General features: G+C 35.8%; 5 protein-coding genes across 7 annotated transcripts; 1 reads left to right on the forward strand and 4 right to left on the reverse strand.

The window, feature by feature from the left end:
• Positions 1-7,048: 7,048 nt before the first annotated feature.
• LOC132313595 (leucine-rich repeat receptor-like tyrosine-protein kinase PXC3) lies at positions 7,049-10,876 on the forward strand. Its single transcript, XM_059812431.1, has 2 exons — positions 7,049-10,186; positions 10,295-10,876. Exons 1-2 carry the CDS (start codon positions 7,840-7,842, stop codon positions 10,618-10,620), a joined length of 2,673 nt encoding a protein of 890 aa, XP_059668414.1. The 5' UTR covers positions 7,049-7,839; the 3' UTR covers positions 10,621-10,876.
• A 1,565-nt stretch (positions 10,877-12,441) lies between these two features.
• On the reverse strand, positions 12,442-21,335 carry LOC132313596 (uncharacterized). The gene is made up of 3 exons (XM_059812432.1): positions 21,213-21,335; positions 12,907-13,004; positions 12,442-12,830 (listed from the first exon to the last, which is right to left on the reverse strand). Exons 1-3 carry the CDS (start codon positions 21,218-21,220, stop codon positions 12,682-12,684), a joined length of 255 nt encoding a protein of 84 aa, XP_059668415.1. The 5' UTR covers positions 21,221-21,335; the 3' UTR covers positions 12,442-12,681.
• A 2,714-nt stretch (positions 21,336-24,049) lies between these two features.
• Positions 24,050-48,542, reverse strand: LOC132313598 (protein SEMI-ROLLED LEAF 2). 3 transcript variants are annotated; one of them, XM_059812434.1, is made up of 20 exons: positions 48,335-48,542; positions 47,784-48,102; positions 45,740-45,814; positions 41,531-41,646; positions 41,278-41,392; positions 40,996-41,124; positions 40,133-40,180; positions 38,472-38,665; positions 38,195-38,382; positions 37,824-38,116; positions 37,462-37,611; positions 36,953-37,381; positions 36,211-36,360; positions 30,105-30,180; positions 27,307-27,434; positions 26,868-27,068; positions 26,564-26,704; positions 26,365-26,490; positions 25,467-25,664; positions 24,050-24,722 (listed from the first exon to the last, which is right to left on the reverse strand). In XM_059812434.1, the coding sequence occupies exons 2-20, from the start codon at positions 47,928-47,930 to the stop codon at positions 24,561-24,563; spliced, it is 3,066 nt and encodes a 1,021-aa protein (XP_059668417.1). In that variant the 5' UTR covers positions 47,931-48,102; positions 48,335-48,542; the 3' UTR covers positions 24,050-24,560. The 3 variants fall into 3 exon arrangements, with proteins under 3 accessions (XP_059668417.1, XP_059668416.1, XP_059668418.1); XM_059812433.1 differs by having other exon boundaries at positions 25,428-25,664; XM_059812435.1 differs by lacking the exons at positions 45,740-45,814; positions 47,784-48,102; positions 48,335-48,542 and having other exon boundaries at positions 25,428-25,664; positions 41,278-41,410.
• A 3,771-nt stretch (positions 48,543-52,313) lies between these two features.
• On the reverse strand, positions 52,314-58,090 carry LOC132313599 (zinc finger AN1 and C2H2 domain-containing stress-associated protein 16). The gene is made up of 2 exons (XM_059812436.1): positions 57,731-58,090; positions 52,314-53,227 (listed from the first exon to the last, which is right to left on the reverse strand). The coding sequence occupies exons 1-2, from the start codon at positions 57,827-57,829 to the stop codon at positions 52,460-52,462; spliced, it is 867 nt and encodes a 288-aa protein (XP_059668419.1). The 5' UTR covers positions 57,830-58,090; the 3' UTR covers positions 52,314-52,459.
• A 3,088-nt stretch (positions 58,091-61,178) lies between these two features.
• LOC132313600 (small ribosomal subunit protein uS5w-like) lies at positions 61,179-64,520 on the reverse strand. Its single transcript, XM_059812438.1, has 2 exons — positions 63,754-64,520; positions 61,179-61,585 (listed from the first exon to the last, which is right to left on the reverse strand). The coding sequence occupies exons 1-2, from the start codon at positions 64,417-64,419 to the stop codon at positions 61,406-61,408; spliced, it is 846 nt and encodes a 281-aa protein (XP_059668421.1). The 5' UTR covers positions 64,420-64,520; the 3' UTR covers positions 61,179-61,405.
• Positions 64,521-72,089: the final 7,569 nt, after the last annotated feature.

The raw sequence follows: 72,089 nt of genomic DNA on the forward strand, positions 1-72,089 counted from the left end.
ATTCTAATGAACTGTAGGGACTTAACAGAGGATCTAAGTAGTTAATTCTAAGTGTTATTAAACTTATTGTTGCATAGTTTAAGTCTCTAAGACAAAGGATGTAGCAGTGTAAAAATATACAACGGTGTATCCTACTAACAGAAGAAAGGAACTAAATGGCTTGATTAAATTTTAGAAATTTAATGAGACTTCACGGAGGGATTAAATAGTTAATTTTTGGGTGTTATTAAGACCTTAAATTGATTTAAGGTTAATTCTAAATTAACGGATCAAACTGTATAACACTTATGTACATTGTATACAGTTAGTGGATAAATGAAGTTTTAAATACTTAAGCTTATTTTAGGCATTCCAGTGGGATTTAATATATTTATAAAATGGTTTTAAATATATTATAGGGTCATTGATGTGTTAGATGTGATCTATGCAGGCTCTGGATGTTAGTGGTTGAATTATGAAATCATTCCTTACAACTATATGGTTTAAATGCTTGGATTTAATTGCAAATACTTGGATATTGGTTTTGGATTATAAATCGCTAAACGATTATATATATATGTGGAATTTTAATTGCTGAATTAATAGATTCTGTCAATTACATGGTTGTGGAGGATGGTATGAACCGGTATGGGACGGTGTCATACTAGGGATGGTTTAGCTCAAAACGCATAAACCGAACCTATTGGATTTAAGGGAAGGATTGTAAAATATTGAATCCTAAACCTTGTTTAGTCAGATCGACTGATGAAGTTGAAAGACTATCTGGATTAATTGTGTTTGTGTGTAGTCGGATCGACTGATTAAGTTGAATGACTACCTGGATTAAATGTTGGTTGTGTTTAAGTCAGATCGACTGATTAAGTTGAATGACTAAACTGGATTAAAATTCTTATGTCAATTCAATAAACAATAAAATGGCATACCTTGGGTTAGACGGACTTTATATATATGTTATGGCACCACGATATGGGCATGAGTCTCAGAGTCGTTGGTTAGGGAGCGTATATGCATTGGGATGCATAGCTGGATATGATGGTTGAGGTGTACCCTGTTAGGTCTAGGTATTCATGCCCACCTTTGGGTGCGTTTTTGCATGTTGCCTTCTACTCAGGTTGAGACCCCATTATAGTCCAGTGAAGGTCCTCTAGTGTGGATATATTTATGTATGGACTAGATAGATATTGTGAGGTATTTAGGTGTATCTGCGTATCGGGTCACTGTATGGATTGCAGTTAGATTAGAACTTGTTCGTGGGCCTGACCCACTCTTATTTTTCAGGTATCGGACGGTTCCAGTCTTAGGCTTGATCGTGCTGTGCAGGGATTATCATTCATTCCACCGACGACGTAGGATGTCCTTCCATATTTTAGTATTTGGTTTACGTTTCAGTTGAGATTTTTATTTAGGGGTCCACTAAATGGATTCCCGAATTGTAATTCATGGAATTAAGTTTTATCAGGCTATTGAGGATTTTATATTAGTATTCTGTTCAGCTTTTAATAGTTATTCTTATTTCATTTTTTTTCATCTGTATTCGTTTTAAAATACTTTAATTGTTTGATTTCCCTCGGGTTTGGGCCTGGGCCTGATCAACCCATGTCTCGGAACCGAGGGGTATCACAATAACCGTTATAGTATTTTGTTACATTCTTTTATAATATTTTAAAAAGAAATGACGGTGGTAACGATAGTGGTGGAAGTGGAAAGAGGTAATAGTGTGGGTGGTAGTGTTGTTAAAAGGCGGCAGTAGAAGGTAGTGGCAGTGGTAGTGGTAGAAGGCGGCAGTGTTATGTGACAGTGGCGGTGGTGGAAGTAGTGGTGATAGTGGTGGAAAGCATCAATGGTGAATGTTATATGGCGATAGGAATAATGGAGGTGGTAGTGGTAGAAGGTAATGGCAGTGGCGATGGTGGTGGCAGTAGTGGAGGTTGTGGCGGTGTGGTGGTGGTGGAAGGCGGCGGCAGTGACGGTGGTGGAAGGTGGTAGTGGTATAAGTGGTGGTGATGAAAAGTAATGGTGGTGGTGACGGTGGCGGTAGTGGCGGCTGTAATGGTGATGGTGGTGGCAGTGGTGGAAGGCGGCGACAGTAACGGTGGTGGCAGTGGTGGAAGGTGGTAGTGGTATAAGTGATGGTGATGAAAAGTAGCGGTGGTAGTGACGACAACGGTAGTGGCAGTGGTGGAAGGTGGAAGTGGTAAAAGTGGTGGTGGTGATAGCGGTAAAAGTGGTAGTGGTGATAGGGGCGGTAATGGTGACGGTGGTGAAAGGTGGTAACGGTGTAAGGGGTGGTGGTGAAAGGTAACTAATGGTGGTGGTGATGGCAGCAGTAATGGTAGTGGTGGAATGCAGTGACAGTGGTGAAAATCGGTGGCGGTGGTAGCGATGGTGGAAGATAGTGGAGGCAGCGGCGGTATGGTGGTTGAAGGTGGCAAAAATGGTGGTGATGGTGGAAGGTAATAAAGGTGGCTGTGGCGAAATGCGAATGTGGTTATGGTGGAAGGTGGTGGTGGTGGTAATGAAAACTAGTGATGGTTTTTGGAGTTAAAACATAAGGGGTTTTGGGAATTTAAATTATTATTATTATTATTATTATTATTTTTAAATGCACTTAGAAATTGAATGGTCATTCTATAGGTTTAGTTGTGGAATGAATTTTTATTCCGGTGAATAGATTTTGATTCCAATGAAATGGTCATTCCCACTTTAAATTGCATACCAAAAAAATGAATAATTATCCACTTCGGATGGCCCAGCGGTTTACTCGCCAGGCTTTGGAGCTTAGTTAACCCAAGGTCTGGAGTTCGAGTCCCGCTAGATGTTTTGTTGAGGGGTCTTAAGGGTTCGTGTTATCCCGAACATCCTGAGTTAACAAAAAAAAAAAATAATAAATGAATAATTGAAATGGACATTCTATTCCTGCACATTTGACACATAACTTCTAACACATTAGTAGTGAAATTGCAAAAAAATCTATTAATTATAATTATAAAATTTTATTATTTGTCATTTTGTTTCAGGGAAATTTAATCTCATAAGTGTTCATGAATTCCCCACTAAATTTTCAGCTCCGCCGTGATCATGTAAAAATACCATAACAAACATATAATCAATGAGCATAACATAATATAAAAACTGAATGATTAAAGTTCTTAATCTCAAAACTTTTTTTATTGTCTTTTCTTTGATTAAATTTAATCTAAGAGGCACGATGAAATGATTTGATCAAGTACTTAATCATGGTAGAACAGCACTACCATGGCATCTTCCACTATGGTTATACTCTATTGTCATACTCAATCCTCGATTCCTGCTAAATTTTCGCCTTAATCTACGTTAATACTTAATTAATTCTTTATAAAACTCATGATTATGTGAAAAGTTAACCTGAAAGTAATATATGACCAAAAAAAAAAACTAAGAGCAATGATCACAATTATTATTTATACTAGTTTTAAATTTTAAGATTGGTTTTGATTTCACATTTGAACAATAATTAATTACAGTTGTCTGAATTTACCAAAGTCTAAAAGTGGCATCTATGTGCTCTTTTTAAACAAAAGTTAATGTTTGAGTGAAGATTTTTGAAGCGGGAATGTGAATGTTGTGACCTCTTTTTAATCTTTGTGGTTTTGTACAATATATATATATATATATATATAGTGGTTGGTCATCCTACTGCCATACAGGCATGTCCTCCTCTTGTCCCTACATGTCTGGAGGTGCCAAAACCTCTTCTCACCCATCACTGCAGGGCCCCACAATCCCCCCTTCTCCATGTCTGTGGCTCCCACACACCATATGGAATCATTCATCTCAGGCTCTCCGCTGCTTTCTCACTAGTTTTAGTTGTTTTTTGAGTTCTTTCAATAATTCACAAAGTAACAAAAGCACAGTTGGGAAATAATTGTACTCTACTTCTTGGTCTGATTTTGCCAAAAAGCAATGTTATTACTTTGAAAATCAAATTCAAGGAAGGGAAATAATGTGTGTGTGTGTATATATATTTAAAGTGCCTGCATTATCAATCATTAGTGCAGTGTTGGCAATGTAAAATGTTATCACCTTGTCATAAAGACATTTTCATCCTCTAAGCTAGAAGAGTGCCCTCGACATTCTGCTGTATCCTAATTTGTATTTGGTTAAAACTAGTTTGACATCTTGAAGAATTGTTATTTTTTTTCTTTTTTCTTTTTTTTTTTTTTTTGGGGAAAAAACCTCCCACACCCCACTCACACACTCATTTTAGGTAATAAAGAGTTCGATTATTAAGAATTTTTTTTTTCCCTAGATGTATGTCCTCTCTTTTTTAAAAAGGAGGTAAAAAGTCCGATTATTAAGAAAAATAATTCTCTGCAACTCTAATACTTCATTATTTGTATCATCAATCAATTATATCATGTTATATAAGTAAAAGTGTTATATTTTAGTGATTACCGGTACGTGTCAATATCTAATCATATTATGTCACTAACACAACCGATGTAATTAATTTTTTTTTAATTTACTGTTAGGTGTAATACTGCCAATGTGCGCATGGCATGTTTAAACTTTCTTAATAAATAAACTACTTATTCAAGTAAGAAACCACTTCCTAATAAGTTTTGTACCTTTGTCTTTAAAAGTGAACCCTAGTCTTATCTCATTATGTTCAAGTTCTATCATCTTTCATAATGAATAAAATAAAATAAAAAGTTAAGGCTTCAGTACTCTTGACCTCCCTCTAATGCAGAGTAAGTAGAAAATTGATCACAATTTATTATCATCTCAATGTTAGTAATTGTATTACAACTACTAAAGATGTCCCCTTAAAACTATATATTTAATGAAAAGAATAAGAAACAGGGAACAATTAAAGGACAAAGAGTGCTTCCCAAAGTGAACTTTCAAAAAAATAATGGAGAATCTATAGGCTGACACCATAACTGTAGTTAGAAATTTGGATGGCCCAACCACTACTAGGCCAAGACCATGAACACTGTCATCTGTTGTAGTATATCTAATGCCTGTTATGGGACAGACCTGTCATATTGACATTGTACTTAACAAAATATATTACCAAATATATATTTTTACATATGATATTTGTTCTCTCAATTCAAGAGATTTCCTTTTCCAATAGGTGCTCATGACCCAATAACCTATGAAATATATGCATATTCTTGCATGGAGCATAAGCATATGGTTGTGGAAGGAAGCTCTTAAAACTAGACCATCCAACTCCCTGTCAAAAACAGTCAAATAAGAGACCTATCACCTATTAGTATCACATATGTGGAAGCACAACCATATGCTTATGCTCCATGCAAGAATATGCATATATTTCATAGGTTATTCGGTCATGAGCACCGATTGGAAAAGGAAATCTCTTGAATATGCAATGGTTGCTTGCTTAACTATCAGTCTCTGGGCCTGTCTATTTCACATTTTAATAAAAGAATTGGTAGTAGGTGTGTGCTTTAATGAATGTCATTCTTTGGACTCTGTCTAGTCAATTAAATTTTTTTTTAAAAATGATGACATGGAAAGAGGTCAGTAGCAATAAAAAATCACTAATATTTGCAGGTCTATCCCTGTCCTTTGGTTTGATTATGTTTGTGTAGTGCTTTTCAATTTAATATTTCTTGTTATTTCACAAGATACCTCAAAATTTTAACTATTATAAGTAAGCCCTCATTTTAGTTTCATGCATGATGGAAGTCTCCGATAAAGGACATCCTATTGTGATGAGTCATGACCGTAAAATTAGTTCATGCCTGGTGTGGGGGAATTTCATTTCATTTTGATTACAACTCCAAACACTTTTGAGGTCAGATTAAGAGGTTGTTTTTGATTGAAGACTATTACTATAATAATATAAATCAATAATATAGCATAACATAGGGGCATCAGTGCAAAGCTAAAAAGATGAGATCTACCTGGATGTAGGTAACCATTCAATTGATGCAAAGACCAGTTGAACGAACCTAAAAGGGAAAAATCCACCAGACTCTGCTTTTCAACAACCTTGATTTGGTCATTTTAGCTGACACAAAGATCACAAGCAGTCCGAGAAATTTTTTTTTTTTTTTCAGATTTCTAATACACTAATTAGTCAGGGAAGTTGAGGATTTGTTATCAGTATTAATTGTCCTTGTAAGATTGAAAGGTCTATTGAGAATGACGCAGCTCATGTACAACAGATAGTAGTAGTCCACAGGGAGGGAATCCTAGGTTTTTGCATAGATAGATTTATTTCCTTCTGCCATCTTTTATTAATAACATTACTGCAGGGTCCAAACATGGTTTTATATTTGAAATTTGATCTTTTCAAAGACATGTTTGGACATAAGGAAACTATTTATAGATTTTCACCCTAAAAATAAGGGAAATAAAAATATTCATTGGTAATTAAGAATGCACACACAATTAATTATCCCTAAGAACTTGAATTTTAACTTTGGCACAATAAGCAAGGTTGTTTCATTGGACACTAAAGGTTACACCATAAAGAAGTCTTTCTCCAAACTCCGTAATGACGTGAGTTTCGTGTACTAAGTTAGCTCTTTCTCAAGAGTGAATTTATAGTCATTTTACAAAATTAATGTAAATATGAATTTTTTTGGCTATTCTTAAAATTATTTGGTCATTTTTTACAATTGAGATAATGGTTTAGAGTTGAAATTTACATCATTCTGACTGATTTATATGAGTAAAGATTAACACCATCCCCATATTATTAATATTCATAACATCATCAGCCCATACATATATATATATATATATATATATATATATATATATATAGAATTAGTCAAATTTGACTGTCAGACTCCGTGTAAGGTCAAAATCCCAAAAACGAAAAAGTTCAATTTTTATTTATTTTTAAATAATACCTCAACTATAATCCTAAATTTTTTACATATGAATTTTCTCCAAACAAATCAAGTTTTATCAGAATTACTGGGAATATTCAATAATTTTCAAAACACAGCGCTAAAATACAATTTTTAGCAATTGTATTGGAAAGATAAAACTGTGAATTCATGAATTATATCCCAGAAGGTATGGCACTTGCAGTCTGAAACACTAGACATACATTTTCATTGACTCCTGACTGCTCGTTGCTCGTGACACTACTTAGAAGGATTTTCTTCCCAATTCTTTTCAGAACCGCAACACCCTCTGTGCCTAACCAAAACTCTTCCTTTCTCTCTCTAAAACACTCATTTTTTTTTCTCTCTCTCTCTCTCTCTCTCTCTCTCTCTCTCTAAGACAGAGAAAAACACCTGGTCCGTGAAAACAGTACCTAAACACTGTACTATCCTTTGTTCATCAACTCCATAACGTTTGCAGAAGTTACTGTTCTTTTTCTTCTGCAACCCACGTTCTAGCTTGGCTTTTCTCTCGTGGTCTGTGATACAAAGAGGATTGGTGTTCTGATTACAACCCATGTTCTGTGATATAGTCCCCTTTTTTCAGTTTTTTTGTTTGCTCGGGTTTGTTTGGTTCTGCAAACTGTTCTTTCAATTTGGATCTTTGGGTTTTTAACCCTTGAAGGGTACAGGGTTTGTGTCCTATGAATTGCTTCGATTTCAAGAAATCTGAAGAGGGTCATCTTCAGATATTGAAAAACTATCTGGGTTTTTGAAGTTCAAGGCATTTCTTGGTGTGAATAAACCAGAAAGAATCTCCGAATCCCCATAAATGTTTAGAGCACAAGCACAGACACTGTTTGTTTTGAGGCGAATGTGAAGAAAATTTGATCTTGCATTGTCTGGGTTTAATGGGTTCTTGTTTGCTCTTTTTGGGGGTTTGAGATATAAACAGCGTTCTTTCTTTCACTGAAGACAAACCCTAATAATGGCATGCTCATACTTGTTCACCATTTTGCTAGTTGGGTTTCTATCAAGGTCTCAGCTTGTGATTGCTCAGCCCCTCCATGATCAGACCACATTGTTAGCAATTAGCAAAGAGCTTGGCCTATCTATGTGGGGTCTCAACAACACAAGTTACTGCTCTTGGCCTGGCGTTAAATGTGGCTCCAACAATTCTCTAGTCGAAAGGCTTGATCTTTCTCGTCATGCGCTTCAAGGTAATGTCACTCTAGTTTCTGAGCTCAAAGCATTAAAATGGCTTGACCTTTCATTTAATAACTTCCATGGATCAATTCCTCCAGCTTTTGGGAATTTATCTGAGCTTGAGTTTCTTGATTTGTCTTCAAATAAGTTTGGAAGCTCGATTCCAATCGAGTTGGGTAGGCTCAAAAACCTCAAATCATTGAACCTTTCCAATAACTTGCTCACAGGACCAGTACCTGATGAGCTCGAGGGCCTAAAGAATTTACAAAATTTCCAAATATTTACAAATAGATTGAATGGTTCTATCCCAATTTGGGTTGGAAACTTGACCAAACTGAGACTTTTTACAGCCTATGAGAATGAATTAGGTGGTGAAATTCCAGATAATCTAGGTTCGTTTTCAGAGCTTGAAGTGTTGAACCTTCACTCGAATCAGCTCGAGGGGTCTTTACCTGAAAGCATTTTTGCTTCGGGGAAGTTAATTTTTTTGGTTTTGACCCAGAACGAATTGAGTGGCAATCTTACCGAATTGGTTGGAAATTGCAAAGGCCTTTCTAGTATTAGAATTGGGAACAATAAGTTCACAGGAAGCATTCCCAAGGCAATTGGAAATGTTAGTAGCCTTACATACTTTGAAGCAGACAACAACTATCTCTCTGGCGAGATTGTCCCCGAGTTTGCTCAATGCTCTAATCTTACTCTCTTAAATTTAGCCTCAAATGGGTTTACTGGGACTATCCCTCCAGAGCTTGGACGGCTCACGAATCTGCAGGAATTGATTGTTTCTGGTAATAGTCTGTTTGGAGAGATTCCAACATCGATTCTTAGGTCCAAGAATCTTAACAAGCTTGATTTAAGCAACAACAGATTCAATGGCACAATACCAGAAGATTTGTGCAATACATCAAGATTGCAGTACTTGTTATTGGGTCAAAATTCAATTAGAGGGGTGATACCTCATGACATTGGGAACTGCATAAAATTGCTTGAATTGCAAATGGGCAGTAACTATCTGACTGGAAGTATCCCTCCAGAGATTGGTCACATCAAGAATTTGCAGATAGCACTGAATTTAAGCTTCAATCATCTTCATGGACCGTTGCCCCCCGAACTGGGGAGACTCGACAAGCTTGTTTCTTTGGATGTCTCCAATAATCAGCTCTCTGGAACAATCCCATCTGCACTTAAGGGTATGCTAAGTTTGATAGAGGTTAATTTCTCAAATAATCTACTCACTGGTCCAATACCCACCTTTGTGCCGTTCCAAAAGAGTCCAAATTCAAGCTTTTTTGGGAATAGAAAGCTCTGTGGAGAACCATTGAATGCATCTTGTGGAAATTCCAATGGCACTGATCATGACAATTACCATCACAGGGTTTCTTACAGGATCATATTAGCTGTAATTGGTTCTGGTTTAGCAGTTTTTGTATCTGTAACAGTTGTTGTTCTGCTGTTTATGATGAGGGAGAGACAAGAAAAAGCTGCCGCATCTGCAGGAGTTCCTGAGAGTGGGACTAATAACAACCGGCCGTTGATAGTAGAGGGGAATGTCTTTGTTGAAAATCTTAGACAAGCAATAGATTTTGATGCTGTTGTCAAAGCAACTCTGAAGGATTCCAATAAACTTAGCACTGGGACTTTCAGCACTGTCTACAAGGCAGTTATGCCATCTGGGTTGATTTTATCAGTGAAGAGACTGAAGTCCATGGACAGAACAATAAGTCATCACCAGAATAAAATGATTAGAGAGCTCGAAAAGCTGAGTAAGCTCTGTCATGATAATTTGATGAGTCCTATTGGCTTTGTAATCTATGAAGATGTTGCTCTTTTGCTTCATCAGTACTTACCCAACGGGACATTGGGTCAGTTCCTTCATGAGTCTACCAAGCTACCAGAATACAAGCCTGACTGGCCAACGAGGCTTGCCATTGCAGTTGGAGTGGCAGAAGGGTTGGCTTTCCTTCATCATGTGGCCATTATCCACCTCGATATCTCTTCTGGCAATGTACTTCTAGATGCCAATTTCAAGCCTTTGGTTGGGGAAGTCGAGATATCAAAGCTGTTGGACCCATCGAGAGGTACTGCAAGTATCAGTGCTGTTGCTGGCTCATTTGGTTACATACCTCCAGGTGATCTATCTTCATCAGGCTGTTTTTTTATTGATTTTTTATAATTTTCCTTACAATCTATGTTAATAACTACATTTACTTTCTTATCGTGGATTGTTTTCTTAACAGAATATGCATATACAATGCAAGTTACAGCACCAGGAAATGTTTATAGCTATGGGGTGGTTTTGCTCGAGATCCTTACAACCCGATTGCCAGTTGAAGAGGAATTTGGTGAAGGGATTGATTTGGTGAAATGGGTTCATAGTGCACCGGCAAGAGGGGAAACCCCGGAGCAGATTCTGGATGCAAGGCTTAGCACAGTCTCCTTTGCTTGGAGGAAAGAAATGCTTTCCGCTTTAAAGGTGGCATTACTCTGCACCGACACCACACCAGCAAAACGACCCAAAATGAAAAAGGTGGTGGAAATGCTTCAAGAAATTACACAAAACTAGTGGGGGAGATCAACTTCATTCAAGTGCTTCAAATTTCTCAATCCAGATGGTTATGAATCCAGTATTCAGGATGTACGAGGGGGTCATTTTATAGAGTATTCAACTGATTGTCAGTAAAAAATGTGAGTCACAAAAGAAGGTACGTGACAAGAGTACGTTGTTCATGTTGGATTGGTTGGTTTATGGGTCAGATTATCCACTCCATGCTTTGTATCACAGGGTTCAAGAGAAATGACATCTTGTAATATTTTTTTGAGTTGGTAACAGAATTGGGGGGGGGGGGGGGGGGGGGGGGGGGGGTGGGGGTGGGGGGTGGTTCTCCAATAAGGATTACCACCGACTATCTGTTGTTACATATAAGGTCTACAACTGTATGATTGAATTTTTCTGGCTTCTAGATATGATGTATATGGCGAGAGATGCGTGTGTCTCAGCTAGTCGTCATATATATACTTCTATGAAGCGCCAGGCTTATGAATATAGCAGTGGCATGTAGTTACCAGTTTTCTAGATTATCTGGTGAAGTCTATTTAAGTTTCCTTTGCATTTCGTGTTATAAACTTGCATGACACACTTTATTTATTCTTATTCCGACAAGTTCAGTTTACATTGAAAATGAAGGAACAACGAACTTGGAATCTTATAATTTTTGGGGTTGGATTGGTGGCGGTAGCATTTTCCACTTGGTTGCTATGAGAATTTGTGTGTTGTGTGCGTGTGTAATTCTTCAGTTGTGAGATTGTTTGAACCGGTATTATGGAATTCTTCATCATTCAATCCTTGAACTTTCGGTTTTGAGAATTCTTATACTATGAAATGCGATTACAGCCAGTGAAGCATATGATTGAATACGACGAGGTTGTCGCGCCAAAATTTTGCAACTTAAAATTTAGAGATAAAAGATTGTAAATGCCTTGAGATCACGCAAGGATGTCATGCAAGAGTTCAAATTAGGCCTCATATGGGAACGGACTCGAACCATTTTGCACCCGGGCCGGATGGAATGCAGCATTTACGTCTTATAATATGGAAAATTTTAAGCAGCAAGTCTTCAAAATTATAGGCATGATCCAAACATAACATGTATATGATTGATGAGTAATGGAATGATAGATTCAACTTGTTCCAGGCAGGAAGAATAATAATGACGAAAGATGGCAAGCATGATCGTGTTCCTACCACATAGATGTAAAGAGCAAACGTGTATGGCCGGCCAGTCTTCAACCAAATTCAAATTTAAAGAAATATTTTGCACCTAGAGCGAAAACCTGGTTGTAGTAGTTGCAGATTTAAGTTAAAAGAAGAAGAAAATTGAAGGATTAAGTTGAACAGAAGATGTATATTTATGTGACCCCAATTTTAAAGATTAACTGGACAACTCTTGGTGATCAATATACATCCAGTTGAAGTTAACACACAGCTGTGAATTAAAGCTTGTATCCCAAAATTTTCAGGAGTGCAAAAATTAATCCAAGGGATTTCTTTTCTGCATGATGGAGGAGACACTATTATATACGCTTTTACCCCAAATGTGAGGAAAGACTTTTATATCCACTGTGAGTGCAAAGCACAGGAGATCAATCCATCAGATCACAAAAAGAAATGAGGGTGGGTTGCTTATAATCTTCAGGACTATGCCTCACCTGTTCTAAAAGATTTTGTAGAGTTGACAGGTGTGAATATGAAATTGAGAACTTGCCTCCTATATAATCTTGGGACTCTTCGTTGTCAATAACTCGTCCATTTTGGTGCAAATGAGTAGATTAATTTGATTTGTAAACATATGGATATAGAATTAATATTCAAAATAAATCATGTATATGAGAGGAACCTTGAGCATTAACATTTCACGATTGCTCCATCAACATTTATTATTTAACAAGTATGCAGCAAATCAAGCAGCAATTCATGTCCAAAAACGAGAATGCAAATAAACGGTACAAAACCATCTCAATCCCTTTGACAAGTGTATCTATGCCAATCATTGTTTGGAACTAAAGAAGCTATATTTAAGGAGAGTAAGCAAAACAAGTTGACAGACCACCGGCTAGCAACAGACATTCAAGCTTCAGTGCTGGACTTGACGATGAAATTCTGGCGACTGATGGGGTTCATGACCACCGGGGGACCTGCAGTGCGAGGCCATGCCTGGAACTTCTTGTCAGTTTCTTCCCACCATTCCTTGCTTGAAACAGTTCTTGGGGTATTACCTGATCTCAAAGCAAGTGACGGTGTTAAAAATGCTAAAAAGCCACTGAATGATCAGTAATAAAACAAAGTACTTGCCTCCAAATATTTTTTTGTCAGCAATAAAATGATCGCATGCATAGGCAAGTGCAAATGATCCCACTACAGCTGATATTATCTTGGCTGCCATGTTCAAACTGCAAAGACCAAGAACGTAATTTGACGTCATAAAAGAGGGGGGAGGGGAGAAATATCGCAAAGGAAATGTTGATCTACAGAAGAACCCTGACCCTCAAAGGGTGGAAATGCACTATAATCTAATAGACCATATAACTCAGCTACTCAAAAAAGTCAAAATATCAACATAAGGTGTGCAGCATATATATTAGTACCAAAATAGACATCTAGATTACAGCCTGTAGAACCATATACACAAGATAAACAAAGCAATTACAAGAGGAAAGTCAGATCTGATTGGAAGTATCTACAGATGTCCGGAATAAAATATGGTAAAGCAAACTTCCTAGGCACTACTGTGTCACATGGACTCTCTTATTCCCTTACCTATGTCCACACAATATGACATAGGCAAGGGTATGGATATGTGTCCGAATAATACAATGCAAGCACAAGTTCCTAGATTTATTAAGATATAGAACAACATATAAGTCATCTGGTTAGCATATCCTCCATTCTTTGAGTTTCCAACAAGTATTCCAATAATTACAAATCCAATTTGACCTATGGACGATGGGCGTACCCAAATCAGAAGCCTGCATCCTTTGTTCTTGAAGATGGAAGAAGAAGAAAAGCTCAAATGTAACAAAGGATTACCAACTTCCGAGAAAAATGAAATTTCTCTTTTTTCACCATATCCTTTTAATTTCTATTATTATCAAGGTACATATATATTACATTTTTAGTGTGCAAGACACGTCCATGTGCACATCCAAGTTTTGTACGCATTTTAAGCAGAGTCCACAAATCCTAAGATTTGAAATTTAGGCAGGTCTGGCATTTAAACACATACTAGTACCCGAAATATGTAACCGAGGCCAGGTAACACAAATAAAGTCACTACTCACATAATTACAAAAATTATAAACAAACATGTGACTGCAGCAGCGCTTGATACCAGGGGAGCTTCTGTCATCTTATCATGTGTAAATTTTTTTTTTTGGTGAAACATATTATCGGGTGTATTCTTGTACCAAAAACATGTAACATAAAACAGAAAGGGGAGCTAAATACCAAATTACATTCCCTGATAGGGCGATAGTCCCTTGTCATCACTTATCACTATCATTTCACATAGGATTCAAATTCATACTTCATGCAAACTTTCACATTTTCAAGCAACACTTAGAACACATCAATTTTTTAATTTTAGGATAAGAGAAAGCAATTACAAGTTCTCAATGCTTTCTTTTAAGTCAATTAGGCTTGTTTGTTTCAGTTTTAACAATTTCATACTTTCTGAAAACAGAAAATTAGAAAACTGTAAAAGAAATCTATTTGATTGTTTTCGTTAAAACTCAACTAAAAAAAAATGCCTATTTTCAGGAAACAGCCTTTTATAGTTCTTTGTAGACAGTTTTAGCTTTGTGAGTTCTTGAGGACTGTTTTAGAAAATTGTACCAAGCAGACCCTTAGTTTTTTTTCAGGTTTTTCTTCTCCTTGTAATATTTATGTTAATTCTACATATTCTTCTACATCCAAAATAACCAACAAAATACTGTATTTTGCAATATTACATTAATCTAACCCAAATCTGCAAGTAAGTGACTAACAAATATGAAATAAACAAATATCCTTGCACCTTTTTTTAGGCAATTTAGAATTAATTAAAAAGAACAAAATAATACAAAAAACAGCAGGGAGTCCCAGAACAGGAACAGTCAAATGCCAAACAAGGCATAACAGAGCAAAAATACAAGGAAGAAGTATCCTTGCACTTACTTTTTCATAATAAACAATCACTAAATTTAATATCTCATTTTCTCCATATCAATTACTAGTACATAATTTTTCTAGTTTTTCTTCAACTAATCCAATATTTGCATGTGTCTTGTCTAGTATGAATGAAATAGGATCAAATTAGAGTAAAACCACCTCGCGTGATCCAATAAAAATCAGTTTTAGGAATTTGGATTTGTAATTTTAGGAATATTTATTACTCAGTACATGGTATTAAAGCACCACCACCTCGTGTCTACTATTACATAATTTTTCTAGAAACAAAATATTTATTACTCAGTACATGGTAGGAAATACAGTTTTAGGAATTTGGATTCGTAAGATCCAATAAAATTGTTGAGAAGGATGTGCAGCAAGACAAGAAAGAATTGAATTAGATGGTTGAAGTAGCACCAATTTGAGATGAAATGAGAAAAAATCAATTCAGATAGTTTGGACATGTGGAAAGAAGACCTTAAGTGCGTCATACAGTCCACATTAGGGGTAATGCTAGCGAAAGGAGAAGACCAAAGTTAACGTGGATAGAATTAGTGCTATAACCTTAGAGTGGAATGGAAGAATAGTATTTGTAACCAACCCCAGATAGTTGGGAAAACACTTACTTTGTTCTTGCTGAACGACCCAATAAAATGTTAAAGATTTTTGGTGCAACAAAAGAGAACACTAATATAGCCCCATACCACTCGAAATCATGGAAAAACAACCATTACAAATACATCAGAATCCAGATATATTAGTAGGGAGACACAAAAATTACATGGCTTCTATTTATTCTATTTAGACAAGTAGGATTTGGAGCCTACAGTGACGAAATCTATAAGAGGGTCAAGGAAAATCAGACTTAGAGAGCTAAATATCTGAACTGGTTCAATTTCAAGGAGGAATCCAGTTAATACTTACTGCAACTAAGGTTTAGTTAGTCTTGGATTTTATTTGTGTTTACTTTACGCTAATTTGCCACTGGTTCAATTTTATATACATTTCTTATGTTGTTACTTTTTTATCTTTTGGGAGTTAAGGTGTTCTCATTATTTTAAAACTTTGTAGAGATCAGTCTTAGTAGAGAGACATATGTGTGTTATTTTGAGTCAAGTCTTGTTGGGTTTTTATATGCATGCTTTAGCAGGTATAGATGTTTTTTATAAGTCAAAATCCAAATTTCTACCTTTGGAGTCATGGTCATAGTCAGAGTTGGAGATGTTCAACTCCCTTGGGATTGTGCAGTGCAGTTCTAGTATACAATTCTTCTTCTTAGTTTTCTTCACTTCTTCTTTTCTCATCTCTTATGTTATTCTTCACTTGTATAAGCTCGAAACCAGGCCTTAATAATTACTCTTTCCAGGCCTTTAAACCTTACTTTCATAAAGCTAATCCTCACATAACTGCAGTTCTACTATACAATTCTTCTTCTTAGTTTTCTTCACTTCTTCTTTCCTCAACTCTTATGTTATTCTTCACTTGTATAAGCTAGCAACCAGGCCTTAATAATTACTCTTTCCCAGCCTTAAAACCTCACTTTCATAAATCTAATCCACATCTAACAAAGGTTAACTACAAACCTTAATCTACAAAAAAACCTATGTTACTATTCATGTTTACTGTTAACAGCCCCATAATTGCCATTGGTTTCATCAAATTCTTCAATCTGAAAGCCTACTCTTTGCAACCATAAAACACTAGGTACCCTATAAGCCTTCTCCCCATTACTCAATACCACTGTAGAAAAGTTGCTACCTAAAACTACCAGCAACAAATTCCCCTGACTTTCCAGTGGCCAAGCACCTTAAAAAATTAGTAGATTCAATCACTTCAGATTTATGAAGCCAACAGCGACCTAAAATCAACAAGACTACCATAACCTACTCCTATCGACCATTGTACCCTAGGTAGCACTAATTCTTTGTTTCTAACTCTTTCCTTACATCATTATGGTTTGTGGAAGAGTGGCGCCCAGTACTTATTCTACATCACAAAACCAGATCAGAGAATCTTGTAACAGATAGTCTCCACAAGAGTTGTAATTTTTTGTAGTACATCAAGCCTACAAAGTCACAGATCAGTAGCCATTTTCTTAATTAATACATCATCTAAGACCTTTGCAATGTTCCCAGTCTTTCGTGTGTCTCTGTGTTGGGTAACATTGTAGGAATGCGACTAAGACTCACACTTGCCTTGCCATCTTTCCCAGCGGGAGATAATTCACCTCCTCAATCAGTGAGAGTGCTTCCACAAACCAACAACAATCCCGATTGTAGGAATGCGACTAAGACTCACACTTGACTTACCATCTTTCCCAGCGGGAGATAATTCACCTCCTCAATCAGTGAGAGTGCTTCCACAAGCCATCAACAATCCCCTATCCCTCCCCAAACACACCCCACGCACCAACTTTCCTTGGGGGTTGAGGGAGGGAAGAAACCGAAAGAAAGTAAAACAAAATAATTCCATTCAAATATCCTAAAAAAGCACTCTTTTATGAATATCACTCTCTACAGAATGACTGAGTTCTACTTAACACAAGCCATTCAACTATAACCGTATGGCAAAGGAAAAGATTTTGTAAATTGTAAGCAGTGAATTGTTGAATAGGATTTTGTAAGCGGTAATTTGTAAATTGTAAGCGGTGAATTGTTGAATAGGATTTTGTGAAGAATCTTGGGCGTTTTTTTTCTTCTTTTTTTCCTCCCTCATTCATTTATGTTCAGAAAGACTAATAAACTTAGGTCCTTAATTGATAGGAGTCTTTTGTTGTCGAGTTGGTTGTTTGGTTCAGCTGTAAATCGAGCGCCACTCGCACGAGTTCAAGCCCCAGAGCAGCCACAATATCATAGCAATTAGACAACATCATAGCTAGTGTGCTCTGGATAGGTTGTATTAATATGGGAACTTTCGGACATACACACAATCGGAAAGTCAAGAATTTTCTTGAAAAGTATACGTTTTCAAGTCACAAAGTACAGATCTATTGATTGACCACTAGAGATAAGACTGATAAAGAAATAGTCTGATCTCTTAATTCAATTCTTCATTCTTGAAATTAATAAAAATCAGGGGGTAGCCTACACCTAAAAGGTGTACATCTATACATATCTATGCACACATATTTATACATCATATACCCAAAAATGAGAAGCTTAAGTACCAGTAACAGAAAAAAGACACTTAAATTGGAGATCTATTGATTAATGAAGAAAATTCAACTGCCAAGAAACTAAATCCAGAGAACAGAAAAACAAAAGGCAGATCCAAGTAATCACACACAATAACAAACAGATGAGTAGACAACAACGAATCTTGTACAAGTCCATAAGTTGAAAAGAAAAGAATCAATCAAATTCCATTCGAACAGTAACGGATTGGTGATCGTGCTGTCGATATAGATCTACAAATATATATACATGTACAGATACAGAAAGAGAGTAAAATACTGAATACGTACCAACGGCAGATCTCCAAACTGAGCAGAAATGTTGGTTGATTTTGGTTTGTCATTTAATCGGTCAATTAGGGTTAACGGTGGTGAGGATGATGGTGAGTGTATGGAGAGAGGACTGGTTTCCAGTTAGCATTAAAATATAGTAATAATATACACTCTTATTGTGTATAAAATTACAGAGCCTTCAGAGCCCAGCGGTCAACCCAATTACCTATTTTTACTACCCAGTCTTGGGCCCAATCCATTTGATTTACCTCCTTAGTTTGATGTAGAGTCTTAATTTTTTGTTTTAGTTCGCTGGCCCACTAATATTCCATTTTTTTTTTCCATATATAGTTATATTACATCTCTAATTAGTGATATTGTAAGTAGTGTTATAATTATATAAATTCTATAAAAACTATATACTTTCCGTAAAAGAAAAAAAAAAGAAAAACTGTAATAGTATAAGTAATATAGAAGTATTGTACTAATGTTCAATTACTTGGTAATATTGGGCTTTTGAAGTACATAATTAACATAGTTGAAGGATATATTTATAACAATATAATTAGGGATAATTCTATAAAAATGGAGTTTTGAGGGTCAAAGAACAAAAGAATGAAGTCAAAATCAAATTTTCCAAATTAATGGAATTTTATGAAAGTCTGACGTGGACATGGAAAATTACTATACATTATCTTTTTATTCCCAAAATACCCTTCTATAGTTGTTATGAAATTATGCTACTACCCCTCTCATATCTAAAGAGAGAAACCCATCTATGTCAATCCTCTCAAACTTTCCTTCTCGGGCAACTCCTCCTTTCTTAAACTTCCGAAACACACTGTCAAAATCACCGACGTCGCCAAGTCCAACCAAACCCTAGAAATTGAGAGATATTTGTTATTATTATTATTTTTTTTAAAAAGTTAGATATTTGCTACTTTGATACTGTAAACCTTCCAGGAAAATGGAGAAAGGAGGAGTTCTCATTTGTGAATATTCCAATTTTTATGGTATGACTTGGATTTCATAGACCCACTTGAAGATTTCTTGTGGATCCACAAGCATTTGCATCAACCTTTTGTATTGCCGAGCCGTGGATCGACCATTACAGAGGATTGTGTTGGTTTTTTAATGATGTTTCGTGTTGAGTTTTTAAATCTCAACTTGGATCTTGATTTTTCTTTTGTATGATATGGATTTTGGGTTTAAATCGGGTTCGGAGGAAAAGATGTTTTGGAGGGACCGTGAGAGGAAGAACAAAGATTTGCAGTTTTTTTTTTTTTTTTTTTTTTTTAAATGGGTTTGTTGGAAAGGTGGATAAAAGAGAGAGATGGCATATAGAATTGTTGGTTGTTCGCTTGGGAAGAAGGGTTGCTATAGATGAGTTTCTCTCTCTAGATATGAGAGAAGGTGTTTTGGGAATAAAAAGATGATGTATAATAAATTTTCATGTCCACGTCAGACTTTTATAAAATTTCATTAATTTGGAAAACTTAATTTTGACTCCAATTTTTTTGTCCTTTGACCCCCAAAACTCCATTTTTATGGAATTATCCTATATAATTATATGGGTATAATTGGGCTTTGAAGCTAATGAGAGCCGAAAGAATGGTAAAAAATAAAAATCCAGTCTAGCCAACCTCCTCAAGGTCCGCGAAAAGATTGGTCATGAAAGGACTGAAGTATAACAAAAAATTGGCTGGGAAGCAGGGCTGGCCCTGAGATTCCAAATATTTTGAGAGGCCCTAGGCAAACTTTCAAATGTGAGGCTCTTGAGTTTCACACGCGCAAAAAAGAATTATAAGAGTGAGAAATTTTAACACGATGTTTTCAAATTCTATAGCTAATATAATTGTGCCCCTGTGCATTGTGCATAAGACAACTAACTAATAAGTATAAATCTATCACCACCAATAAATAATTGTGCGTCTGTGTAGTGTGCTTAAGACAACTAACTAATAACTATAAATTTTTATCAACACCAATAAATAATTGTGCGCATGTGCAATGTGCATAAGACAGCTAACTAATAACAATAAATTTATCAATTAAAGAGTGTGAAATTTTCACAGGCACAAAGTAAAAAATTAAGAGAACAGAAAACTGCAGCTTCTTTTACATTCATTGTTTACATAGCTACTAAAATTTGATTATTACAGATGACAAAAATATGTGGAGATGAGGTGACTATACATATATATAGGAGGCTGAACTTGTAGGACTGAAGAAGTAGTGGGACTTTTAGGTTATATGTGGCATCCACTATCATATATAGTTTTGTCTTTCACTCTTTATATTAACTACACTACACTTTGTGTGTGTTTTTTTTGGGAGCCAATTACCTGCAGTGATTGATTGATCATTGCTACAGAAGACCTGTGCAAATTAATAGAAAAAACCATTAACTTTTGTTTTGTTAAAGCCTGCTCTTGATTTCCATGTGTTTGTACATTCTGATGGCAAGTGCTTTGACGTATTATTAACTGAAATTCTAGCTGAGCCAACTTCAAATAACATCAATAATGGTGGTATGTATCTTCATATAAAAATAAAAAATAAAAAAAACCCCCTTAATTTGGCACTTTTAAGTATGAGCATAATTTAGAGATCGAAAAAGTTAATTATTACCTCAACCCACTAGAAGGGATCCTTAATTTTCGTGGGATTGAATGTGAAAATGGAAAAACAAAAAAGTACCTGCCATAGATTATGGACTCGATCGCCATGAAAGACACATGTAGAAAGGCACACATTTATTAAAATACTAAGAGAACCATAATATATTCATTCAGCTTTTGATAGCCATCACACACACAGTGACACACACACACACACACAAAACCCTAGCTACTTTTCACTATTGGAACAAAGGTAAAGGCCCGAATCAAACGAACCAAAGTTAGAACAAATCAAATGATGAGATGAACGAAAGAAAGAAACATATATAAAAGATCGATTCATGCAAAAGGAGAGAGAAGAGAAGAGAGAGAGAGGATGAACATACCTAGTCATCTGAGGAGGCTGCGCCCTGCGGAGTGTCGAAGCAGATTGTGTCGTCTGAAACTTGTTCCAACTTATTTTTATTTTATTTATTTTTCCATCCCCTATGGGCCTCAAATTTTGAAGTCCTCTAAAATCTGAGGCCCAAGACGACAGCCTTGGTCGGCTTGGGCCAGGGCCGGCCCTGCTGGGAAGTAGAGTTACACTTATTTTTTCCGTGTCTAGGGCTAATATGAGATAATAAAAGATACAGAGTTTTTTTTTTTTCTTCGGTTCAAGAAAGGGCGGTGAGTTGCTACTAAAAAAGAAAAAACAATAAGAAGAAGAAAGAAATATAAGGATAAAATTGTTATTTAATAATAAAAAAGAGAAAATTGTTAGGGTTTATGTTTGGGCCGGCTGATATTAATTTGAAATAGTTTATAACATATTAAAAATTTTAATCAAAAATCATATCACCAAATTAATAATAATATGTATTTTAATATTGTAACAAATTAATAATAATGTGTATTTTAATATTCTGACAAATGAATTAAAATAAATTTTTGAATTTCTCAAAACAAATTTTTGTTACTAAATATGATTCCATTTTTTTCCCCAAAAAGTATTACAATTTACAGCTTCTTACAACAGCCCCATTGATTGTTCAATCTAAAGCCTACCTTTGAAACCCTAAATCTTCTATATGGTCTCTTTATGTACATACAGACAAAAACACATACATTCATGCGTACGAGCACACAATAAGCAATGATAAAACCTAGCACCAATGCCCTAAATTTTGATTACACCGTGTTGCAATGGAACTTCTGATGAACGTTAGTTTGGAAAATTTCCTGAGAAGGAAGATGATAAGTCAATAGAAATGAACCTCACAACCTGCATGAAATAGTAAGAAAAGAAAAATCAATTTTCTGACGCTAAATAGTGAAGATCTAAAGTGAGATGGCGGAGACTCAGAGAGCTCACCTCGATGAACTTTATCTGTGACTTCCGCAGACGTTCCTAGGCTTTTCAAGGAATCATCTCAGAGATGAAACGGCACCGTTTGAATTGCAAAAAATACGACAGCGTTGACGCTGCATTGGGTTTGCAAAATTGATGATGGCCCAACAGAAGCCCAACCAAAATGGACTCTCTCAAGATGGCCCAACAGACATATAAATATATAATTTAGAGTAAAAATTAGGGGTGGAGCTAACCAATTGCCGCCCGAAAATTTTGTCAGAATGAATAAGGTACTTGAGACCATGAGATGGGACGGCATTTAAATTTTAGAGCCTGAATTTTTTTTGACGAGATTTGAACAAATGTTTTAGTAATCCGAAGATCGCGAAAGATTCAAAAAAAACCCAGAATATAATATTAGTTTATAAATTTATATTTAAAATTAGAATATTTTTAATATCATCAATCAAAATTCCCCCGTGTCTTCTTGGGTAACATGTTATGTTTCAACCCTGATGCAAGGGTGCAGGCTTGGTACATTAGAAAAATCAGGATTCATTATATGACATCCTATTATTGCTATAAAGCTTATATTATGCATACATTGCTTGATTTTTGTCAAAGGTAGTGAACGTAACATATATATATATATATATATATATATATATATATATTAATGTTTATTTGTTAGTAGGTTATTAAAATTTGAAATTACTTGAGAAATATGAAAAAATCATAAAACTCACGTAGGATGAGACGTCATGGATTTCTCGGGATTTGGCACAGGCTAACCCTTGACCCATCCAACCTGCCCAAGTCCCACCCTGCTAAAAATAGAGGAATCAAGGTAATGCCCTCGTCTACTTCTATTAATTATTTTATTATTCCTTGGTAAGTAGAAAAATAAAAAAATCATTTTGTGTAAGTACTCAATTTTTAATTTTAACCTTATAAGGAATGCAAGTGCTCTGATAATTCCAAATATAAGCCATAAGCATTCCAAGTCAAACTCAAACATTAGTTGCAAAATTCAAGTTTGGCTCATTTATTCAATTTCAAGTTCATCATGGAACTCGATCTCAAACTCAAATTCTATATTAAGATTTATTAAGTAAAAAATTAATTATAAATGCTAACAATTGTCTTTACAAAGACCTCTTCATGAACATGTCTGCAAATTTCTAAAAATTAAAAATTAAAAAAATCCAAATCTACAAAAATAACAAGGCTGATGAAATTGTTCAGATTTAACTTGTTATTAAACAAGAACGCATCTCTCTCTCATTCATGAGAAAAATATCATTGCACCCATTGTACCGTGCAACGGGCACATACAACCGTTCATACACAGGTTGTGTAATAACATGTATATTACAGGAATGGTTCGACGGTGCAACAGGCGCAACGAAGTATTTCTCCTCATCCACACAATAGAAAATTGGTGCATCCCTGATTCAAGTACAACATGCTATCACTGTCACCTTTGTAACATGCGACTTGTGAAACACAAATGCAGAAAATAATAGCATCAGCCCACACGAAAGCAAATCTCCTCATGTAAACCGTATATCACATACTGTTAGGTACATCCCGAACTTAACATAACAGGTCACGGGAGAGGATTCGGATCTCACACACTACATTCTAAAACTGGTATTTCAATGTCAGTCATGCAATACTTTGCTACTCGGAGAGGTTACACCCACATAACTCTTTCTTTGCTGGACCAAAGCCCTACACAGCTTCAATAATAGTAATAAGGTAATTTTTTTTTTTCAATACTAATTTGAAGAATTACTAATTAAATCATTGAAATTTTACCACTTAGCATACAGTTACAACCAAGCTGCTCATACAAGACCTAATGCAAAGAAGAACCAACAATGCAGATTTTATCATATGGGTCTATTATCCCAGAATATTATATATGACTTACTGAACTTAATTTCGCAAATATACGAATGCAGTTCAAGTATACTCCCATCATAACGATGGAACGAAAATCACTAATTAAAATTTGTTTTCTATACATCAAATCAATTAAACCAGGATTGGAAAACCCTAACACATTGCCGAAACTTCGTACCCGTCGTTGGGGAAGAAATCTGGAAGATGCCTCACCCATGTGGCCTGACACAAATCAAATGTTGCAAAAAGAGGGGGAAAAGATGAAAAGAATGAAAGAATGTAGCCTGAGCAAGTGACCGACTCAATCAATCCTGATCACAAATCTTGACTGTCATTCACCCAACTGCCAAGTAGCAAAACCATGTAATCCCGAGAGCACATGATGCTGCACAATCAAAACCTGCGGGCATGGGAGTCAGCTCAACACTTGCAGCATCAATGCCTTTAAAGTATTATGGCTCAAGACGTTGTGTGATCCCATACTTCTATTGGATCAACATCCAGCAGCTTTTAAGAAGTTATCATATGGACTTGATGCAGGTAGCCTGAAGGCATGAGGATTATGCTGGTATTCAGTTGCACACGGCATGGTAACAGTGCCCAGAGATGTTATGTCTGGATTTGGAGTTTTCTGATCCAGAAAAGGATTTCCCACCTGCAATTTTTTATTAGGTTCACAATATTAGACTGATTCAGTAAGAGGCAATGACACTCGCATTTTAAAGGTGAAAGCACAAGGTAAGGCATTAGGACCTCATCAATTCCTCAACTCTGAGGGAATAAAAGATCTTGAAATATAAACATGTACGTTTGCGCAGTGGTAAAATAATAAGAGCAGCCACTTTGAGCAAAATTGCCAAAGGTTAGGTCTATATCCAGTTTACCCCTTCCAGCACTATCAATTAACAAGGACATCACTTGGTAATCACTAACATGGAATGAAGTTATTATAAATGATTTTAATATGCTAAATATATAAGAGTGGTTTGTAATAGAAAAGAATGTAAAAGAAGATCATATGGTCGACCCCATTCACACGGGATTAAAGCAAGGATGATGATGAAGACGATGATAATGATGATGAACACTTCGTAATGTGTGCAGTGAAGTGTGGCAGTAGAATCTCAAGGCAAACCTCATGCACTTCTAGATTTGTGATTAGTGATACGCAACTAGGTTGGAAAAGTAAGTGGACATAATTTATGTATATATATGCCCAACCCTCGTACGCCTTTAAGGCAATGATTCGTATAGCGCATGCAACTGAAATAGTAACAAGAGGGGAATAGCAAAAGTATGTACTAATGAATAATAACATCAATATAGGTGCCAGTTGAAGTTCACTAAAGCAAGAAAGTACCCCTTGGAAACCCCCGTTAACAATGGCATGAGAACCTGCCTTTCTCTCCTCTTTGTCATAGTTTTCTGATGCCCAGCTCAATACACTTTCTTGTCTTTGTTGGCTGCTCATCAAGTAGGACATCTTCTCCTGCTTTCCCGCCAAAAGTGCCTCGCAATGACCAGCCATTTCCTTGTAAGACACATCTAGTGCAGTGCTGACAGAGAGTCTCCCAACTTGATGTCCAACCTCCAAGACCTGTGTTATTAAGGTACCCTAAAGTTATTGTGTAATAAAACCATTTAGGACCTTAGGTTTAATCAAGTAATAAATTATATGGTAGGACTGTTTTATAACTGACCGAGTTTTGTTCTTTATGATTGTAAATATGATTCATGCATAAGTGATGCAACTTGAGCCAATTTTGGGCTTGAGAAGCTATGTTTTAATATAGGATAGCAAAGCAAGTTTCGGTTTTGCCTCCACTAAAGGAAGTCAAGTAGAATATATGTATGTTGATTTAGCTAATTTATTGAATTGATAGATTCTAGGGGGGATACCCCTTGTGCTCCTGTATTAGTTTGTTTCCTTCAATAAAAACTTGCTTATAAAAAATAAAAAATAATAATAATAATAACAATTGAATTGATATGTTAAAAATATTCCTTGTGTCGCACATGCGCCTTACTTCGATCAGGCTCGCACCTTATGTTGCACCTTGTGCTTAGGCTCCAAAAGATCTACAGTGCCTTAGTGCGCCTTGAGCCTTCAACAACTATGTCCAAACTATCTTAATCAATTTTCTTTCATTTCATCTCCAATTGGTTCATTAACGAATTTTCAATCTAATATTTTCCTTCCAAATTAACTAGCAAATTTTCTTCCTGGTAGATCATTTTCTCCTTCCTAATTAACAAAGCAATAGAAATTAAATAACCAAACATGTGAGCTAACTTACTGATTCTAGAAGTTGATTGACACTCAAGAGATTGGAGGTTTCGATGGCCAACCGTGCATTATGTTCGGCTTGATTTTCAAATGAATCTGCGAGTGTGGCATCCTCTATTGAGAAAATTGGACCAGCCTGCACCATAATAATAAAATAAAATAAAATCTCAAGTTCTATGGAAATTTTTGGGAGCATGCAAAGGAACTACCTCCTCCGGAGATTTATGGTTGTTTGAATCAAACTGATATATTGTTCGGGGAGCGTCAGTGAACGAATGGGCTCCCAGAGGACACACATCATCAGGTAAAAAGACATTGAGCAACTGCTCCCTTATAGTGGACAATTCAGACTGCACAAAGAAGCTAAAAGTCATTGTTGTTGTAGTTGTTGGTGGTGTTATTACATTTTGATAGGCAAATAAGCTTCAAGTCTAACAATTTAAAGTATGAAACTTTATGCTTTAATATTAGAAAACTTATTGTGAGGATTAAAATATCAATAAGAATGTTTACCTTTGATAAATTTTCCAAATTCTTCACAATCACAGAAGCCAAGGATTCTGTAGTCTGGTCCTCAGTAGTTCCTATTTCTGAAAGAAATTTCAAAGCCGACTTATCATCTTCTTTAGATCCATAAGCATTTATGGGATGGTGAGTTCCAGTATTAACAGCCTGTAACTTGCGATCTTCAACCAAATGCAGAAATGGATCAACCTGGCACAAGTATTAACAATATTAAAACAAATGAGTTAACTTTGTTATTCAAGATGTTAAATGATAATGAGGAAAATGAAAGAAAACCAGAAAAACTGGCTTGCATCGATATTGATTGCTTTAAACAGTCAGTCTCACATGTACAAGCATTAAAGGAAAAAATAGGAATTCTTAAGTGAAGCCCTCCTCAGTAAATAAACCACTATGAGCACAAGCTTGTTACAAATGAGGCACCAACCGTTTTATCTGTAAGTGCAGCCTTGACACACGCAACAAGAGGAAGGATATTGTATGCTTTCGATGAAAATATAATCATAGAAGTTGCCAAGGTAAAGAGGGATCTGCGACGTGAAGGTGGCAGTGGCCCTGTAAAAACAGTGGGATTACATCCTGAGTTGAACAGTTGACGTGTCCATTAGTGTAAGCAACCCTACTAATGTACTATGTCATTATGATGACATAATTATACAAGAAAACGGAAAATATAAAGAATAAAGCAGATGCAAGTAAAATCCAATTAATTCTGACAAACCTGTATTTTTCTGCATAAATATCATGTCACATGGAAGTGTCATTACAGCATGTCGGAGGAGTGTCAGGCTCCTCCAGGCGCACCTTTTATGTTGAGTTCAGATCAACGTGTGTTAAAGTTTATATATATATATATATATATTTATGACCTTTAAGTGCACCGGTTAGGAAAAGTGACAAAGTCCCATTGAGGGAAATACTAGGGGTCCAGGGGAAGAGGAAGACCAAAGTTAATGTGGGTACAGTTAGTAAGAAAGATATGATAACATATATATATATATATATTCATGACCTTTAAGTGCACCAGTTAGGAAAAGTGACAGAGTCCCATTGAGGGTAATACTAGGGTCCAGGGGAAGAGAAAGACCAAAGTTAATGTGGGTACAGTTAGTAAGAAAGATATGATAGCATGTGAATTGACCGAGACTATGGCCTTAAATAGAGCGGAATGGAAACATGGGATTCATGTGGCCCACCCCATGTAATTGGCAAAAGGCTTGGTTGTTGTTGTCGTTGTTGTTGTTGTTGTTGTGTGTGTATATATATTCTCATGTTCTTGGGTTATATATATACTCATGGTCTTGGGTTTATGTGCAGTTTTGTATTGCCTTCTCCCACAAACTGCGAGGTTATTATAAAAGGGGAGTGGTCTGGTTTCAGTGCAGATTTTTTATGGTTCTTAGGTAGAGAAGTAGGAAAGATGGAAGAAGAAAATTCAGCTAAGGGCTGTCACACCACCCCAGCTAGAGTTTACAGCATTGGAAGCATTTGCTTTTGGGCAGTGCCGGTTGTTGGTGAGTTGATTGGCGTTCTTTGTCTTAGCTAAGGCTACATAATTTGTTACGACAAACGCAGCGAATCCAAGCAACAATCACGAAACACAACAGAAAAGTAAACACATCACATAAACAACACAAAGATTTATTATTGGTTCGGCAAAGCCTACGTCTACAGTGGAGATCAGGCGAAAATCTTTACTATGTATAAAATCGGAGATTACAAGTTTCAGCCCCACACTCTCTATTCTGTACGATTTTTAGTGTCTCTCAATCTGCCCACTCCAAACCCTAAACGCCCTTATATCTTGGGCTACAAGAGAGTACTAATTAGGGTCCACGACCCATAAGCAAAAATGGGTCAAAAAAATTTCCTTGGGTCCAAGGCCCCGATCCCCTAGAGCAATGGGTTAGCGGGTTGTAACGCGACCGGCACCAAATTCGGGCCACAACATCACATAATTAGACTTAGAGCTATCACAAGCTGCCATACTTGATGTAGGACAAGGGAGAAGCCTTAAATAGTTAAGAACTAAAGAATTCAGAGGCTGAAAGTCCAAAGAACTAGGGCTGAAATTTGGAGGTTCGATAGTAGAAATCTAGAAAAACAAAGAAGAAGTGGCTGGAAATTCAGATAAACAGAGCTATTGTTCAAGAGTTGTTAGTAGAGAAGAAGGATTGAAAATAACAAAAAAAAAAAAAAAAAAGAAAAAAAAAAAAAAAAAAAAAAAAAAAAAGAAAAAAAAGAAGAAGAAGAAGAAGAAGAAAGAAAGAAAGAAAGAAAGAAAGAAAAAATAAAGGACCTATTTGAATCACTCCAACAAGGCCTAGGTATCACACCTAGAGAAGGCCTCACACCCTCAGAATTTGTGAATCACTCACAAAGAAATCTCAAAGGATATTTTTATTCATTCATTCATTGAGTAATCAGAATTACATATTATCCTTTTTATAATAACTGACGACCCTTGGATTACCCTACAGGGCCTAGGTATCACACCTAGAGAAGGCCTCACACCCTCAGAATTTGTGAATCACACACACACAGAAATTTCACAGACTTTTTTTATTCATTCATGGACTGACTAAACAGAATTACATAGTATCCTTTTTATAATAACTGATGACCCTTGGATTACCATACAATGGAGGTAATCAAAGTTGACTCTAGCTTAATAAAGCAACAAATAACTTAATTGATGCAATTTACCAAAACAATGCAACTTCACCATAATTGATGCAATTACCAAAATAATGCAATTTGACCAAACCCCCTAATTATGTAAGACTTCAAGTAGCCCCCCATCGTCTAGCATGTGCCAAATTAAAACCCTCCTTGCCACGCCTTTTATATACTTTAAAAGGTCGCTGCCACTGTTCTCTACCACTACTAGAAATTCATTGACGGAGATTATAGGTTCTCCACAGTTTGGTTTTTACATGAGATTCATGAAGATTTCATCAGCATAATGTCTCCAATTACAAAATGTCTCAAGAATGGAAAAGTGTAGCTATATTTTGAATGTGCAGAGTTTCCAAGAGAAAAAGAGGATGACACAAGCACTAATACTAGCTCTACCATATCCCTATAAGATATTTGAGGTAGATTCTGATGCATAAATAAACCAAAACATATAGGTACTTTTGGGAAAGTATGCAATGCGATATGCAAAGATCAGTCAATACGCGCCTTACATTCTACAAAAATAATGTGAGATTGAATGCATACCTCCTTCTACTAGAGAAATGCTTCTTAAGGAAAACGCTAACTGAAAACTTCGAACTAGAGCCTCATGACTGGAATTCTGCAAGACATGATGAGTTATGATTAGATAAAACAGCCCATAAAGAAGTGGGAAAGAAAGAATTGAATGACAATGCTTATTTACGTATAGCCAATTAATAGTTAAGACAATGAAAACAAGTCGAACAAACTACCAGAAGACCACAAGTCCCAGAAAATTTGTATTTTACAGTAATTAATACCATGAAATGATCAAGAAAATAATCAAGATCCATTAGGATGATTATACCTCATAAGCAAATAAAAAAATATAGGGGTTGACCACCTATCAACATAGGCAAAGCCTCAAATGCAAGGATACATTTTCCTGGTTTGCAGATACCTATATACACCTAAACCAGCTTCAATATTGCACCACTATATTTCCCAAACTCCAAGTACGCTTTGTCCCTACACTTAGCTAGCACAAGTGCACAGCAACAAAGAGCCTCAACAATTTATCCGGCATTATTTACATATAAAAAGAAACTGAATCAGTACCAAAATAAATAACAACATAGTAGAAACATCATATATGTGGAAAATGACCCTTAAGAATAAGAATTCCATTACCCAAATGTTAGTCCTTATTATCAAGGGTTATGGAGGAGAGGGACTGAGGATACAAACCTAACATTCAACATTATTTGGATAAAGGAACCATTACTTAGTCAAGCATGAAAACTCAAAAAAGAGAAATCCTTAAGGAGACACGATATTAAGGATAGATCATTCAATATGACCCGTAATAATAAGAATGTCATTTACCCAAATGTTAGTCCTTATTATCAAGGGTGCTGGAAGTGAGGATACAAACCTAACACATTCCTCAGTCAAGCATGAAAACTCAAAAAGAGAAATCCTTAATATTAAGGGGAGATCATTCAATAAGGCCTAATCCTTGTCCAACCAAACAGAACTATGTCATTTTTTTTCTTATTGCCGCCTACCTCAAAAGCAACATATGATTGCCGACACCTCTTTCTTCTTCTTTTTTTCCCTTAGTTATCAGTTATCACATTAATTATCAGCTATCACACTTTCTTCGCAGCCATTAATTTTTTCATGTGTCCTGTGTTATCATAAACAATTGATATCTCTCACTGGCAGGAGATATCAGTAATTAGCCTAGTACAAACTCTTCAATAAAAGAGCAATGTCCAAAACAGGAAGCCAAATAAATCTAAAGACTGTCCCTTGTAATCTAGCCTTTTTAATAAGCAAAAATGAATCAAATGAAGTGAAAGATAGAATGAATTAGTTGAAATCAAGTAAAAAGGAAATCCAGTGTTTTATTCCTACTTTTTCTCTCTTTGAAGTTAATTATACAAGACTAACCATCTAGTTCTAATAATATGGCACTAGAGCAACAACACAAATAGGTTATGAGCAAACTTAATAATTTCTCTGAAGGATAGTAGGAGCTCAAGTTGCCAAGCATGACAAAATGAGTTTAAAGTGTAGGAGTAGCAATTTTGGACAAATCATACCAAAGGTTATCTCTATATCCAATACACTAGGTGAATCTCTTCCAGTCTTCATTGTATCTCAATCCTGAGGAAGGTATTCTCCAATGCAGACAATACACAGATCAATTTAGTTTTGGGACTTCGTAATGTCAATGCTAGAAGCTCTCTTAGATAATGAGGAACAGTTGTGATACTTTTTCCATTCAACAAGGGGTGTTGTCAAACATAAAGACTTCCTCAACAAGGTTCTTATTACTAATGAGGCAGTAGAAAATCTAAAAAAGAAGTTTTGTTTTCAGAGTTTATTCAAAGAGGCTTATGATCATGTAGATAGATACTTTCAGGATCTTTGTACAAGGAAAGAATGCTATTAAAGGAAATGAAGAAGTTAATAAGAGGATGCTTGGACACCAATATGTAGTCTTAACAAAGGGTTGGTTGGACCTTCAGGGGATTGAGAACTCCATCTCTCTTTTTCCTTTTCTCCTCTCCTTGTGGTTGATGCCCTCAGCATTAGAACAAAGGCTTTGGAAACTATTAGATGTTTTGGTGTGGATAAGGGAAGGTTTGTTGTAAATTAATAAGTATCTCTTCGAAGATGAAATCCTCAACTTAGCAACAACTCATCCCAACTCAACAAACTTTTTCCCAACTATTTGGGGTCAGATACATGAATCATGCTTTTCCATTCACTCTCTCTAAGACCATACGTCAGTTAATAACAGGCTAACATATCTTTCCTATCTATCTCAATTTTTAACTTACCTTTAAACCTTTAAATCATTTGATTACAGTGTTGACCCTAGAATGTAATTGAACAATGTTTTTTTCCCCCCTTTTTTGAAGCATCATTGTAGCAAAATAAATCAAATAAGACGGTCGCCTTGGTTAGTAACATGGTTTACACAATAGGAACATGATTTGTGGTTATCAGTTGTTTATCTGGGTTTTCCATTTAGGCTCCATTTGTTTTGACATAAAATGCTTAACACTGGAAAATATTTTTCATGTAAAATGTCTTACATCGCAAATTGATTTTTTTTTTTTTTTTTTCTCACTTTCTGTGTTTGGTTGAAATCTGGAAAACAATTTAAGAAAAAATATTTTCAGCTGTTTGGCATAAAACATATTCCAACATAAAATGTTCACATAACTAATATTAGGAATTTTGACATACCAAATTCCAAAAATTGAAATTAAAACTACCAAGTTTCATTTAGATAACATCTAAAAGTGCAAAATAAATGAAGTTCAAATTGACCACACCTCGAATGCCAAAAAGATCATTGTTCCAGGAGGGGCAAATAACTATTAGCTTCCTTACAGAGCTTCAGCTCGAGTACAAGAACGAATGCAAATTATTCACTATTTCAAGAAATCCTCCATATCATATATCTCCAATCTTCAATTCAAACTCAAGAGAGCTCCACCCAGGGCTCGAATATTTGCAACATTTACTAGAAAAGGCCAGTTCACAAAGGTTATTAGGTGAGATATTTTTGAAGAAGGCCTTCTTACATATTCAAATCAGAAGCAAATAGGATGTAGAGACTGACAACAATGATGAAGATAGTCACAACTAAATTAAGCTTCCCACAACTAAATTAAGCTTCCCTTGGAATAAACAAAACAAGTTAAATAAAACCAAAAATTTGAGTTTAGTTTAAGGGACGGACCACCACTAACCCATATATTTCAAAGACGAAGCTCACTATTAGAATCAAAATCAGAGAAATACCATCGGTGGCCTTCGGCATAAATAGTCGCTAGCGTCAAATCGTGGTCACTGGCTTCATGTTAATGAGGGCATTTTGTTATTGCACTGATGTCATTTTGGTGTAAATTATATCTTTCTGGGGAAAGAAAAAGAAAAAACCTAATACCGTGATTTCTTTTCTTCCCTATTCTTTCCTTCCTCTTCCTCCTCTATCTTTTCCTTTCAATGATCTGAAGTTCTGAACATTAAATATTTAAAAAACAGCTACTTTCGCCAAAAATTTAAAGTAGCTTGTAATGTCCATCATCCTTGCGATGATGATACCACTATCTTTAAGTTAAGGTGTTCCCAAATGTCAAGAACCTACAATGACAAGAATTTACAAGGCTGCAGCCTTGGACTTCTTTTAAGATATTCTCAATTATTTAGTTGTTGTGGAAATTAAATACTTGTTCAAGACATTGAATTTCAAATATTTTAAATATCTACAAATGTCAAGAAATATTGACCCAAGTAGTGCCCTGTCTTAGTGAATATGAAAATCCAATTTACAATCCTATTTCTCTCAATGCAAACCAAATTAGTATAAAGAGTGAAACCAATGGGATAACTAAAACTTGATGGCTGAGGGGAAACTAAACATGCTCACATGGAGAGACAGATCAAGAAGGATGTTCTTTGTTAAATTGGCTTTAATTCAATGAAAATAAATTAACTTCTGGTGAGCCATTGGATCCATGCATTCCATTCAAGTTAAAGGGGATGTATTGAGACAACAGCGAGAAATTATTCATTGCAACCGTTGCAAGGATGACGTGGTGCAACAGATAGTTACAAACACTCCACCAAAGCAAAGTGGACCTACAATAGAACCAAAAAGCTGATATATGTGCTTTGGTGGAGTGTTTGCAAGTTTGTAACCATCCATTGCACCAAGTCATCCTTGCAACGGTTGCAATGAAGAATTTCTCAACAACAACAACAATTGGCATTCTTTTATGGCTCATAATTTGGGTAATTATATAATCAACATATTTATAGAATGAGAGTGGCGGGGATAAGGATATCAATATGGAAACCAGAAAATATTAGGGTTAGAAATGCAATGGAGCTTTTGTAGGAAGCACATCCAAGCATAAAAATGAAAAGTTGGGACACCTATTGAAAAATAGGCACTTAAAAATAACTTTGCATCTAAATATTCTCTCAAATCTTAATGCATATGACAAATTAAAATAGTAGTAGAAAGAAGATAATAATTTTCATCAATAGATGACTTATAAATGACTAACTACCAAAATCCAAGAAATCTATGAGGAAGAAACTAAAGAATATACTGCTGATGGAATGAGATTAGGATGGATGAAAGTGGAAATGTACACGCATTGGTACTGATGCTAAATCCATGCATGCCAATCAGTAGCATTTTATGCTACAACGTAGAGCATTTGAAACTCTTAATGTACATAAAGTGACCACTGCCTTGTTCAGTATATTAAGATGCCTGAGTAGGAATACTAGAAAAAAGAGAGTTCAAGGTAACGAAAAGTGACAACAAAAGGAAAGATACTGTATGCTTTTGTCATCTACAAGTACCAGGTAACAATGTATTTAGACAACCATATGAGCTAGATGGCGCAACTATTAGGCTCTTGAGTAGGAGCACTAAAAAAAAGAGTTCAAGGTAATGAAAAAGTGACAACAAGAGGAAAGATAACAAACAACGCTTTGGTCACCTACAAGGTGACAATGTATTTGGACAACCATATGTGCTAGATGGTGCAACTATTTGGCTCTAATTGAAGGCTTTATATATAATCAACATATTTATAGAATGAGAGTGGCGGGGATAAGGATGTCAATATGGAAAACAGAAAATATTAGGGTTAGAAATGCAATGGAGCTTTTGTAGGAAGCACATCCAAGCATAAAAATGAAAAGTTGGGACACGTAGTGAAAAATAGGCACTTAAAAATAACTTTGCATCTAAATATTCTCTCAAATCTTAATGCATATGACAAATTAAAATAGTAGTAGAAAAGAAGATAATAATTTTCATCAATAGATGACTTATAAATGACTAACTACCAAAATCCAAGAAATCTATGAGGAAGAAACTAAAGAATATACTGCTGATGGAATGAGATTAGGATGGATGAAGGTGGAAATGTACACGCATTGGTACTGATGCTAAATCCATGCATGCCAATCAGTAGCATTTTATGCTACAATGTAGAGCATTTGAAACTCTTAATGTACATAAAGTGACCACTGCCTTGTTCAGTATATTAAGATGCCTGAGTAGGAATACTAGAAAAAAGAGAGTTCAAGGTAACGAAAAGTGGCAACAAAAGGAACGATACTGTATGCTTTTGTCATCTACAAGTACCAGGTAACAATGTATTTAGACAACCATATGAGCTAGATGGCGCAACTATTAGGCTCTTGAGTAGGAGAACTAAAAAAAAGAGTTCAAGGTAATAAAAAAGTGACAACAAGAGGAAAGATAACAAACAACGCTTTGGTCACCTACAAGGTGACAATGTATTTGGACAACCATATGTGCTAGATGGTGCAACTATTTGGCTCTAATTGAAGGCTTTACAAGGACAAAGGGATGCCAAAAAATTCAGAAAACTTAGAAACTTATGCAACTGAGTGAGGGCTTTCAGACAAATGGAAGAAACACAGAGAATATAATTAAACAATGAAATTGTGATGTAGATGCAGTATAGACATAGATTAAAGTATTATGAGGCAAACACTATTCTACAACAACAACAACAACAAAATGTCACACAAAAGGGCATCCTTAAATCAGTATTGAAAAAGTTTGTAAAAACAATGACATAAATCCAGTAAATACCTTTGCTCGAGAGAACAGCAATACCAGGCTGTATGTATGGGCAATTGCTTCATAGTTTTCAGGCGTATTTGCAGGGGAGATGGATTGTGCCCAAATTGATGAAAGCAGGAGGGTAATCTGGTGGGTACTCAGTCTAAGGGAAACCGTCTCCTGTTGTTAGAAAGAAAAAAAAAAAAAAAAAAAAAAACAGAACAGTCATACAAGTGATGAACCAAAATGTAAGGGACTTAATGTAGATAAGATATAAGAGGTGCCGATTCCCAGGCTCAAGCTAGGCCCAAAATTCCGAAACATAGATGCACCATACCACACCTGGCCTGGCCTAAATTTGCAGTCTCAACTGGAGCTTGGTCCAATGACTAATAAATTCTATAGACCAGAGTTAGTTCTGGCCCTCATGACATATAGTGATTCCATAATTTTCTGTGCAACTCTCAAGTAACACTGAACGTCTATCCCACCAAAATCAGGGTACTGGTAGTGCAAATAAGAATGAAATTTCTAAGTGATATTACTTAAGTTCATAAGAAGCATGGAATAGAAAAAACAGGAATAAATATCCAGGCCTGGCTCTAGTCTGGAAAATAAACAGCGGTACAAAATCAAGACCGAGCTTGTTCTGACTGTATTTTAAGATGAGACCAAGCCAGTATAAACTGGGTAGGCATAACCAAGCTAGGTCTGGAAAAAGCATTCCCAAAGTCAAGAGTTTCTAAGATGTGGAGACAATGCCAGAACTTACCAATTCCTTGTTTGAATTGCTCGTAGAATCTCCATCTGCTTTTTGAAGTCCAGGTGAATTTTTGAAAGTGTATGTTCGACTATAAGTTGACTTGATTCTGTTCAGCATGCCATTAGTGTTGTTTCTTTGTTCCCCCTCAGTGACAACTATTTCTTTGTTGTCCTGACTAACAATTTTCCTTGAAGAAGACCTCTCATTTCTCAATTTCTCAAAAATGGCAGCTGAAGAAGAAAAGACAGAAACAGTTCTTGAGAGCGTTCTTGAAAGTTCAGCAGCATGCTTTGACCCAGGTACAACTGAGTGGGGACGAGGGCAAACTGAAGATGGCACAAGAACAACAGAAAAGATCTGGTGAGCTCCAACTCTTGTTTCATGGTCTGGATGAGCCATAGCTGGGAGTAACTGGTGAAATAAAGCCTCAGGAAATGCCTGAAATATAAAAGAATTTCAGCTGCAAGGTTAAGTATAGAATTAAAATAACTGGAGAAAGAAAGAAACTGTGTCCGTGCCTTGTTTTGATATGTCAAATTTGGTATAGAGGCTACAATTTGAGCGGTACGATAAACAGCAGAAACAGTAGTTCTTGCCATAACAGTAATATTTGATATGTTCTCCAACATCACAGCCATAACGTCAAGAATTGGGCTCGCATCTCCAACCTGTACATAGTGGCAACTCAGTATTGCTTCTTTGCAAAAAATTCCAACAATATGATGAAATTCAGTTAAATGATTAGGATATTTAGACCCATTGAATTATCATCGGATAACTTATCAACTAAAATCTAACATCACAAGAATTTCCTGCTCAATCACCTAATATAAAATTGACAATCTAATGTTAACTCAGAAACGCTAGAAGTAAATGCCACCTTATAGGTTAACTCCGCAAGGCACTCATCCACTGCTTCTCGAAATTCTTTGTTCCATTTAATTATTTCAGCTCCTAGATTTGCATCATCAAGTGAATAGTGAATGCTTTTCCGCAGATGCCTCATAATATCACTTATTGCACCCGTTATAGCTGAAGAATGCTGGACCTTTATGTGTCGAGCAAGGGAGGTGGCAACGTCAACAATGTCAAGCTGCATATCAGGTTGTTTGAGGACATTTTTGTGATCAAGATGCTTGATTAATATCGACAGCAAAACCTGAGTATTTTCTCCTGCAAAATCAAACGAAAGAAAAGACCCATGATTTGTCTATCATCATTTAAAAAGACAGAAAAAATCAAAATTAATACCAGAATCATCCATTAGAATCTGCATATCCTTCAGGACAGGAAAGGCAAGCCCATGCCATAGATTTCCATTATCAAAATAGCGGAACAACGATTCTAGAACACGCCGCATGGTTGTAGCCTCCCTGCCCAGCTTGGCCATGTTATTCAGGCATACCCTGGACCAAAAACAAGGGTTCTTTGCATCTTCCCTGTGGAAAGAAAATAAAGATACACTTCTGAGGGCATACTTAAACACTAGATATAGGAGCACTCGGAGGATTTTGAGCCAAGAAATTACCCTGTCACATTTGCTTCGCCTTTATCGTTCACAATTGTCTTCCAAGGAGGAACCCTCATCACAACTTCAGGTGAAGGAGAGACATGACCCTCAACTTTAAGCACTTCTTGTACCCACCGCTTCTGGTTTGGGTTCTCTGAGTCTCTAGACTCTTTAGTAGAGCCTCCATAATTTTCCAAGACTACAGTAACAATCTGTTTAAATGAAATGGAAATAAATAAATAAATAAATAAAATTATCTAAAATAAAATACATTGTCAAAAGACTTTAGGGAAAGTTGGTCTTTACACAGGTATAACATGGATTGCTTCATTTATTAACAGTGCAAACATGTCAATACAGATTATAAGGAAATATAGAAGATGTAATTCACGAAAGAAAACTGAAATGATGTCATTCCAACATAAACAGTATTCCTATACATTATGTTCAAGACCAATAGAGAGAGAGAGAGACAGAGAGAGAGAGAAATTCACTTAAAAGCAATGTAACTTGATGCACTACTACCCACACAATTGTCCAGGTTAAAAATTGTAGAATTTCAATCCAGTTTGGAAAAGAGAAAATACTAGTGTTCTAAGGTTAGTCAAGACACCTGAACTGCAGAACCTTTCAGAACATTCATGGTGAACTTAAAGACAATAAAGGCCTATAGGAGTGCCAGTCGGTTAGCCAGAACCATTTCTTAAAAAGTAAAATGATTTCAAGTACATAATGGCCCAGGTGAGAATTGTGTAACCTGTGTAGCAAACCTATTTACAGGTTTTACAACTCAAGCAATAGTAAATAGCCCAAGTTTTTACATGTTTACATTGCAAGGAAGTAATGATGTGCTTCCAATTCATTTCAACCCTGTTGTCCCACTGAAGTAACAAACTGGACCAGGCTTGTCTAGGCCTGTATCCATTTGTAAGGCATACTGCCGACGGGAAATAGTGCTTTTCAAATATTTGAAAGAAAGCATCTAAAGAAGCAATTTTTTTAATTGAAATACATTGAAGTTTTACTATGGACACAATATACGGGTCATCATTTGAGAGGGAGTGTTGGAACAGATAAGGTCCATGAGTATAATTTAATGAATTAAATGTTATCTGGGAAAAAGAAAAAAAAGATCATTGTTGCCAGTGTTTGTAATATCACTTTGTCATTAACTTGAGCACTATTTTTCACTATCTGCATTAAGTAGCTGCCCCCATGATCAAACCTGTTTTTCATGCTTGGCAGTCCAAGATTTTACCATTGCAGGAGCAGTGGCCCTTTAGTCAGGAGAATATGTAAATAAATAAATGTGCAGGACTCATGGAACTGATGCTAATAGCTCAGATGGTAAAGCAGCTAAAAATTATCACCAACCCAAGAAATTTGCCAAGATGGAAAGAGAAATGGAGATAAACAACAGCGGTAGTTTGATTGTCAGTTCAAAGCTAGAGTAACAAGAATCAAGAATTTAATAAAGAAAAGCTTCAACAACCAATTCAAAAATAAGCAACATTTTGATTTCCAAACATTTCATAAAAAAATAAAAAAAAGTAAAATCAACAGGCATGGGCACAAATTCTACATTGATGAGATAAATTAGCAAAATGTAATGACAATATTATACCATGTCAAGAAACAACCTCATTTTGAGGAAACTAAATAAGTTGGTATCTGCTTACATTATCGATCTCAACCGAAATGTGGGAGTATTCACCCATGAACCAAACCTATCCACCAAAGGAAACATAAATTAACATGAAAATGATGTTCCAACAGGCATTAAGATATTACATAAAAATGTTAAAAGAAATAATAAATTGTATAAAAGTGGGAAAAAAAAAAAAAAAAAAAGAAAAAAAAAGAAGAAGAAGAGAAATAGAACCCTATTAACCATGGGGTGTTCAACGTTGTGTTTCATAAAGAAAGCCGGACCCAATTTTCCATGGTGCTATCTTCCATATTAACTAGTGGTAAAATTTACAGACATTCAAACCGAGGGCATCCAGTACAGGGAATCTTCACTATGAAGACATAATAAGTCATGGGGTATAAGAACAAAATAAGTTAACTTTTCAAGGTGAACTGGTCCTTTGGCATTATCGTGTAGCTACCTCAGATAGTTGTCTAATAACTTGGGCTGTCAGAAATAAAACACAGAAGATATTCTAGATGAATCTGGTCTGCCATGAGAGCACAGATAATGGATGCTCCCCAATGTGTTAGCAATGCTTGTTTTTTATATGTAGATTTTTTTGAGGTTGAATGCAAAAGACAGTCTTTCTTTTTCTTGAGACAAAGAACAAAAAATACTTGTACATTGCCTTTTACTTTTCGAGCCCACTCCATTACACAAAACACGAAACACTTACCTTTTCATTTGATGTCCCACAGAAGACAGAAATTGTAGGATGTAGGTGGAGGGAGTGACATGTTCATGATAATAAGATGGTTTAGAACCGTTCATCATATATCGATGTAAAATTACATAACTCCAATAAGTGAAATTTTAGGTTCAAAGATAAAACATTTCTCTGATAGATACCATTGAAGAAAGGGATTGTAGCCCAGCCGAACGAAGATGATTTGCCCTATCATCTTCCCCCATTTCTTGAGCTAGTTGACAGAGTTTTGGAACAAATCCTTCAAAGTTAAACATATAAGTCCCATCTCTCTGCAAAATACAGTTCAGATGAACAAGTACACAATTTTAGGTAGGCAGAAAGAACTAGAAGCTTGAGAATAATTCTCACTATAAACTAAACTTCCTTCTATAGATGATTATTTCATGACACCCCAAAATAAAGAATCACTCAGCACCACCAACCTGATTATTCACAAAATCAAACAGAGTTTGGCATCCTATAATTCGCATATCATCCTCACGTGTTTGATCCAGCAGAGTGTGCACGATATTTAGTAAACTACTTGCAAATAGAGGCCTGTCATAATGTCACAAACTGAAACGCAGATAAGTAAATAAATCCAACAAATAAATAAATAAATAGCAGCAGAAATGCACAAAAAAAATGTTATAATTTATAAATAAATGACAACCCATACAAGGAAAGTGAACTCACATTTGCTCCTTACAAGAAATTAACAACTTCCTGTAAATACTCATGACAATTTTCGCAGATCGAAAATTCTCACTTCTCAATTCCTTGTAACACCGTTGCTCAAGTGAATTTGTGATCTGGTCATCAAATTTGCAACTTCTGTTAATCGAGCAACATTTTTTTCTTTTGGCATAAAAGTTCTCCTTAAATTGGCAAAATATATATATATATACTTCTTTTTTTTTTAGGTTTCAAATTGGTAAAATATTGACTTATGCAATCTAGTCCACTGAGAAAAAACATTAAACAACCAATTTTCTTGCATCACTTCTAGTAGATTTCAAGATATGTTCTCTATGAAAGGGAAAAAGACAAAAGGAAAAAGGGAACACTTGCACACTATAAAGCATTTGAGTGAGGAAAAAAGTTTGAAACCACTTATTACAACACAGAAGAGCTATAAGATAATGATATTAGAGACTCCAGCAATAAATTTATCTAACCAATCACGACTATCATGAAACCAATAAAAATTTATTTTTGCAGGGTCATAGAGCTCTATGGCACACAAAATTTCATATTGCAGACCAAGTAGCAGTTACAAAACTTCATTAAATTTTTGTTCGGATGGAACACACTACATGGCTACACCTCACAATTACACATGTACATACTCTTGGGCTAGTTTAGAGTGATCTTACTGTGTATATGGTCATTATTTGTTATGTACACCTGGACTTTCTTCCTAATTAAAAATTAAAATAAGTATACCTTTGCCCCAATTTAGTGGCCAACATAGTCCCAGAATCGTTAGAGGCTGTTATCCTAACTCTGAGCATTGCAATCTAGCTAAAGTAACAAAATTCTGATTAGAACAGAACTTAATCAGGTGCCCCACAGGGAACAAATTATTATTTATTTCAACGAGTCCATAAGGGAGAACCTCATACACTTTTGCTCAGCTGACTCTGTAAAGTTGATGCTATTATTTATTTCAACGAGTCCATAAGGGAGAACCTCATACACTTTTGCTCAGCTGACTCTGTAAAGTTGATGCTATTTATTGGGCGACTCCAATTGAAAAGGCCTCTCATAACAAGATGTCAAGGCTGACTCCATAGGAATAGCGTTATACATGACGGAATGTCCACATAAGAAATATTTTGTACATTATGTTATAAGGGTAACTCTATGCCTATGGGGAATGGAACATTTTTATTTAGGTAACTTAATTAGGAATGGATAGCTACTCAAGTGACTCATGGACTCATGGGATAGACCACTTTGAGACTCTGCTTGTGCATTTAGTGCCAGGGGTGACTGCATGAGGAACAGACTAAAATTATTTGGGTAACCATTCAAAGAAAATATGTTTTATTATGCCAGGGGTGACTCGTGCATATGATATACACAGTTTTGATGGCCAAAATGACTAATGGTTATTCACCAATGTGGATCCACAGACACAGTCCAAAAGGAGTTGAGAGAGAGAGAGAGAGAGAGGGTTATTTAGCTTATATGAAAGGTGACGTCTTATGTCAAATCAGTTAATCGTCTACTCACGTGACATAATACACATTGGGCTTTGCTTTTAATGCATCATCTTATTATGCAATATCAGTGTTAGCATGTTCTAATAGGAACCAATGGATTGTAGACATAATCTTGAAGTTCATTAGACTTGATATGTTATGGTTGCCTAAAATAGAACCTCTCAGCCTAATTGTTCATAGAAAATATGTTTTATTATGCCAGGGGTGACTCGTGCATATGATATACACAGTTTTGATGGCCAAAATGACTAATGGTTATTCACCAATGTGGATCCACAGACACAGTCCAAAAGGAGTTGAGAGAGAGAGAGAGAGAGAGGGTTATTTAGCTTATATGAAAGGTGACGTCTTATGTCAAATCAGTTAATCGTCTACTCACGTGACATAATACACATTGGGCTTTGCTTTAAATGCATCATCTTATTATGCAATATCAGTGTTAGCATGTTCTATTAGGAACCAATGGATTGTAGACATAATCTTGAAGCTCATTAGACTTGATATGTTATGGTTACCTAAAATAGAACCTCTCAGCCTAATTGTTCATAATGTAATAAAAATCAATTATCACTAAAGATACTTGTTATTGTTTTCTCCCCGTTTATACAGGAACAAGGCAAGGATGATGATGATGAAACTTGTTATTGTTTTCTACTAAAAAAAAAAAAACTAGGCCCTTTCCATCTATTGTTTCTATCTTTTTTAAATTAAAAAAAGAAAAAACACACACACATATATATATAGACGCAAGTAGCTGAAGTAGACTGTTCTTTTATGAGGATTTTTCCAGGACACAAGGGGAGGATTTCAAATGAGCCTTTTTGTGTATATAAGTTTTTAGCAATCTTACACCTTTGTACTTTTAGAGCAAACCAATTTTGTAGTAGCCAAAAACTACACAGATAAATGTTATGAAGGTAAATTTTTGGACATGAACATAAATTGATTTAACGAACTCGTGCATAAATTAATGTACTATGAATGACACTTGCAAGATGACATAATCATAACCACGCTTTAGGCGATCTCCCATTAAGGGGATTGGGGCAAGAGATTACTTCATGTGAAAGTGCCCATGAGGTTATTCAAGACTAAATTCATGAGAAATTATCCTTGAGGTTACTTCAAGACAAAAGTAACCTACTTTCCAAGGAGGTCATCACTTCATGACAAATTGCATTTAGATTGAGACGGTTGGAAGTAAAGGAAAGGAAAAAGAGGTAGATTATCTCATGTTTGGTTTAAAATAAGGAGGATAAGAAAAGTTGATGAGAGGAGGGGTTTGTCAATCCCTTAAATAGTGTTTTCTTCTATCCTTCCACGAGTGAGAAGAATTGGGGGGGATATGACAAGGGAGTTTGGTGTAACCAGATTTTGTTTCTATTTTCACATAACATGTGACTTCCTGTTTTACCCTTTACCTTCCCTCTACTCCTCCTCATCATCATCCTTACCTTTACCCACATGGATGGGGCCGATCACATGAACTCTCTTTTTCTATTCTTTCCTATTATACACCATGTCTCCTTTTATACTTGATTTTTCAAAATCATTTTTTTCATCCCATGTAAGTTTTCTTCAGCCTCTTTGTCACTAACCTTCTAGGAAAATAACTCTTCCTCTTCTATCCGGTGCATCTTCGGTTCCACGTTGTATATGACCATACTACCTAAGTCCACTTTCTTTAATTTTGGAGTTATTCCTAGTTTTACCCTCACAAGTTCATTATTAATCTTATTTCTTCTAGTCAATCTTATCATCCGTTATAGCATCCTCATTTTCGCTACTTGAATGAGTTGTTTTTGTTCCTTTTTCAACACCCAACACTCTGCTCTATATAATATAGTTAGCCTACTTACCATCTTGTTCTTGTTTCTTTGTCTTTACTATCTGTCCTAAACATGATGAAAAAGTTATCATTGTCCTTCCCTAACATTTCTTTTCTCTTATAACTAATGTTATCAATTTCGTCTACCTCCTACTTGTCCAAACATTTGTGACTAAACCTTATTGAAAGAGAAAATCAAAACTAATTTTATCCATGACTTATATCCCTCAATTTAAAGTGTGTGGGATTTTCCTAGGTTTTTTTTTTTCTTTCCTAATTGGTACTCACACACACATGTTTCTTCTGAGACTTCCCTGACCTCCCTTTGGGAAGTAAGAGGCTGATACCGCTAGGCTACTTGCCCGTTGGTTCTAGATGGTTTGGACCCAAGCTTGCCTAGGTACTCCCCCTCTTAAAAACTTGGGTGCCCTTGGGCCCTAGGATTTTCCTAGGTTAGGATTGCCACATGGTTAATATTTTCCTACTACGTGAGTCTAGATGCATGAGTCATAAAATTGAGACTCAAGGGTTAAAAGAGAAAAAAAGAAAAAGTTTAAGAACTGATGGACCAAGATTGACCATTACAAACACAAATTGCATAAATGCAGAATAAAAGGTTCAAATTTGGTCTAAAATCATTATGTTCCAAGCAACATTACTGTTAAAACAACAATCTCAACTGTTCTTTAACTAATCAATATATTATGTTGTATCAAACAATGTGTATTCACAGCTTCAAAAAAACCAATAGTCGCGTATACTTGTACGATATGGTATTCCCATAAAAACTCTGATAGATTAAATAAGACATACCCCTTGTATTGAGGGTACGAAAGAAAAAAATAATACCTTCGGGATACGCATAGGATTTTTTGCAGCATAGTCACACAATTTTCCAATCTTCCGGTCATTGGGTTCTTCTTCCTATAAAATATAAGGAACTGTTATGACAAACGCAACGAATGAAGAAACAAATCAAGAAACACAACACAAAAATAAACACACCACAAACAAAGAACAAAAAGATTTAGCGTGGTTCGGCAAAGGTTTCACTATGAGCAAATCAGAAGATTACAAGTTTCAGCCCCCCCGCCCCCCCCAAAAAAAAAAAAAAAAACCTATCTCACTCTTACTCTCTTTTTTGCAATTTTCAATGTCTCTCGATAATACCACTCCAAACCCTAAACACTCTTATATATCGGGCTACAAGAGATAACTAAACAGGGTCCACGTCCCGCAAGCAAAACGGGTCAAAAAAATCGCTGCGTTCACTACCCCTGCACCCTCAATGGGTCATCAAGTCGAAAACGGGTTGCAACACAACCCGGAACCAAATTTGGGCCACACAACATCACAGGAACAAATCACAATGTAGAAGGGAAAAAAAAAAAAAAAAAAGGTATCCATCTGTTGCACATGATGTATGAAATGTAGAGAAAAAATTAATCATGATAAAACTGAACCTTGCTTACTCAACAATGATTTTTCATTTCAGACATCGTGCTTGTTTAATAAATCACAATATAACAATATTAAGTTGCTGAATTTGCAGATACAAAATATATTAACATCAAAATGCAATAAAAATGTTGAACAATTATAATTAAGATAGAAATTGACCTTGCTTATTTAATGAACAACTTCTTGTTAGATGGATCATGATTGCTGATGAAAAATAAAAAGAAAAATCCAGAGTACAAATTTGCTGAGTGACTCACTTCAAATGCAAGATAAGAGAGCTTGATTTCACAAAGAGAATAAAGTTAATAAGTAGTATTTTTAATGTTTGCCAAAATCTTATGCCTGGGAAACTAATGTTTCAAACACGAAGTGGATGGGATAGTGCAATAGCTGTATATACACCTAAGAACTATATGACTAAGCTAAAGTCAATGTTCAAGGATGGTGAGAGAGTGAAATTCTATAAGCCCACGTTGATTCCTAAAAGAAGGTTTTTCCTTTCTTGTTATAGATGGATCATGATTGCTGATGAAAAAATAAAAAGGGACAAAAAGAAAAATCCAGAGTACAAATTTACTGAGTGACTCACTTCAAATGCAAGATAAGAGAGCTTGATTTCACAAAGAGAAGAAATTTAATTAGTAGTATTTTTAATGTTTGCCAAAATCTTATGCCTGGGAAACTAATATTTCAAACACAAAGTGGATGGCATAGTGCAATAGCTGTATATACACCTAAGAACTATATGACTAAGCTAAAGTCAAAGTTCAAGGATGGTGAGAAAGTGAAATTCTATAAGCCCACATTGATTCCTTAAAAGAAGGTTTTTCCTTTTTTTAGAAGAGAGAGGGGGGGGGGGGTGAGAAATTTGTATGGAGAACTTTTGACCACTCCTAGCTATTAATTTTGCATTATATTCCATACCCATCTTTGAAAGAATTTAAATATCTAAGCATTTAAAATTCTTAAAAGAAGTCTACTAAGATTTTATTTTAGTAGTGAGCAATCATATTCTTAGAAATAATGAACAGGAAATGTAAGAGGATAAAGCTTCTGTCCAGTAGTTATGGATAGATGAAATTAAGCATTACAATATCTTCCTAGCACTGATAACCAAAAAGGCAGTTCAAATTTACAAAGTTGCAACTGCAGGTACTATCACATAAACAGTTCAAGAAAGAGAAAATAGTTATCAGAAAATTAGCTTGGGTTCCACACACAGGATTCAAAAAAAAAAAAAACGTTATGAAAAGAAAGTCTCTTCTCTATTTCAGATACAAAGCACAATTTGGCTTAAAATAGTAACAATTGGTGGATCTTAAAGTTTGAACACATCAATGGACTTCCACGTATCGAGGATTGAGTACACAATGTATATTATCTTCCAACAATAAAAGAAACACATAAAGTAACATATGACCATAAAACTAACCTGGGATCGAGGAAAAATATCTGCAATTAGCTTCTTATACCTCTTCACCGGCTGCCTAGACCTCGCCCGCATTGCCGGGCAGAAAAAACAAAGGCTACCGCATGCTGGCAAAACTTGCCTTGAAATTATGCCGGAAACAACGCTCATTTTGAATCCCAAATATGTACAATCACCCAAAATTTATATATTTCCTTCAAAGTTATACACTTCCTTTCCCTTCTTTACCAATCTAAAACCCAAAATTTCTCAAGGACACAAAATGGGACGGTAAAGGAAGCCCTCGAGAACAATCGGGTACTTTCCGAATTACGGAACCAGCCTACAATCAACAATTACAGGTCACCAAAACCTTCGAAATCAACAACCCATTTCACAACCATCTCAATTGATACAAATTGAATATATATATATATGTTAATCGGCATACGTAAATATGGTATATACAATGTGTTTGTTTTGTGTGTGTATATATGAATTGCCAAAAGAAAATGTGTATATGTTTGTATTATGATGAATTGTGGTGTGGATTATGAGTTTTGTAACGTTGATACCTTCGGGTCGATGCCTGTAACAGCAGACCGGAGGCTGGTAATCCGTCAATTGATTTCAAAAATGTACCAAATCTCCAGCATTCCTCCACCGTGAACGTAATGACTCTTTCTCTCTCTATATCTCTCTCTCTCCCATATATATCTGTCTATATATATTTATATAATACGGAGTATAAAATAGCCTCGGCCGGACGTCTCTGCTATGAGTGATTGAACATGTCCACAACCCACAACGGTTTTGTTATCTGGCCGACAGGGAAATGACTAATAAGGACTGAATTATAATTTTGAGTTACGATCATGCCCTTGTGTATTGATGGTTACACTTGACTTTGCGGTAGATAATCCCAGCCGCTTATTAAGCAAATTAAATTAGGAAATTTTTATAAGGGTGCTTGCAATATGCAAATAAGCTGTGTTCTTGATCCAACGGTTAAAATTGTTTTAAGACTACCATCATTTATCAGCGTTTGATCTCGTGTGATTCTATTTTTACCGTTGGAATGGTTGTGCCAAATCTAAATTTAGAAGCATTAGTTTAAATATATTAAAGAGTAAAGTGCAAAAAAAACCCTGAATTATGTGCTTTTTGTAACTAACTCCTTTGAACTAAATATTGTCCCCCTAAACTATTAATTTGTTGCAATTAAGGACAAACGCATCACAAAAGATTATTTTACCCTTTGTTATTAAATTTGTCATTTCTTATTAAATTATTTTTTTTATTATATTTTCTCTTATTTAAATATTAATAATATCATTTACCTTAATTTTATAATTAGTATCAATTAATTATAAAAATGGAAAATAAATAAATAAATTTGTAACCATCATTTTCTAAAATGATTAACGTATTATAATAAAACATATTATACTCACTTTAAATAAATAAATTAGTATAAAAAAATATCTTCTTTTTAATGCAATATATTCATGAAAATTAAGAAATTACTTAAATTGTTTCAAAATTTTCTATTTAAGATTTTTATTTAAATAATTAATTTAAAAATTAAAGGCAAACTTATGTAAATTTAATGAAGAATATTTCATCAAATTAGTTTGAATTTTTTTCATAATTTATTTTAACAAGAAAAATATATCAAGTGTAATTCAATAAGAAAGGGGTATTATGCTCATTTAATGAAAAATAGGTAAGAAAATGGGACATTTTGCAACTAAATGTGATAGTTTAGTGAGTTTTATGCAAAAAAAACATAGTTCAGGGATATTATTTACAAATTTTAACATAATTGAGAGGAGTATTTTGCACTTTACCCTATATTAAATTAAGGAATAATGTTGGAATAATATTAAAAACTTGAGCCGATGATTAATGACATGAGAAGTTATTTCATACTCCCCCTCCCAAAAAAAAAAAAATGTCCACCTTTCAATCCCACAATAATTGTTTCAATTTAAATTTTAATATATTATTTTTTAAATATTCTTAATTTACTCTCTTTACTTTGAATTATAAAAGCAATTAACTTGTGAAGTTGTGAACCATCATAAAACGCTATATTTAAATTTTCATTCCGGCCACCATAATAAAAAATAATTTTTTTAGTAATGCGAATTTGATTCCAAAAGGTTGGATAGACTATTAAGTGGTAATGACAATTATTCTTTTTAACGAATGATGACCCTCTACTACGTGATATGAAAAAGTTAAGAGAACTAGTGAGGAGAGGTCGGATCACTCAAAAGGTACTGCACAAATCTTTAAGAGAGTTCTTTCACCTTATTTCCAATTTTTTGATTTAGTACTAAATTAATTGCCGGAGGCTCTTAGGCCGATACGACACCGGTGCTCTCCCGATCACTTTTTTTCTTTCTTTTTCAGGAACAATGTCATTATGGGAACGCAAAATCTTGCATCAACAACTATGATGAGAGCCTTCTCATGACAAGATGTATGAACTATTCTTATTTAGTCACTGGATTTAAACAATTTATTGAGATTTGTAAAATGTCAAATGAGTTTTTTAATGAATCTTTTAATTCATTGGTCAAGTGAGGAGAGCCTGTCATGAACATCAATGATAATATAAGTCACTCTCCACCCATATAAATGAGTCGGAGTTGTCCAACTTTTAAACGCTTAATAATTTTTCCATAAATAATGGTGTTTATGGTCTTTTATCATTTTCCAATTCTAGAATATCCATTTGGAACTTTTATCGTTTTTCAATTCTAAAATCTGCATTATATTTGGAGTTGGACTTCGACTTGAATTTTATGGCTTGGGTGAGTAATTTTAGTGGCACGAATTAAAATTGAAAATGGGGACATTTCACTTGGTGATTTTGTTAAAATTTGTTGAATTTATTAAAAAATAATAAATAAATAAATAAAATTATAGATTTGTACAAAGTTCCAATTAAATTCAAATACTAAAGTTGAATTGGAGGTTCTCAAATGAGTCATCCATTGAACCATTATATGTGGTGGTCAACTTGGAGGTTCTCAAATTAAATTTTTATTATTCAATGCCAATGTTACATGATTTCAACGCATTTTTTCTTTAGGTTCATTGAGTTCTGTTTTTAAAATTCAAAAGCTTTAGTCTTCAAATGTATTGGTTAATTATTTCCCATAAACAATCCAATCAATTCCGTTTAACCAAATCCAAAACCTAATGTACATGGTTTCATTCTTTGTGTGAACGTGTGTAGTAGTGTAGGCACTTACTATTATTATCATTATCTTTTTGTTTACTTCTTCTTGGTTTTTTTATTTGTTTTTTTTCACTCATATGATTCTTATTGAATGAAATGGAAATAATTGGTTAATGAGAAAATCTTTTGAGAAGGTTGGAGGAAGATTCTCAATCCAGCAATTTGATCTTCTCTTAGCTATATGGAATTGATGCCGAGCAATTGAGGCAGAAAGTCCTAACTGCTCTTATTTTAGGATTAATGGTGTTCACCAGAAATTTAGACTTTCCATTTTTTTTTTTTTTTTGGGGTTCGCGATGGTGTCCGGTTTTTCAGAGCAACCTGTAATCCATGATCTGGCAGCACATACAAACATATTCATCATTATTGTTCATAAAAACTTATGAAAAGCTATTGATTTATTCTAACTTGTTCAAAATTTGAAACCAAAAATTATCTGCTTGGTCCATCTCAGCTTGGCCTGATTTCAGCTCTATTAATTATTGAATCCTTTAAAATTAATTTGAATCATCACCCTTCTATTACAAAATGGATTTATTAATTAGGAGTTGCATTCGTATTCTTAACCCCATAATAATAATAGATGGGCCATAGGGACACAATGTGGCTGTCATAACCCCCTTTTGGAATGTAAGAAATCAAGTGCCTCCAGGTTGTTTCAATAAAGACATTACAACACACAGGTCATCATTATCAAATTGGTTGATGAACAACTCATATTTGAGACATCTGAGTTTAGTGTTTTTTATTGTACCTTTTAAAAACATTAAGAATTCAAGTTTCAATTGAAATAAAATGTGTCCAAATATATATATATATATATATATATAAGTAAAATAAATAAAAATAAACAGAGAGGAAGAAGCTCACAGTTATGAACCAGAGGTGTTTGCGAACAGATCATCCAATGTTTTGATGACCATTTATATAGTTTTCAATGAAAGTGGTTATTATTATTATTATTATTGGATCCCGACTCCTTTAGCAGACCAGTTAGTGGTTTGCATGCATCCATCTTATGTTATCCAATAATATAGTCTCACAACAACCATAAGATATATAAAATTTTATAACTTTCATGAACCAAAAATAATAATAAAAAATAAATATGTCATCTTTTACTCATTCCAGCTCCAAAGTGATATAACAATTTGACCTCTCTTCTTCCAAGTCCTCACACAAAAGACAGAAAAAATTCATAAAAAGAAAAGGATGGAGCTCAATTTGGCTGTCAACAAGCAAATTTCACATTCATGCATTGAAACTTCAATTTGTTGTCTGCAAATGGTTGTCAATAACCATTTTGTATGGAACTTCAACTTTTATAAATTTTAAAAAATACATGTGATATTTGATTATTGGAAACTATTGGCATTTGGCACTTACACAAGCCTTGAAACAATGGAAGCAATGAGAAACCTAAATAGAACTTCTCCGCGAGTAATATTCATCTCTTTGAAGTGCCAGCATGGTCCCTCTCAATGTGCTCCACAAGAGCCACAGCATCACGAAAACCTTTACTACACTTGGGGCAAACATCAAGCGTCACCTTCATAACACCAGTCCTTTCATGAACTTTCTCCACATGATCCACCAGAGTTGTAACTGAAGAGAACTTTGCATTGCATTGTGGACACTGTTCAACTTGCCCACTTGCACTCCCACTGCTGCTGCTCTGCCCGGCTCCATCCTTTGACATAGTCAAGGCTTGGCTAAATTCATTACTCAATTTTGACATTCCAGCTTCAGCTGTAGCTCGAAAAGATGAAGCCGCATTGAGGAAACTCGTAGTCCACTTGGGTGAAGTGGTGACTGGAGCTTGGTTTGGCCTTGACACTTCTTTTTTACTCCTATTTAAGAAACTTGTAAAGTGGAAACCTGTGTCTGGTTTCTTGGGTCCAGGACATTTGTGATCAGGTCCAAACCGGTGCTTCAAACAATGTTCTACAGTACAGTCGCGGCACTTGATTGTATTCGAGAATGTCAGGATCTCTCTGCAACCAGGGACTGGACATTTTCTTTTCTTTGTGGCTTTCTCGTAATTTGATGGGTCACAATCAGTATTAACATGTAATTCCCACGTGATGTTTGGATCTTGGTTGTGAATTAGGCGAACTCCTTTTGCACATAGTGGACAGACGACAACAGTTACGTCATGCTTATTGCCCTTTGGACACTGGTGTTTATTGTAGCTCCGGTGCTCTAAACAGAAGACCTGCAATAAAATTGGCAATTATTTCCAGCACAATTAAGAATAAGAAATATTAACAGAAAGTGGCAGAAGGAAAAAAGAAAAAAATTGCGGTTACTGAATTACAAGAAATAAAAAAGACTACTACAATGGAGGACATAGTAACAAGAGACAATTGTATACCATATACTTGTAAAACCCATATCGACTGACACGACCACTACCACACCTACCAACACCACCAAAAACAAAAGAACTGGAGAAAGCAAGAAAGAATTAAAGCCATACTGAAAGTAAAAAAAAAAAAAAAATTGCAGCTACAAAACTCGTATCACCAGCCTAATACAGAAAAGATGGCACACATATATTAATTATATTAACACAATAAATTTGTCAAGTCCATACAATTTTGAACCTTGGAAAAGAAACAATTTAACCAATGAACTACAGACAGAGACATTTAGGATTGCTATTGTACTCGTAAAGGCCATCACGGGAAAAGAGGGTTCGAGAAAAAATTTCACCCCTTTTCCTGAACAATCTAATTGTATATAAGTTCTAACAAGCATATAACTTCAGAAGTCCTCATAGAGTGAGCTCAAGAAATCATATCCAGAAGATACGTCTATAATCAGAGAAATGAAAAATATCAGGGACCAAATCAGCAATAAGAAACAATGAACTTACAGGGACCAAACAAAGTATTGAAGAACTTCTCCATTGCGACAAACAACCACGAACCCAATAACAATCACGAAACACGATAGAAAAATGAACACGCCACACACAAAGAACACAAAGATTTAGCTTGGTTAGACACAACACGTGTTTACATCTACGATGGAGATCAGGTGAAAGATTTCACTATGCGAAAAACAGGAGATTACAAGTTTCAGCCCCCAAACCCCATCTCTCGCTCTCTTTTCAACAATTTTCAGTGTCTCTCAATCTCCCACTCCAAACCCTAAACATCCTTATATATCGGGATACAAGAGAGTATTAAATAGGGTCCACGATCTGGGGAAAAAAAATGGGGGTTGAAAATTTTACTTGGGAGTGTTGCCCCCAAACCCCAGAACTCAATGAGCCGTGAGGTTAAGAAATGGGTCGCAACTCGACCCAAAACCAAATTCGGGCCACAACATCGCATTCTCATTTTATTACAACTGGGACATTATATTAATAAACAAAAAGAGGAAATTCTCAAACTTAGCACCCTTTGGTTTGGCATCATCATTCACACTTCTTAGTATATAATGAAAATAGTCTGCACCTAAAAGTTGGAAGTCCCAACTTAGATGAAGGCTATCTAAAAAAGGAAGTGATGACACTTTTGTCAAACCATTGTAAAAAAGAGGGGGGGAATCTAGAAAAGGAAGTGCAATACAATCAAAGATTTTTATGATGGAACTATGTGTCCAAAGGCCATGAACCTCAATTCCTACAAGCATTTCATTGCAGCTAGGTTTTTGCAATTTTTGTTGCTGTTTTACAACGATAGAGGATATTACCTCCTTTTTTTTCATTTCTTTTTATAAGAAAGAATAATGAAAACTTTCGTCTTTTTCTTTATTATACTAATCTCTTGTCAAAAATTGTTTCTTATTCAAACTATCAAGGAAAAATAATAAAAATTATCACCTAAGTATCCACAATACCACGTGATACTAAGATCAGATCGGACCCTGGACCTCTTAATATGGTATTATATTTATTCACATGGTAAATTTTCCAAAATTGGCCATCATCTATATAACATGTAAATACATAACAATACTTGAGAGGGAAGAACATTTCGCCCGTCAATTCCATCACAAATTGCTAATGCAGTGTTGCTGTGCACTCATTGTCAAACACAGCCAGAGAAAAGTGAAAGGATATACCATTGGACTAAAAACTGCAGATGAAATAAGCAATATAACTTGAATTTCGGGAGCTGAAATACAAGATAAAATGCCAAAGAAAAAGATCAATCGAAGCCTGGTGAAGAAAAATCCACATCTCAAATATAGATAGGAGCTTAAGTACAAGATACACTGTCAAAGAAAAAGGATCACCAAAAGCTTGAAGAAGAATAACTACAGATGCTTCACACCTTCAACTAAAGATCCACATCTATCTAGATATCAATATAGAAGGATTACATGCACTGCAGGAGGCATCTCTGAAGTCCTAAATGCTGACTATTCAATGGAGCAATACACATATAATCTTTTTACCAATAAAGCATGTAATGCGACTGTAAGTGTATGCTATGGTTGAGAATCAACCAAATGTTTTACCAAAGCATGTAAATGGGCCCATTAGAAGGTTGGCTGGTTGGAAATACATACATCTCAATCTTGGACAACAAATAAATTATGTGTTACCAAGGAATCCACATGGCATAACATAAGGCAAACGAAGGCACGATATGTGAAATCCGTGTGGAAAGAAAGTATATTCAGCACACAACAATAACTTGGAGGTTCTCTTGTGATGCAGGGAATTTCGAAGTTAATTTCATCCCAAGAATACAAGCAAAAGGAGATTTCAAGTAACTCACAAATAAACTTCAAGGAAAAGAAGACCTCAAGGAGTTCTTCCCCATGGATAAATTTCAACAAAAAGAAGAGCTCAAGGAGCTCTTCCCTACAGATAAACCTCAAGAAGCGGAGGACCTTGAGGAGTTCTTAGTCGCAGAAAAATCTCAAGGAACAAAGGACCTTGAGGAGTTCTTAATTGCAGATGAATCTCAAGGAACAAAGGACCTCAAGGAGTTCCTCTTCCTCCCCATGAATAAAACCTCAAGGGACACAAGACCTCGAGAAGTTATTGACCACAGAAAAACCTCCAAGTTGAAAGAGTTTAAGATCTCTTCCCACAGATAAACTTCAAAGTACTATGAGGAGATTTTGGCACACATGAACCAAGACAGTTCCCTACACTCTTCATTGTTCAGACTTCACCCCTCAAAAGGGAACTTGCTAAGCTTTCAATTGGGTGACTGAGGACCAAGGCGCAAGTATGTCACAAGCAAAATCGAGGGAAGAGGAAAATTTTGCAATACTTGTCTCATCTGTATTTATTAAGTCCCCCAGCGTATTAATGGCTGGACCAATGCATTTATGGGATACTCCACTTCTAAAGACAAATACTTCTGAAAATACTCGAGCCATGGGAAAGTCTCCCGTTAATAATGACTTACTGGCTCATCTCATTCTCCCACACCATTATGAAAAGATTTGCCCATGGAACATTTAAGACAGAGAAGAAACCCCATTAAAGACTCAGTTGAGCAGCACTAGAAGAAAAATCTAGCTAGAATACTACTTCAACAACTCATATCCCTATTCCCTCATATCCTCTGATTTGTTTGTTCACCACGTACTTGGAACCAACTAAGAGTCCACTCTATTACTTTTGATATACCTATCCACTACAATACAGAACCTACAATGTTCAACAAATCCACCGGCACCAGCCAAATACAATGTGCAAAATCCGTTGGCAAGATGAGTAGGATTCAAATTGCCAACGATTGACTTGCAAAGCAAATGCCAGTTAATAATGAGATTATAGCATTTCTTGTATATGTGGCAAGGACCAAAACGCAACTTAGCAATGTCAAACATATCTAATAACTAACACGGATGAGGGAAAATGGCAGATCAACCCTCTCAAGCTAAGGTCATGCCAGCCCAACTAAAATGACAAGGGTCGGTAATAATCAAACATCACTACACTTCTTCATCGATTACCCAGTTTACCTACTAGCAAACTTAGCCTCGGTCATTATTCAATTGCACAAAATTGCCACCTTTTGGACTGGAACCCATGTCATGCCCAGAAGCCTAAGCTTTTACATGTGCACCAAGCAATGGACCTATGGAGCTCCATCTTGCCACAAGTTTGATTACAAATTTGTGACATGTTTAAATTCACAGTATAACAATTTAGTTGGTGAAGGCAACCCTGTAGTGACTGTAGTGAGGGCTAAGAGTGAGTGTATGTCTTTTAGAAGAGTGTATGTCTTTTAGAAGGGTGTGTGTCTTCTTTTGGGATTGTGGAATAACTCTTGGTAATACTTTGAGATTTGTAATCCTCTTATTTTGAAATAAAAGTAGTTGTTCTTTGCCTGGAAACGTAGGCAAATTGCCAAGCCAAGGAAATCTAGTAGATCTTGTTTTTATTTCCATCTTGTTTTTTCTTTTGTTGCCATTGCACATTTGTTGGGAGGTGTAATTCCTAACAAACCCCATAAACATGATTTGGTAGTTTTATTCTCAAATTGCCCTTAAATCATGATTTCAATGTCATATTCTTTGGTCATTCATTGAGCATCTGTAGGGGGGAAAAATTCATAAATTTTAATTTTCTAACGAAAAACTTTTAAAGAAACGAGCCCGATGCAATCTTGTAAGAAACTAATATACAGAAAATGATAAGAATACAACACAATTACCTGCGAAAATTTCAACATAAGCTTTACAAGTATAAAATTTCATATATATATATATAGAGAGAGAGAGAGAGAGAAGAGGGGACCTGGTGGCAGCAATCGCAGGTGAAGGGCAAGAAATCTATCTGTTGACAGTCCTCCACACTGCAATGCTTTCCGAGATTTGGTAATGCCGGAGTGCCCATTCAAATCAAATTCTCGAGAAAATTTACAGATCAGAAAATGAAGAAGGAAAATATCAATATCTATAAGGAATGAATCAAACTTTTGGAATTCAATTCCCTGGATTTGTGGCGAAATTCAAGAATTTGATGTCTGAAGCTTTCGATTTCCGCGTTGAAGTTCTTATTTTTTTCTAGAGAGAGAAAGAGAAACCGCGGAATCGAAAGTTCAGAATGAGAGTCGTTCAGAGTCTCCCTCTATTCGTAAAACCGGAATATGTGGACGTATTGTTCAAAGAACGGTGCAATATAGAGTTGACTCGCCCGAGTTTTTTTATCTCGTTGGCTTATTTAATTTTGGTCAAATCGAGAAAACTCTTACAACTTTCGTTTAATTGCAAATACTAATACAAAATATTTTCTGAACTTTGAAAGTTTGCAAATAAGGTCAATCAGCCAATTAGTAATAGTTAATACATATGCAAAATGAAATTTATACTCTCGACCATTCAAAAATTATACTCTCGTATATTGGAAAATAAAAAACTAAATAATATTTCTATATCCATATTTCTGTAATGAGAGAAAATATCTTGTGGGTAATGGGTATATATAATACTCAAGAGTATTACATAATTTTTTGCACCATTAATCTAGATTATGGTTCGGGTACTGTTGCGATATAATAGATTCAGGTAAATATTAGTGTAAACTGATGTAACAATATTGAACCCTTAAAAAATAATTGACGTATTGACCGATTCGGCAAACCATAATCTAGATGGTATAAATTTTGTATTTGTGTTTATTAGAACATGACTCAAACTACTGTTATTTTTAATTCACACACATGTATATGCATTACAATAGTTGTAAAAATATTCTCTACTTGTTGTCATGAAGTAGAAGGGCAAAGTGCAATAAACTCCCTCAACTATTTGAGTTTTGTAATAAATCCACGTTGACTATTTTTTTTTTGCCAAAAAAAACTCTTTCAACCATCCAGGGGAGTAACATACCGGATGGGAATGGATGGAAAAAAATCTTGAGACGAAAATGCCCCTATTCCTTTTATATAGGGAAAATTGCACAAAACCTCCCTCTATTTTGAATTTTTTTGCAAGAAAACTCCTTGGACAAAAAAGTTCAAATAAAACCCCCTTAACTATCCAATTTGTTGTAAAGTGATGTTATAATGACTAAAGTGACCCTTAATATAAATTTAATAAAATGGTGCTCCTTAATATTAAATTAAAATTAATACAAACTCATTTTTGTTATAAAAAATTTGATTTTTTATTTTTTAAATGGTGAGTCTATAAGAAAATAAAAATACCTTGAAATAATTTTTAAAATTTTCTTAAATTTTATTTAGAAATATAAAAAATAAAATACATTTTTTTAGATTTTCTTTCTTTTTTATTTAAATAAAATAAAAATACCTTGAAACAATTTTTAATATATTCTTAAATTTTTATATTTCAAAATAAAAAATAAATACCTTTATTTAGCTTTTCTTTTCTTTATATGATTTAAAATGAAAATACTTTGAAGCAATTTTCAAATTTTTTATCTTTATTTAGCTTTTCTTTTCTTTTTTATTTTTAAAAATAAAAATTTTAAAAATTATTTCAAGGTATTTTCATTTTCTTATAGACCAACCATTTAAAAAGTAATAATATATTTTTTTTATAACAACACTATGCCAAATGAGTTTGTATTGATTTTAATTTAATATTAAGGAACACCATTTTATTAAATTTATATTAAGGGGCACTTTAGTCATTACAACATCACTTTGCAATAAATTGGATAGTTAGGGGGTTTTACGTTCACTTATTTCTTCATGGAAGTTTCTTGCAAAAAAATTCAAAGTAGTAGGGGATTTAATGCAATTTGTTATATATTTTAAAAATATTTTTCATCCACCCCCATCCATGGACAAAAAAATAGTGGAGCGGATTAATTGCGAAACTCAAATAGTCTAGTGAAGTGTAAAGATTTTTAATTTTGTGTGCAATTGTGTTATTTCATTTAATTAAAAAAAATTCTTCCAAGGCAATAAAAGATATTATAGAAAAAGACACATGTTTACTCACTCTTCAGAAAGAGGATGAGTTCAATCTTTCATTCCATTCCGAAACACTTTGAATTGACTGTAAAGGAAAGTGTGTTACATTTACTTACGGGTCCTCTTGTATTCCTATCAAAATATTTCCATCCTTTTAGTTTAAAATATTTGTTTTTTTCTTATATTAATCCGTCCCTACCTAATCCATTGTTGATCTTAATACAGCATCATTTTAATTATCTTATTGTACCATCTATCAATAGTCCTGTTTGATAAAATATATTTTATCAAACATCACCTTTGGTATGTAAAATGTTTTATTAATTATGGAGAGTCCAACTCTGAGCATTTGGCACGTTCAAACAATTTTGAGTTAAAATTTTTATGTTGGATAAAAAGGAAAGAAAAAATGATAAATGAAATATTCTCAATGAAGAGATTGTGTCATTCACTCTTTTTATTTATTAATAAGAAAAAGTCTTAGTTATAAGAAAAAAATTTGTAATTTAAAAATATTTACAAGTAAATTTTTGTATTATAAACTAATTTATAACATTTCTTTCTTTGTGCCTTCCACCCACAAAATTTATTTATTCCTTCCTATCTCTCATCCAATTCTCTTTCTTCCTTTCTACCAAATGGAGCATTAAATTTCAAACTTCTAAATCTAAACAAATCCTCAAACTTCTAAATCTAAACAAATCCTCATGTTTAATAAAATCTACTTTACGAACTTTTGAATTTCAAGAAGGCTCCACGCTAAGAGCAATCTTCCAACCCACCCTTGATCTCTGAGATAAGAGTAGAATTTCTCTCATCGTCAAACAACCAACTTATACAGCTATTATGATTAGATCAAAGAAATGATGTCAGTTCATTGAAAATAAAAATAAAAAAATCTAAACTATATTTACCTTAGCATTACCATGAAATAAAAGGAGCTTGAAACTAATGTAACGAGAATCTCATATGTTAGATCCTTCCTATATAAATACGGGCTATTGCTGCCCGGCAGGACAGAAGATTCAATAACTAGCTGCAGACAAAAAAAACATTAACATATGCACGAGGTTACGTTGTGTCAATGGCACGTGTATACAACATTATGCATACGTCCCACAGATGTACTTCCATTATACACTACGTTGCACTACCCATAAAAAAGAATGGACCGTAAAAAACACCAACCAACCAACCAACCCATCTTTTCGCAGGCGTTTGAACAAATAATCATCAGCAATCTAGTGACCGAACAAATTCATAGTGATGCTTAACTATATATAATTCTATAAATTCCATAAATGATCAAACAAGCATAAAATTATTTGATTCAAAACAAAGATATCCGTCTTAACATATCAAAATCCAAAAATACAAGTCCTTCAAAATAGAGAATAAAATTTTAACCACTAGTGATATATCAGAAGATCCTAACAAAACATACTCAGCACTCTTTTAGGAAGAATAAACTGATTGATTAAGCATCAACTCTTTCAGCAGCACTCTTTTGGGAAGAATGAACTGATTGATTAAGCATCAACTCTTTCAGCAGCAGCAGCAGCAGCGGCATCTTCCACATAGACTATCTTGGTTGTGGGCTTCGCCAACAGATCCGTATGCTCTTGGAATGGAGACTTTGTAAATCGGGTCTCCCTCCAGAAGTCTGGAGTGAGGAAACCATAAGTCTTCAGCAGACAGTCAAAAGTTGCCTGCAGATGGCAAAAATCATTAGATAATTAAATGAAAACCAAATCATACAAATATCCTAGCAAGCAGTAGTACGCATGGAGTTGAATTCCTAGATTTCCCTCATGGGCTGAAACAACAAAAAAACTCTTTCATTCTAGGTCTAAAAGTTTATAATTAATAAAATAATTTTCAAATTGGTTTTACAAATGGACGAATAGCCCAATGAAATATAGAATACCTGTGAAGTGTAATATAAAACAGATCCATACACAAGGTTGAACATTTCCAATATATAGAAAACAAAGTAAATAAATCAAAAAAGGAAAGGAAAAAAAATGAAGAAGAAAAGAACTCCTGGTACTTCTAAATCTCTTCTAAATCTCGTGTAAATAAATAGCCTTTTAAAGTATAACTGACATACTTCATTCTTCTCTCTCTTTTTTCTTTTTCTTTTTTCCACTAGCACACAAAGCAAGGGCTAACAAGCAGCAGACACACAATCTTTCTCAATTAACCAAGCAATCACATCACATGGGTAAGATAAAACAAGATCAAACTCCATATTACAGCTTGAAATGGAGGCTAAAGCATGAGCAACACAATTCCATTGGCGACGAATGTGGGAGATCGAAAACCAGGAGAAAGCATTCAAATCACGTTTGATTTCATACAGAATCAATGAAATCTCCACAGGCCAATTTGAAGCATCATGAATAGCCTCGATCACAATTTTTGCATCACATCCAAACCACACCTCCAAAAAGCATAACCAGATATTGAGACATACAACATTATTAGATTTCTGCTTCTGCAATGAAGCACTATAATTCAGAATCCAAAATTACCATAGCCTAATAACAACTCCCAAACATTAGTGCCATGTAACAGGGTAGCAACTCACAGATTATCAGAAACCGTTAAGACTTCATAAAGAACATGCATCAGAAAAATATGATATAAAAAAACCCATTTTATATCACCCGAATATATCCAGAAGGTGAAATTAAATTATTGAGAACTAATATATATGCGCAGAAAGTGATAAAGCTGCTATATTCTATTTTGCAAAATGAAAACCAGTAATATTTAAGAAATCTGCTGCAACAACGAATATTGAAACAATATATATCAGGAAAAATTACTGAAACAAAGCTAAGCTACAGAGAAATCTGATAATTACGGGCAATGATTCCAAAAAAGTGGCACACAACTTTCAATACAATCAGTATCACCAGGTTGCTGATAAATCACCAGTAGTCATAAACATAGAAGGCTGATGCTTGCAGAAATGGTATGCTGGAGTGAACTATTCAGTAGCAGATTTACATAAATATACAGTTGCAAGGATTACCTCTGAAATGAGCAACATTTTCAACAAAGACAAACTTAACGTAGAAGACTTACATATGATTTTCTTTTTAGATCACATAAGTTGCAAAGATAATATTCTTGAACAAAGTGCAACCAGAACATGTAGTTATTAAGTAGTTATTAATTATCATAACAGACAACAAATGTAAACTATAATAGAAAATTTAAGAGAGAGAATCAACAAAAAGCACCACAGACGATTAAGTTTGAAGGAGACAATAATTAATATGTAAAAACTGTATAGCAACAATCTTCATAGCTTATAATATATATATTATAATTTTCAAATGAACAAATAAGCATTTTCAAACCAGCATTGCAATCCAACACTCATGGATATTTTTCCAATCATTTCGTTATGACCACTATCATCTCATTTCCCTTGCTGAGTCATTAACCAATCTTTAGTACAGATAAAGACATTTTAATCTTTCCAGTGTTTTATCTACAGAATTAATAAATTAAAACATAATTACAATTACATCTAAACTTAAATTCACAAATGCATGCATATGCCTAAATCTCTATACACATGTAACAACATTAGCTGAATATAAATCCCCAAATATTATAAACGTACATAAAAATACACGGGTCTTGTGATGCAATCCAACCATGGTATCACGCATCAATATATAAAATTCATACAACAATAACAAACAACATATATATATATATAACACCTAATTACCTATATCAAGTATGCATACCACCACGAGGACCAAAATAAAGAACACCCATTTCAGATCATATTCTGAGCCGAATAATCATTAATTCAAAAAAAAACTTTAATTCGATAAAAGGGGAAAGATCAAACCTTGACGAAATTGCCAAGGGTCTTAGTCGACCCACGAGATGAGGTGAACACATCCTCAATTCCAGCAAACTGCAGCACCTTCTTCGGCACCCTCGCAGCCACAATTCCCGCTCCTCGCGGGGCCGGAACCATCCGCACTGTCACGGACCCACACTTCCCGGTCACCTTACACGGCACCGTATGTGGCTTCCCAATCTTGTTCCCCCAATACCCTCTCCTCACCGGAATCACGGACAGCTTCGCCAGAATAATTGCGCCACGAATCGCGGTCGCCACTTCTTTGCTGCACTTCACGCCGAGTCCAACATGACCATTTCCGTCTCCTACGACGACGAAGGCCTTGAACCTGGTCCTCTGCCCGGCCCGAGTCTGTTTCTGGACAGGCATGATCTTCATCACCTCGTCTTTCAGTGAGGGTCCGACTAGGGTATCGATGATCTGGTACTCCTTGATGGGGAGTGAGTGAAGGTATATCTGCTCAAGGCTACGGATCTTGCCATCCTTGACGAGTCGGCCGAGTTTGGTAACCGGAACCCACTTTTCTTCCTCCGCAGCGCGGTTGCCTCCGCGACCGCGGCCACGGCCACGCCCTCGACCGCGGTCCCCTCGTCCACCGCGGCCGAACCCACGCCCAAATCCGCCACGCTCTCCTCCGCGATCAGCCATTGTTGGGGTTGTGGTTAGGGTTTGGGTAAGAGAGAAAATGGAGAAGAGTGAGAGAAGAGTTCAGAGATAGGTGTTTTGACAGAGGGAAGCCCTAAATGCGGATAAGAGACGCTTATATATGAGGAGGGAATAAAACTAGGGTTTGTGTATGGGCTAGAGATGTTTGGTTACGGAGGTGGGTTAGAGGCTAACCTGGTTTAACGTTGTTTTGATGGTGCATAAGTCCTGACCCCATCCAGCTACTGTTAAAATTTAAACCAATTTTACTTGATTTTACTTTCTCCATTTCTAATCTTTTTTTACTTTTTTTTAATCTTCTCTTTTTTCCAATTCATACAATTAGTTACTTGTGTTCAATGGACCGTCGTTAAGTTTCTTAAGGAATGACAGCCCCAAAATTCTTGCTCTTGCACGAATAAATCTAAACCCTTTGAATTTGCAAGGCCCGTTTAGAGTTGCCTTTGGGCTGTGCAAATTAGAAACATCATCTGGGCTCAACTGACATAGCTATTGATTTGGCCCAAAAACATTATTCCAAACCAATTTTCTCTTTTTCTTTTTTTTTTTTTTTTCCATTTTACCTCTATTCTTCTATTTCAAATTCTAAGATTGTATCATGTTATTTATTTTATTTTTAATTTTATAATTTTCAATATGGAGGAGTTAAACCAAATACCAATAAGTATAGTAACATCTTTGGGTATGTCCCATGTATATGTATAGTTTTTTTTTTATAAATCAAAGCTTACTTAATATTATGTTTGGGAAAAAAAAAAAATAGAGTACAGATTTAAGTGTTAAGAAAAACTTCGTGGTTGAATCAACTTATAATTATTATTTTGCTTTAATTTAGGATTTGTTTGGTATGTGTTTGTGTTTTTGTTTTTGTTGGTAATGTAGCAATTGTTGACCTTAAGGATTCCATCCAAGGACAATTTAGAGGTTTTGATGATAACAAACCATTAATGATGTTTAAGGACTAATGTTTACATTGAGTGTTATATAGATTATTCACATTCAAAAGATGACCTTAATGAAGAGCACGAAAGATCATTCCAAGTATTTCATTACTCAAGATCACATCTATGAATAACAAAGGAGACAAAGAAGACATGAAGTTGTAAGGAACCAAATGTAAAGTCCATCCAAAGACAACTTGGACATCAATGATCAAAAAAGTAACTTAAAGAAAGGAAGAAAGTAAGAATACCTCAAAGCCTAAAAGATCATGAACAAAGCTTGAAGAAAGGGGTAGATAGCTTGGTGAGTACAGCTTAAATTGTAAAGTTATTTTTGAAGTAACTTCATTTGAATGCTCATCTCTATAAGACCATGCATATCATATCATCATTCATATGCTCATATATCCATTAGCAATAGACTATGCACTTCATTCATATATAATTGCACATGGTATCTTTGTTAACGAGTGAGTTAGTTCAAGCTTGCATAAGCTTTGAAAGAACTCATCACTTGTGCTAGAAATGCTAAGACCATGCACTTTATCATATAATTCATATTGATCAACAATTAAGGTATGAGAAACCTTCATTACCATGAGTTGGTAACGGACATTAGGACCCGAGAATGCACGTCATGAAAAACTGTGTTTTTGGCTAAGTGTGAAAAATGAATTTTTGAAATAATGATTATTTCAAAATAATTTTTCCCGGTAAATACTTCAACTAGCCTAACTTAATTTTATCAAAATTTTTGACCAAGTCTACATTGGTCTACACAAGGATTCATTTTTACCAAAACAGTCAGAAATCCAAATTTGTACTAAAACTGAATTTCTACATTTTGATTTAGTTGGATTTCAATTTTCTAATATTTTTTATTGAATCCAAATGGGGGGTACTACCTTATTTACATTGTAAACTTAAAAATAAGGTCTGTGCAGATGTCCTGTAGAGCACTGTCTAATCTGTTGACTGAAATACAAGACCAGCTCACTTCGGTCTACCGAAACAGAGATACTGAGGATGATGCATCAGTTCTATTTCGATCTACCGAAATAGAGCACCAAATCACTTCGGTCTACCGAAACAAAGATACTAAGAATGGTGAAACCATTTTGGTCGACCGAAACAGGAAGGGTGTTACTTCGGTCTACCAAACCAAGAGTACTGAGAGTGATGAACCAAGCTTAAAACCATTTCGGACGACCGAAACATAAGGGTGTTTCATTTCGGTCGACCAAACCAACGCGAATTCAAACTCAAACGGCTATTTCAGCTAAAACTGAGTGCCCAACAGCTATATTGTATATCAGATATTTATAAATAGAGTTGGGGTTTTCTGGTTTAGGGTTGAGGCTTTTAAATGGAACTTTTACAGAGTTTTTGCTCTAGTTCCTCCCTCTCCTTGTGGAGCTTTGGCTCTAGTAGTCCATACAAGGAATCACCATTGAAATATATTGCATATCATGTGATTCATCTTACAAACTTAGAGTTGAGCTTTCATTTGATTATTTCATTTGTAACTCTAAGTATGAGAGCTTTGATTTGTATATTTGTCTATTTGAGAGACATTCATTGTGAGCTTCATTATATATCCATTCTTGAAAGAAGAAGACCAAGAGATGCTCCTGGCAAGGGAAAACTTGTTTAAGCTATTGTAAGGGTTCTCTTTCTCAACCCGTAAAAGAAAGAAGGTGTCTCTCTAATGAGAGGATTTGGTAGAGCTCTCCACCCACAAGAGTGAGCAATGGTTCCTTCTTAGCCATCAAAAGAATGAGAAGTAAGATGGCTTCATTACAAGGTCGGTTCTTAACCCGCAAGTAAGAACATGTAAAGGTTTGTTCTCCACCCGTAAGGAGAAGCCATAGTGGAATCCTTGAGAGGTTTTCTCAAGGCATGGACGTAGGCCGAGGTTGCGCCGAACCATGTACATCGCGTGTCCTTTGGTTTGCAATTTCTCTAACTCTTACTCTCTTTATTTCCTTAACATTTTCTATTTCATAATCTTAATACTTTATTTATGAATGCTATGAGATGGACATGTTAATTTGAATATATGAGGAGGATGGGATGAATGCTTGGAGTAGGTTGATTGTTTGATTGATTTTAGCTTAGAGTATATGTTCTCTATTAGCCTTTTATATAGCTAAAATTATGTTGCATACCAAGTGTTTGACAAAATGCATATTCAACACATCCTTCACATTTAGAGTTTATAAGCATACCAAGTGTTTGATATATTTGTTGTAAACTCTATAATAATGTGTTTCGTGACTTTTGCACCTTGAATATTACTCACATCAATATTGTGCAAATGCTAGTTCTAAATGGTTACATTCTTCCCCCCTAACAAAAGGAAATTCACTCTTACCTTCTTCCAATATTTCAGGAAACCGTGAGCGAATAACATCCTCTCGTTCCCAAGTGGACTCAGACTCATTGTGATGACTCCACTGAACACGAATCAAAGGAATAACCTTATTACGAAGAATCTGATCTCGTCGGTTAACAATACGACACGGTGGCTCTAAATAAGTTCCATCCGGCTGCAACGCAATCTCCCCAACATCGATATGCTGATACCGATCCTCATCTCGAAGAAATTTCAGCAACATGGAAACATGAAACACGTTGTGGACGCGATCCAAAGTATCCGGAAGTGCCAACCGATAAGCAATAGCTCCAATGCGATCCGTAATCATGAATGGACCAATAAATCGCGGTGACAACTTCCCTTTCTTCCCAAAGCGCATAACACCCTTCATACGAGACACTTTGAGTAGAACCTGATCCCCAACCTGAAACTCCAAAGCCCGAGTACGACGATCAGCATAACTCTTCTCCCTACTTTGGGCAGTACGCATGCGATCTCGAATAAGAGCAATCTTTTCAGAGGTATCCTTGATGAACTCAGGACCTAAGAATCGATTCTCTCCAACCTCCATCCAACAAACAGGTGACCGACACGGTCGACCGTACAATGCCTCAAATGGTGCCATACCAATAGTCTTCTGGAAACTATTGTTATAAGCAAACTCCACAAGTGGCAAATATTCCTCCCAGTGGCCCTTGAAATCCAGAACACACGACCGAAGCATATCTTCCATAATCTGATTCACCCTCTCAGTCTGTCCGTCAGTCTGAGGATGAAAAACAGTACTAAGGTGTAACTCCGTACCTAAAGCCTGCTGAAAACTCTTCCAAAATCTAGATACAAAGCTCGAATCCCTGTCCGATATAATAGATAATGGAATGCCATGTAGCTTCACAATCTCTGAAATGTAAAGCCTCGCCAACTGCTCCGAAGTGTAGTCAGTGCAAATAGGCAAGAAATGAGCTGAGTTTGGCAACCCTTCCACAAAATCCATAGATATGCTCTCCCATTTCCACTCCGAAATTGGTAGTGGCTGTAGAGCTCCTGGCGGCCTCTGATGATCAGTCTTAACCATCTGACAAGTACTACATTGAGAAACAAAAAGAGCAATGTCCCTCTTCATACCTGCCCACCAAAACTGCCGCTTCATATCTTGATACATTTTATCGTCTCCTGGATGAACAGAGAACTCAGAGTGATGAGTCTCAGTCATCACATCCTTTCTCAAATTATCAGCAGAAGGTACCACTAACCGTCCCTTGTACCTTAAACATCCATCAGCCCCAACATAGTAGAATGGAACCTCTCCGGAAGCTATCTCTGCAACCTTGTCGACACACTGCTGATCGGTGAGTTGTGCTTGTAAAACCTTGCGAATGATGGAAGGTGTAACCACCATGCAAGCCATAAAAGCATCCGATAACTCATCCACACTTTTTAAAGCATTCCACTCAGTAGTGAATAGAGCAGAAAGACTACCAACAGGTCGGCGACTGAGTGCATCCGCCACTACATTCATTTTCCCTGGATGGTACTGTATAGAAAAATGATAGTCTTTTACAAACTCCAACCACCTGCGCTGTCTCATATTTAGCTCCCGCTGAGTGAACAAGTACTGCAGACTCTTGTGATCACTGAATAATCTGAAGGACTCACCCAACAGATAATGCCTCCAATTACGCAAGGCAAAGACCATTACTGCCAACTCCAAATCATGTGTTGGATAATTAAGCTCATGAGGCTTAAGTTTCCGAGATCTATAAAAAATCGGTCGCTTCTCCTGCATCAATACACATCCAAGACCCTGCAATAAAGCATCCGTGTAAACAAGATACTCTATCTCGCTCTGCGGAGTAGCCAGAACCGGTGCAGAAGTCAGCTTCCTTTTCAGCTCATCAAAATCTCGCTAACAGTGTTCATCCCACACGAACTGTACACCCTTCTTGGTCAGATGAGTGAGTGGTCATGCTATCTTGGAGAACCCCTGGATGAATCTCCTGTAATATCCTGCCAGACCGAGAAAACTACGAATCTCAGTAGGTGATGTAGGCTGTCCCCACTCAACCACTGCTGAAACCTTGGCCGGATCCACTACTATCCCCTTTTCTGACACCACGTGACCTAGAAATTTCACCTCTCGCTACCAAAATTCACACTTCTCGAACTTGGCATATAACTGGTGCTCACGAAGCGTCTGCAAGATTATGCGAAGATATCTAGCATGATCGTCCTCCGACCGAGAATAGATCAAGATGTCATCAATAAAGACAATAACAAACTGATCCAAATAAGCCCGGAAGACTTTATTCATTAAGTCCATGAATACTGCAGGTGCATTAGTCGTCCCAAACGGCATAACTCGAAACTCATAAGAACCATATCGCGTGAGAAATGCTGTCTTAGGAACATCCTGCTCCCTGACCCTCAGATGATGATACCCAGAACGCAGATCAATCTTGGAGAAATATGTGGCTCCCCTTAACTGATCAAACAAGTCATCAATTCTGGGCAAAAGATACTTGTTACGAATCGTAACCTTGTTCAACTCCCTGTAATCTATACACAGACGAAGCGAACCATCCTTCTTCTTTACAAACAGATCCGGTGCTCCCCAAGGTGATGTACTCCTACGAATAAAACCCTAGCTGAGTAACTGCTGAATCTGATCCCTCAGCTCTCTCATCTCTACCGGTGCCATCCTATAGGGTGCCCTAGCAATAGGCGCAGTGCCTGGAGCTAAGTCTATCACAAAATTGATCTCGCGACTAGGTGGCAACCCTGGAATCTCTTGAAATACAACCGGGAAATCCTGTACAATCGGTATGTTATCCAATGACACAGTAATCCCCTCCTTATTTTCCTCATCCACATGGAACAAATAGGTGCTACCGCCCCCTTTAGAACGTGGCATAGCTACTACATACATATCCTGACCAAGTATGGTAAAAATAATAGATCTATCAAAACAAACAACTTAGGCATGGTAGTGAGACAACCAATCCATCCCAAGTATCACATCATAAGTGTGCATGTCCAGGACCAATAGATTGGCTAGAAATCTGAGTCTGCCAATATCTAGTGTCACAGGCCCATCACTCTCATGTATAATAGCTGTATCACCCAATGGTGTAGAAATACCCTGAGGTCTAGTGCATACCCTCGTCCTCATCCCAGACAAAGCAACAAAAGTCCTAGCTACAAATGAGTGTGTAGCACCCGTATCAAATAAAACACGTCCATGCAAACTATGAATAAGAAACTTACCCTCAATAGTCTGAGGTGCCTGAACATCCTGTGGCATGGGGTTATACACCCTGCCATAGTGTAACTGCTGTGGTGTCTGTCCCTGAGTCTGCGGCGGTGCCGGTAAAGCCAGATGTGTCTGTCCCTGAATCCGTGGAACCTGTGGAGTTGGTAGAGGCACTGGCGCCCTCTGTCCCTGCTGCACATACTGTCTCTGTCCCTATCCTTGTCCTGCTTTAGGACATTGCCTGGTGGTATGACCATACTCTCCACAAGTGTAACAACTACCCTAGAAAGTATCAAATGGCCTCCTCTGTCGGTTAGCCTGTGGCTGACCCTGTCCTGCCTGTGGTCCCCCATTCTGTTGCCTCTGAATAAGTGCCCCATTCCGGTGAGCATCTGAACCACCTTTGTGCTTCTTCCAAGGCTGTTGTCCTTGGAACTTGCCTTTGTCATTCTGCCGGTGACCATTGCCATTCCCCTTTTCAGCTGACTGATTAGTAGAGTCTTTATCCCCCCGCTTCTCACCACGAACCTGTCTGATGTCCACAGTCAACTGATACTGTTGTAGAGCGGCGTCTACCACCTGAGCATAGGTAGTATAGGCTGGACTACCTGTAATAGCTCTCTTGATAGACCACATCAGTCCCTTGACAAAACTGTTGTGCTTCTTCTCCTCTGTATCCACCTCCTCCGGTGCAAAGAGAGACAAGCGTGTGAACTGCTGCTCATACTCCGCCACTGTCATGTTTTCCTGCTGCAGACTTAGAAACTCGGTCTTCATAGCTGCCCTGACTGCATAGGGAAAATATTTCTCATCAAAGCGAGCACTGAACTCATCATAAGACAATGTCATCCTCTCCTCTGAGGTGGTAACTGACTCCCACCACTGTAGTGCATCCCCAACTAGCTTGAAAGTAGCAAGCATTTGCTTCTGAACCTCCGTGCACTGAACCAAACGAAGATGACGCTCAATGTCCTGTTTCCACTGGTGAGCTGCTCTCACATCGGTTGAGCCTGAGAACACAGGTGGACTCCCCTTTGTGAAAGAGCTCCTAGCCTTTCCCCAAGAATCCGTCTGAACCACTGGT

Source organism: Cornus florida, unplaced genomic scaffold, assembly GCF_030987335.1.
Source record: "Cornus florida cultivar Cherokee Brave unplaced genomic scaffold, ASM3098733v1 CherokeeBrave_3.0.0_Hap2_Chr06, whole genome shotgun sequence".
NCBI classification, from domain to species: domain Eukaryota; kingdom Viridiplantae; phylum Streptophyta; class Magnoliopsida; order Cornales; family Cornaceae; genus Cornus; species Cornus florida.

Excerpts from the sequence above, each read along its gene's own strand:
- LOC132313596 (XM_059812432.1), bottom strand. Across the intron at positions 12,831-12,906 it reads TGACAAAAAAATATTTGGAG|GTAATACCCCAAGAACTGTT; the intron begins GCAAGTACTTTG and ends CTTTGAGATCAG.
- LOC132313598 (XM_059812433.1), bottom strand. The coding sequence starts at position 47,930 with ATGAGCGTTGTTTCCGGCATAATTTCAAGGCAAGTTTTGCCAGCATGC. Across the intron at positions 41,647-45,739 it reads ATCCTATGCGTATCCCGAAG|ATCACAAATTCACTTGAGCA; the intron begins GTATTATTTTTT and ends TTTGATGACCAG. Across the intron at positions 25,665-26,364 it reads TCAATCAACTTCTAGAATCA|GTCTTGGAGGTTGGACATCA; the intron begins GTAAGTTAGCTC and ends TTAATAACACAG.
- LOC132313595 (XM_059812431.1), top strand. The coding sequence starts at position 7,840 with ATGGCATGCTCATACTTGTTCACCATTTTGCTAGTTGGGTTTCTATCA. Across the intron at positions 10,187-10,294 it reads ATTTGGTTACATACCTCCAG|AATATGCATATACAATGCAA; the intron begins GTGATCTATCTT and ends TTTTCTTAACAG.
- LOC132313600 (XM_059812438.1), bottom strand. The coding sequence starts at position 64,419 with ATGGCTGATCGCGGAGGAGAGCGTGGCGGATTTGGGCGTGGGTTCGGC. Across the intron at positions 61,586-63,753 it reads CCCTTGGCAATTTCGTCAAG|GCAACTTTTGACTGTCTGCT; the intron begins GTTTGATCTTTC and ends TGCCATCTGCAG.
- LOC132313599 (XM_059812436.1), bottom strand. The coding sequence starts at position 57,829 with ATGGGCACTCCGGCATTACCAAATCTCGGAAAGCATTGCAGTGTGGAG. Across the intron at positions 53,228-57,730 it reads CCTGCGATTGCTGCCACCAG|GTCTTCTGTTTAGAGCACCG; the intron begins GTCCCCTCTTCT and ends ATTTTATTGCAG.